General features: G+C 38.0%; 9 protein-coding genes across 11 annotated transcripts; 8 read left to right on the top strand and 1 right to left on the bottom strand.

Moving 5' to 3' along the window:
• The first annotated feature begins 8268 nt into the window (after positions 1 to 8268).
• Positions 8269 to 9604, top strand: LOC141587380 (uncharacterized). Its single transcript, XM_074408858.1, has 2 exons — positions 8269 to 8925; positions 9137 to 9604. The coding sequence occupies exons 1-2, from the start codon at positions 8269 to 8271 to the stop codon at positions 9602 to 9604; spliced, it is 1125 nt and encodes a 374-aa protein (XP_074264959.1).
• A 1000-nt stretch (positions 9605 to 10604) lies between these two features.
• Positions 10605 to 14504, bottom strand: LOC141611494 (alcohol dehydrogenase-like 7). Its single transcript, XM_074430046.1, has 10 exons — positions 14367 to 14504; positions 14140 to 14276; positions 13659 to 13705; positions 12394 to 12719; positions 12235 to 12317; positions 12059 to 12134; positions 11880 to 11947; positions 11665 to 11760; positions 11309 to 11473; positions 10605 to 10891 (listed from the first exon to the last, which is right to left on the bottom strand). Exons 1-10 carry the CDS (start codon positions 14407 to 14409, stop codon positions 10769 to 10771), a joined length of 1164 nt encoding a protein of 387 aa, XP_074286147.1. The 5' UTR covers positions 14410 to 14504; the 3' UTR covers positions 10605 to 10768.
• A 16601-nt stretch (positions 14505 to 31105) lies between these two features.
• On the top strand, positions 31106 to 38130 carry LOC141611475 (cytoplasmic tRNA 2-thiolation protein 1). 3 transcript variants are annotated; one of them, XM_074430021.1, is made up of 11 exons: positions 31106 to 31443; positions 31943 to 32057; positions 32663 to 32805; positions 33368 to 33487; positions 34004 to 34116; positions 34250 to 34342; positions 34460 to 34500; positions 35316 to 35382; positions 35477 to 35588; positions 36409 to 36595; positions 37575 to 38130. In XM_074430021.1, the coding sequence occupies exons 1-10, from the start codon at positions 31360 to 31362 to the stop codon at positions 36568 to 36570; spliced, it is 1050 nt and encodes a 349-aa protein (XP_074286122.1). In that variant the 5' UTR covers positions 31106 to 31359; the 3' UTR covers positions 36571 to 36595; positions 37575 to 38130. The 3 variants fall into 3 exon arrangements, with proteins under 3 accessions (XP_074286122.1, XP_074286137.1, XP_074286129.1); XM_074430036.1 differs by having other exon boundaries at positions 31274 to 31443; positions 31951 to 32057; positions 37575 to 37795; XM_074430028.1 differs by lacking the exon at positions 37575 to 38130 and having other exon boundaries at positions 31274 to 31443; positions 36409 to 36671.
• Positions 38131 to 39831: 1701 nt separating this feature from the next.
• LOC141587371 (uncharacterized) lies at positions 39832 to 41677 on the top strand. The gene is made up of 2 exons (XM_074408847.1): positions 39832 to 39919; positions 40362 to 41677. Exons 1-2 carry the CDS (start codon positions 39832 to 39834, stop codon positions 41675 to 41677), a joined length of 1404 nt encoding a protein of 467 aa, XP_074264948.1.
• A 4659-nt stretch (positions 41678 to 46336) lies between these two features.
• On the top strand, positions 46337 to 47605 carry LOC141587363 (putative F-box protein At1g32420). The gene has a single exon (XM_074408835.1). It carries the CDS (start codon positions 46337 to 46339, stop codon positions 47603 to 47605), a length of 1269 nt encoding a protein of 422 aa, XP_074264936.1.
• Positions 47606 to 48929: 1324 nt separating this feature from the next.
• On the top strand, positions 48930 to 49976 carry LOC141587354 (uncharacterized). The gene has a single exon (XM_074408823.1). It carries the CDS (start codon positions 48930 to 48932, stop codon positions 49974 to 49976), a length of 1047 nt encoding a protein of 348 aa, XP_074264924.1.
• Positions 49977 to 55714: 5738 nt separating this feature from the next.
• LOC141587347 (F-box/kelch-repeat protein At3g23880-like) lies at positions 55715 to 56998 on the top strand. Its single transcript, XM_074408812.1, has one exon. It carries the CDS (start codon positions 55715 to 55717, stop codon positions 56996 to 56998), a length of 1284 nt encoding a protein of 427 aa, XP_074264913.1.
• Positions 56999 to 60568: 3570 nt separating this feature from the next.
• Positions 60569 to 61615, top strand: LOC141587337 (uncharacterized). Its single transcript, XM_074408801.1, has one exon. It carries the CDS (start codon positions 60569 to 60571, stop codon positions 61613 to 61615), a length of 1047 nt encoding a protein of 348 aa, XP_074264902.1.
• Positions 61616 to 63445: 1830 nt separating this feature from the next.
• Positions 63446 to 64723, top strand: LOC141587329 (F-box/kelch-repeat protein At3g23880-like). Its single transcript, XM_074408790.1, has one exon. It carries the CDS (start codon positions 63446 to 63448, stop codon positions 64721 to 64723), a length of 1278 nt encoding a protein of 425 aa, XP_074264891.1.
• Positions 64724 to 70640: the final 5917 nt, after the last annotated feature.

The following is a 70640-nucleotide window of genomic DNA, read 5'->3' as shown; positions in this document are numbered from 1 at the left end:
CCAACATGCTTAAGAACGTATAAGTACAGTTGAGAAACGCAAATCTGACTGCCTCGGCCAATCCGGGAGTGGCAGAGGAAGCGATCAATATTTCTATAGATACGAACGCTGTCGAGCCGTAACCTCGATTGCCTCGGCCAAAGCCGGGAGTGACGAGGAAACGACCGATACGCTAACATGTTCACAACAGCAGTTGGGAAGCGCAAATCTGACCGCCTCGGCTAAGACCGGGAGTGGAGGAGGAAGCGACCGACATGCCAACATGTTTAAAAACGTTTTAAGTACAGTTGAGATACGCAATCTAACTGCCTCGGCCAAGCCGAAGGTGAAACGAAAAAGCGCTCAATATGTTTAAAAACGTAAGAAGACAACTTAATGGAGGATGAGATCAAAAGCCTCGGCCAAACCGAAGGCAAATAAACAAGCTTTATTGAAAAATGTTTACAAGTGAGGCAAAACAAAGTCGACGGCCATCCCCATAGGGGTAGCCTAAACACAACCTACCAAAGTTTATCAAAAAAAGAAGGAACAACAAAAGATTATAAACATTAAGACTTGAAGCGCCAAAAGGATGGCAGGGAGGAAAGGCTCAATAGTTGGCCCCCGAACAGCTGAAGCTATCCGAAGGGCCGGGTGAATCTGGTGACGACCGCCCGTCTCCCTATGCTTGTTCTTTGCTCGCCACCGGCGCAGAGAGCATCCCCAACGGTGGGCGGCCCAGAGGACAGCTTAGCAGCTTCACTTGCCTTTGCCCTCTCAGCCTCCTCTCTGGCCTCCTTCACCTTAGCATCACGGGCCGCCTTCTCCGCAGCCTCCTGAGCAGCCTTCGCCGCCTTCGCCTCAGCCACAGCCTTGGCCTCCGCAGCAGCAACCTTCTCATCCAGAAGCCTGTCAAAATCTTGCCACGGGAAGGTTCCTTCAGGGAGGAGCTCTTTAATCGCATCCCTGGTAGCATCTTCAGCTTGGTCCCGGTACCGGGCACACATGTCAGGGATGATGACGGTTTTCAGCGTCTCAATATCCTTCTCCCTCTGAGCAAGGATAGCCTTTGTGCCCTTGTGCTCGTTCGCCTCGGCCGAATGCAGGGACTTCCATCTTTCCCTCTGCTCAACCATGGCCGTATAACCACCCTCAAACTTGTTCCTCTCCTCCCGCAGCTTAGCGGCATCCGCCAACGCAGACTCAACCTTAGCTCTCTCGGCCAGGACCCGCTTCTCAGCTTCCTCCTTAAGCTTTCGCTCAGCGAGGAAGTCCTTCATGGTGGCCAGGAAGTCCCTCTTCGTCCTCTCGGTCTCCTTCTTAGCAGCGGCAAGCTCAAGCCTAAGCCGTTCAAGCGCAGGGGCAGTTTGAGCCATGAGCTTTTCTTGCTCGACAAGATGAGTGCCGGCTTGTTCAGCCCACTTCACCAGCCTCTTGGGCAACCTTATGCCGTCCGCCCTGAGCTGAACGGAGGAAACCTTCTCGGATGAGGAGTCGGCGGTGACATTTTTATCGCCCGTCTGCACAGGCTGCTTCTCCAATTGCCGTTCAGTGAGAACGACAGCCGGCGACGGCGGATCTATAAAAAACCCAGACAAAGCATCCATGTCAACATTCATTGACATATCAGAAAGCCTGTCATCAGGAATGCCTAAAGAACCTGCTAAATCCGAGCCATGGGTTAGATCCGTACCAGTCTTAGCCTTCTTGGACAGAGGGCCGGCTAACCCCTTTTCTTTCCCTGCCTCGGTAACAGCAGCAGCAGGCGTTGCTTCCTTCCTCTTATTTGAAGTAGGAGGACCCTCCACAATGGTGACGTCCTCGTCAACATTGACGACCACCTGATCCTTTTGGACTGCGGGGATTGGATATTGAGTGGGAGTTGACGTCGTAGCCGCCGTAGACGTTGTTTTTGGTCTCCGGCGCGGCACGTTACCGCAAATCTCCGCTTGAGTCGCCGCCACATCCATTGCCTTCATCGCCTGCTCCATAAGCTCGTGCGGGGCCGGTCTGCGATCACGTGGCGCGGCCTTAGGGTGCAGCTCAACAACTCTCCCGTCCTGGTCAAGTCCTAACTTGTTTAGAATAGAGACAAAGAGATCCCGGCCAAATCGATCTGCAAGAAACAAAATCAACAGTTAAGCAAAGAAAGTAAACCAAGGCTCAAATACAGAAGCATAAAAAGCAAAGGTGTGCCTCACACCGACCCCACTCACCCTGGCCGAGGGCCGGTATGAGGCCGACGTGGCAAAGCGGCTCGTCTTGAAGGACGATCTGCGTCGGAGGCATCCATCCCTTCGGCGTGCCATCCCTCTCAGCCTCAAACAGGCTCATTGCCCGCACTTCGTCCTCCTTAAGATAGACCTTCTTGGCGTCCATCTTAATCTTATTCCGGGAGACATATCTATCATGCTCCCCCTGACTCTCACACCGCAAATTGACGCGGCCGGAAGGACCGGGCAAGGGGATAGTCCTCCGGAACCTCAACATATACCCACCGCCCCTTCCAGTCCTTGCAAGATGTCGGCTGGAGACGGTGACGTAACCCGCTCGGTCAGATATCTTGTACCACCCCGAGCCGCCTAGGGTAGTCTGCCGAAGATGGTGGAGCCGGCGGAAGAGGTTCACCGTTGGGGCCTCCCCTTTAAAAAGACATAACCATACAAAGCCAATAATAGTCCTAATGGCCAACGGATTCAGTTGTGCCACGGCGACATTCATGGCTTTGATTATGGCGGCGACGTGTTCATTAAGAGGAAATCAGAGCCCATACTCCAGATGTCTGATGTACACGCCGATACAGCCTTCAGGAGGGCAACAGACCGCCTGATCACCCTCAGGGATAATAATTCTATACCCCCTGCCGAAGGAGTAATGGTCTTCAAAAAGTTCAGGACCGGAACAACTAACGAACTTGTTCGTCCAAGCACGATCGGGTTTAATCGAGCAGGCTTCACCGTGCCACAAGAACTGCGGCCTCTCTACATCAGAATGGGTCTTTTCCTCATCATCATCATCAAAACCCTCCAAAAATTTCTCATCAACTTTAGGAGAAGGCGACAAGCGCCCCCCGAACCCTATAGGGGTGACAACCAAAGGGCTTCGTTCATCGGGATGCGCGGTTCGCCCCGGAGCAGAGGAAATCTTTGGGCGAGCATCGCATCAGAAAATGGTGACAACAATTAATTAACAAGTAAAAAGTTGGGGAAAAATTTGTTTGTTTACCTTGGAAGAAAGTGTTACGCCGAGTAACGCTTCGAAAACTAGAGAGAAGTTTCTTCGAAAAAACTAGAGAGAGGAAATTTTTAAGAAAAAGAAGTTTGTAGGTCAAAATGAGGGGCATACTGCTCTATTTATAGAGCAAAGCCCATTCAGTGGATCAATCAGAGCAAAGCCCATGAAGCGTCCACCAATCAGCACCAGGCCACGTGTCAAGCATGCAGCCACGGAATGTCAATCGACATACAGTAACAAATCTTCTTCGACACGCTCCTTGGTATCTACTTGCTAACGGCCAGCTGATCAACCAAGCTTGGCAGCACCGGCCGGGGCAATCAAAAGCACACGGCACTCTCAACCTTGGTCTCGGCCAGCGCCATTTTCTTTTCCACATTGGATGTCCATTACACAACCATGTGGAGGGGGATATGGTACGGCTGAACGAACCAAGCCGAGGAAGAAGATCGACATGCGCAGAATACGCTCAACACTCATCGAAGGTCCATACCACGGCATAGACTACACTGGGGGCAAATTGATGAGGCATATTCTGCACCAGCTGACCGAGTCAACATATTGAGCAAGGTCAAAGCTAAAAGACAGCAAGTCAACGTATTAACAGCCTAACCGACAAAGGCGTCGGCTGTCACTGGTCTCGGTCTCGGCAATTAGCCGGCCGAGAGGCATATCCGCGTACTCACATCCAGTCCCCTCGGCATGGAGTCAACCAGGCCTGCCGGCTCGGCATGGGTCCCTCGGCCGAGGGTAAGATAGTCTTTCCACCTGCTAGCCACTTGGCCACTTGGCCACTACGTGACAAAAGGTGAAAGTCTATAAATACTCCACTTCTCTCATTGAGAAAAAGATCTAAAAAACTATCCGAAAAACATCTAATAATCTGGTATAAACTCCCTTATCTCTCTACAATAAACTTTGCCAAGTTAACACACAACTTATCTCTTTAAGTTTACTGACTTGAGCGTCGGAGTGAGTACGCTCGGTACCAAGCCGAGCCCTCAGTTTGTTCATCTTTACAAGAGAGAGCGAAAGGAAGAGACAAGCAACGACGTCATTCTACAAGCTTAAGTGGTCATAATCCTGCTCCGGAATTACACCCGGACAGCAAGTCAACGTATTAACAGCCTAACCGACAAAGACTGTCGGCCTGTCACTTGGGTCTCGGTCTCGACAATTAGCCGGCCGAGAGGCATATCCGCGTACTCACATCCAGTCCCCTCGGCATGGAGTCAACCAGGCCTGCCGGCCCGGCATGGGTCCCTCGGCCGAGGGTAAGATAGTCTTTCCACCTGCTAGCCACTTGGCCACTACGTGACAAAAGGTGAAAGTCTATAAATACTCCATTTCTCTCATTGAGAAAAGGATCCAAAAAACTATCCGAAAAACATCTAATAATCTGGTATAAACTCCCTTATCTCTCTACAATAAACTTTGCCAAGTTAACACACAACTTATCTCTTTAAGTTTAATGACTTGAGCGTCGGAGTGAGTACGCTCGGTACCAAGCCGAGCCCTCAGTTTGTTCATCTTTACAGGAGAGAGCGAAAGGAAGAGACAAGCAACGACATCATTCTACAAGCTTAAGTGGTCATAATCCTGCTCCGAAATTACACCCGGAACAATAATATTTATAATTTTGTGTTCATGGTGAATCTAAATGAGACCTTCTCCATTCCACTTCTATCTATATCTATACAATATAGTTAAAAGGCAACTTAAATCATTTAATTTTAATCCACATGTAATTTTGCTATTGGTTAATAATTATTTACTTGTATTAATTACTTGATTATCTAACTAGAAGTAATCTCTAAACACAATGTGTTACATACTTATAAATAAAAACAAAATAAAAAATATTAGTTGCAAACACAAAAAATAAATTAATATAAACTCTTTATTTTCCTCTCATAATCTATACAATATAGTTAAAAGGAAACGTAAAACATTTAATTTTAATCCACGTGTAATTCTGCTATTGGTTAATAATAATTTACTTATATTAATTACTTGATTATCTAACTAGAAGTAATCTCTAAACACAATGTGTTACATACTTATAAATAAAAACAAAAAAAAAATTATTAGTTGAAAACACAAAAAATAAATTAATAATATACTCTTTATTTTCCTCTCATAAATTTGCTATCAATCTACCTACTGTATTTATTTAACTTTTATTTCATTTATTTAATAGTTTGTCTTTTTGTTTTCCTCATAATTATTATACTTTGTATTTATTTCTATACAATATAGTTAAAAGACAACTTAAAGCATTTAATTTTAATCCACGTGTAATTTTGCTATTGATTAATAATTATTCACTTATATTAATTACTTGATTATCTAACTAGAGATAATCTCTAAATACAATGTGTTACATGCTTATAAATAAAAACAAAATAAAAAATATTAGTTATAAACACAAAAAATAAATTAATATAAACTCTTTATTTTACTCTCATAAATTTGCTATCAATCTACCTACTGTATTTATTTAACTTTTATTTCATTTATTTAATAGATTGTCTTTTGTTTTTCCTCACAATTATTATACTTTGTATTTATTTTACCATAGTTTTGTATCTCCCCCTTAATTCACAATCAATTCTTCTTCTATCAAATAAATTCTTGAAATTAATTAGATAATTTATTACAAAAATTTCCTTATATAAATATTACAACAATTTTATTTTTCATTTTTATCCAAAAAGTTGGTAGGTAAAGTATGCATATATAACCAAATGAGTTATTTAACTTTTTTATTCTTATTATGTTTTAAATTAATTAATAGTTATGATTTTATTTAGTTATTATTTTTGTGTTTGTATTAAAATTGCATGAGGATGACATACTCACATATCAATCGCATTGCATGAAATCTGGAAATAATGGTTATGGAACTTCTTTGCAATTTTCTTTTAACTTGAATATTTATTTTTTTGTTGGTTTTTTCATTTTTTATTTATTATTATGATGTATCGCAATATCAAATTGTATTATGAATCTCTAATTACTGGTGACATGTTACATTATATATTCTAACCCTTAGAATATATATTAATTAACAATTTTTTTTTTAAATTACTAAATTGTCGTACACCCTTTCGTGCACTTTATTTTGTTACCTTGATTAGGTATCCGACCAACATATCTCCAAGATAATAAGCAAAAAGACAAACAAGCCGAATAACGCATTCATGAATAATACCGCAAAGAAAAAGAACAAAAACAATCAAACCCATGATTTTCACGGGTCACAAAACAATTATCGCATCTTAATGTCAATCGCCAAAATAAAACTTATTATTAAATCCGTCTGAAGAGTTTATGGATTCAAGTACCTAAGAGGGGGAGGGGGTGAATTAAGTATTATTTAAAATTTTAACTTAAACTTTATTGAATTAAAGTAAGTTGTTTGGTGTTATGAGAGATAGGAGAATACTTCGAATAATATTTGAGATTAAACGAGTATTAAAATGAACGTTCACCATAATATGAAGATAACAATGGTTCTGACTGTTACTATTTGTCTCGGTTTATGGAATACAGGCTGCAGACCAAATGTGACAGTATGTGGAACTGTTACTCTAGAATTAAGCGAAAAACAATGTAAGCATATTTAAAGAGCAGCGAAATAAAACAAGAAAAATCAAACAAGAGATTTTTGAATTGGTTCGGCAAGAACTCATGTGCCTACGTCCAATCTACTTTTTATTGATTAATTTTAGTGATCTACTCCGACTACTAAAAAAACCCGTACAATAAAAAGACTAACAACCTACTCCGGTTGTGACACAAGTTCAAGAACTACTCCGTCCTAGAACAAGGTAACTCGCAACCTACTCCGGTTGCCAAAGAGTTAAAGGACTACTCCGTCCTAGACTCTACACACTAACTTAGAACGTATTTTGGATCAAGTTTCCATGGACTGATTCTTAACAAGAATTGATATGGACAACTTTACAAGATCAAACGGTTCATAAGTGAGAGAGTTTAGTACTTTGAAGCAACAGTGGTTATGATTGTAACACTTGAAGACTTTTTAAAGATTTGCAAAACAAAGACACGGCTTTAAGCTTTGAAAAACGATTTTTGCAAACTTAATAAAATTCTCAGGAAAAGTCTTACTGAAAGAATGAGATGAGGCACTCCTTTTATAGAGAGGGCAAGCAAGGTAGGTGTTAGGGTTTTGAAAATCAAAGATCATCACATGTGATGAGCATCAACACTTTCCCAAACTTGCACAAAAGAAGGTACTTCTATTGAGAGGCAAAATAAGAAAATGAAGTTTGTAATTATCCAAAAGGAGCCTTTGATTTTTTAGAAAACAAAGGGTGGAAAATAAGTCACAAGGTGACAAGTTTTCACCAAAATGGCAAAAAAGCATTCCTTCTTTTACAAAAGACCAAGGAGTCAAATTGGCACAAAGAGGAAACAATTTGAATTGGTAATTAGCTAAACTCTTTTTCTAGAAACCCAATTCTTTAGAGCACGTGCATCAGTGGGATTTTAGTTCCCCAAATACTACCTCTCTCCTAATATGGGGAGCCCCATGAATGCCTCTAGTGTCCCAACAATTGGGGTTGCCCACTATATAGGGTAGGTTCCCATATTCAAAAGCCATGCATGTGAACACATAATTCCAACGTACACATCAAAGTTAAACGGCTAATTTTTGGTTTTTCACAAATTCTCACTTTAAACGGACAATATTCGTCTAAAGCTGTCACATCCGCCTTTTTGCAGTGTGTTGTCTTTTATTTTCTTCATATCTATAAAAGTTTAGATGACTTCTACTCTGTTTTGTCACATCCGCCTTTTTGCAGTGTGTTGTCTTAATTATCACCAGTGTGTTGTCTTATCACCTGTAATCTTATCTTCTGAAATGCACATTGATTACTTATCTTCAAAGGTGTATAAAGTGAGCATTTAGTATGAATATTTCAGCACAATACAATTATTGACTTCACACAATCTCTATAACACATTAAAAAAAAAATAAACTATCATTCTCATTCATCTAGCTCAAGTGATGATTATTTTGATGATATGGTAACTTCAATTGTTACTATGAACGAGTGTCTTGAAAGCGAAGAAGATTATATAATTCAGAATGCCGTTCAATCTTATGTTGCTCCATTTGTTGATGCTAACTATGGAGGACCTCCTATTGAGGCAAAAAAGAGATGTTATATTGAACGAGATCGTGATGGTGCATGTGAGATATTAATGAATGACTACTTCGTTGATCGTCCATTATATCCTGAAGCTATGTTTAGGCGTAGATTTCGTATGCATCGATCTGTATTCCTTCGAATCGTGGAAGGAGTTGCTGCCCAAGAGTCTTATTTCCAACAAGGACCTGATGCCACCGGGAAGTTAGGTGCCACCGCTATCCATAAATGCACTGCGGCATTGAGGATGCTAGCGTACGGGACATCGGCCGATTCAGCTGACGAGTACCTCAAAATTGCTGGATCTACAACGAGGAAGTGTCTAAAACACTTTGTACGTGGTGTTAGAAAAGCATTCACTGAGCAATATCTAAGGAGGCCAACAGTGAATGATTTACAACGCCTCCTTCGTAACGATGAAAGGCGAGGTTTTCCAGGCATGATGGACAGTATTGATTGCATGCATTGGGAATGGAAAAATTGTCCACGGGCATGGAGGGGCCTTTACCAAGGAAGAAATAAGTCTGCAACGGTAATCTTAGAAGCCGTTGCATCAGGTGATTTATGGATATGGCATGCGTTTTTTTGGAACACCCGGAACTTGCAACGACATCAACGTGTTGCATCGGTCTCCGGTGTTTGATGATATTTATCAAGGTATAGCTCCAGAAGTTACATATAACGTGAATGGGCATACATATAACAAGGGATATTACCTCACAGATGGTATATATCGTAAATAGGCAGTATTCATTCCCGCGATTCGACTCCCACTATCACAAGAGGATGAGTTATTCACAAAACGTCAAGAGTCGGTTAGAAAAGACGTCGAACGTGCATTTGGCGTTTTACAAGCACGTTTTGCAATAATACAAAGGCCAACTCGAGTTTTGAATGAGGGCTTCTTGTGGGAGATAATGTTGACTTGTATTATTCTTCATAATATGATTGTGGAGGATGAACGAGATACATACCAAAATTACCAGGATATAACAGAATTCGAAGAAGAAAGTATTCAAGGTCTTGGTGAAACATCGAGTAGAGGTGCGACTCGATCATTCACTGTGCAACCGGGCCGGTATAATAATTTGAGTTTACAACAGTATATGCAAAGAAGAACTGAGGCATGGGACAGAGATTCTCATAACGCGTTGCAGAGAGACTTGGTGCAACATATTTGGCAACATACTGGCGGAATGTATGACAATTGAAAGTGTTTTCATTTATGTATGATTTTAATTTTAGGGTATTAGATTTTTTTTAATTATTTTTAATGCTTGAATTCTATTTTAACAGGGGTAATTATTTAATGAGTTACTGAAATGAAATAGTAATTACCCGAACAAAAATACGCATTTTAATTATCGAGTTAGTAATTTAATGAGTTACTAATTACGTATTTTAATTATCGAATATTTTAATTATTGAATATTGTAGTCGAAAATTTATGGTGGGCCATGAAAAGGTAGAAAAAATGACTTTGGGGAACCTCATTGATGTAGGGTGTAATTGTGAAATGGGGAGGGTAGATTAAATAATTAGTGAAAAATAATGTGGAAAAGAGAGAGAAGATATGGGGAACCCCATGAATGCCCATGCTCTTAAAGAGAAATCTGAAAGTTTGTTTATTAAGTCCAAGGCTTTAGAAAGAATAAAAAGGATTTTCATAAAGTGAAAATGAATTTCAAGTATTACGGATCATGGTAACAGTTCAGGCTATTGTTACTTTTAAGGGCTCGCTTGGAATGGGAGTAATTATTAAGAGGGTAATAGAGCTAAAATGAACTAAAAAATGGAGGGAAGGGATGAGGATGAGAGATAGAAATGGATAGAAATGGGGAAATATAGTGTAATAGTTCCTCCATTAGGGGAGTAATTGTTACCTACCTCCCCCTCAAGTAATTATTACTCCCCTAATGGAGGAACTATTACACTATATTTCCCTATTTCTATCCATTTCTATCTCTCATCCTCATCCCTTCCCTCCATTTTTTAGTTCATTTTAGCTCTATTACTCCCTTAATAATTACTCCCATTCCAAGCGAGCCCTAAGGGTAACAGTAGTCTTAACTGTTACTATTGCTTTTAAATACTATACTCCCTAACTTGACACAAGTGACTCTATGCTTTGGGTGATCAACGATTCAACACATCTTAATCCAAGCTTGATTTGATTATAAATCCTGAAAAGGTAAACTAAGAGAACACTCATTAAATGGGCATGTTATCATCAATCAAAGGAACCCAACACCGTCCAACCATAAGACGATCTTGTAGAAAAGTTCTATACCACCAAATCCAAATATGCAATACATATAAAATAGATTGACTAAATTCTGAAGTCCTGAGTTCTGAAATGTAAAAATGGAGTGTTTCTATTCTCCTTCATCCATCCATAAAACGCATCGAAGACACTTCCCTTCAAGAAGTAACTCAAATGCTTCATTGACATCTTCTATCTTCATATCATGTGTTACAAATTCATCTAACTGCAGTTTCTGATAAAAATCAAACTCAAGTAAAGAATCATTAGTATTACGATTATGTGAGTCGACAATCGACACTTGAATATGGGTGTGATCTTAGACACATTATTTCGAATCAAATTCATGACCGTGTCCATGATTTTGAGGGCCTTTTGAAAGTTCAAAATGTTTAATAACAAGGCCACATTCAAACTTTCACATTTCCTCACTGAAATGTATGACACATTGAATACAGAGAATTTGTTTGTCGTACACGAAAAAATTATATATCGACACTCCTACAAAATTCAGTTTATAAAATCTAAGGTGAGCTGATGGAAACTCTTGTTAGCTAAACTACAGTTTAAATCCACACTCGCGTTACATACTTATAATCGGGTATGAGTAACGTCGATCATAAAACTAGTGACAGGAGAAGAAAAAAAATACCTTGTCCAAGTACCAGTTAACAAGGGTGGGAACATCAGATTTGGCCTTGAGGCCTCCAAATAAGGCCCCTGTCAGAGTTTTTCCGTTGTGTAACACGTCGTGAAAGCTTATGTTTATCTCCGACTTGGGTTTATCAACGCCCAATATCACCGTCTTCCCCCATCCCTGCATTCGTACAATGGCATTAATACGGAACAAAGGATGTATTATTTTTTCGGTCATTTAAAAATTATTGCATGGACTTAAACTCTGAAAGTAAACAATCATCGTATCATGGGTCACCGGGGTTAGGTTTGCAATCAGGTTCAATCGAGTAGGTTTCAGTTCGCCATATTACGAGTGAGAGACAAACAGACCTTTCGACAGCAGGCATAGGCTTCTTGAACCAAAGACGACATGCCTACACACTCAAAGCAGTAATCTGCTCCTCCACCTGTCATTTCGTTAACAACCTGCATCAATTTTGACACAATAAATCTCATGAAAACCGCCTTACAGTAAAATATTGCAATTATAATATTGAGATGCCAAACATACGAGGAAACAGACAGGTAAAGGGATTGATCAGGACCTCACTGACTGATTTATTAGTCCCTGTGTTCTGAGGATTAACAAAGTCGGTGACACCAAACTTTTTTCCTGCAGAAAGCGCGATTAAGATAATAGAAACTGTTAGATCTGATTACGGAGTTCGTAATTATAAGTCACAAACAATGCAAGGATTTGAACAAACCTAATCACACCATTTACCTGTATCAAATTTGGCAGGATTTACATCAATGCCTATGATTCTATTAGCACCGCAAAGTCTAGCTCCCTCGGCCACCTGTGCATGATTAATAGGTAACCCAAACCAGATGCGTTGAATCAATCTTTTCATTGTGAATGATTGTAGTACTCCGTATTACTTAGAGTGAGATGCATACTGCTAGTCCAATGACTCCTAAGCCAAAAATAGCAACTGTTGATCCTGCTTCGACTTGAGCTGTTTTCCAAGCAGCGCCAACTCCTGCAACAGCAACAGGTTCATTTACTGATAAAAACACTTTATTTATTATGATCGGAACCAGACAGAACAAAATTACCTGTAGAAATTCCGCAACTAAGAAGGCAAGCCCTATCAGGTGGAATAACAGGGTTAATCTTGGCAACATGAGCAACATCCACAACTGTATACTGGCTGAAACTTGAGACATGCATACAATGGTACAAGGCTTCTCCGTTCATATCTGTGAATCTACTTGTCTCGTCTCTTGGCATATAAGATGACAGCTTAAACGGTAGCGTTTCGCATAGATTACTTCTCTTAGATTTGCAGTCAATACATTCCCCACAGTTTGCCAAAAACACTGGCACTACGAAATCTCCTTCTTTAAACTCATCAACTCCCTCTCCTACGCTCTCCACAATACTGTAACAGAATCAAGCATCAGAAATTGCTGTAAATTCAGTCGATATTAGATCAAATTTTCCGCTACAAGAATTCGAGTGGGACGAGACTATTTTGTTAATAATAAGGTGCCTAATTGTTGTTCCATGTCGTGTCTAAAGGAATGTTGAGTCAATCACACAATGCACATCCAAAGTGAAGTGATGAAGTAACATTGATTGCCACTTTGCTTAAAACTAGAAATAAGTATAAAATTGAAGGAGTTGTTCAATTTTATACTGATTTCGAGTTTTAAGCCTAAAACATTGAAGGGGTTGTAAACGAATACGACCACTAGAATTCGGACACATACGTAATACGTCGATAATAAGTTCACATATCATTGTCTATGGCAGATTGGTAGTGCTAGACCGCAATCAACTTTATTACCCGTATTTAATGTAACAAAATACCTAGCCATATGATTCGTGTGGACCGAAATTATGGTGAAGAACCATAATGTCCTACAATATTAAATACGAACAATGGACCAATGCTGTAATTACATCGGCATCACATAATGATGATGACGATGACGATCACGACACCGTCTCTCAATTATGATGACGACGAGGACGATGGATATAAAAGTGCAATACAATGTTGAGTGAGTACAGTACATCCACAGTTTGATATTTGGTCAGTTATTACTAAATTTGAGTAGTTGATGATTTTTGTACTTACGGAAAACAATGTTAGATAAAATTAAAAGCGGATCTTGGAATAATCAACAAAAAGGTTAAAATGGACCTAAAGTTTGAAATACTAATACTTGACCGTGGTCCTAGACACAATTGCGTATGTATGCTTGTGCTTTGATGTATATGAGCTTAATCGATTTGATCCACGATTCAAATTTCCTTGCGTATCCTTTTGTAATTAGAGATATACATCAAATGACCGGAAGGGAGGGAGCATTACCCAGCAGCCTCATGGCCCAAAATTCTTGGAAAGTATCCAGGTGGTTCCTTCAATAGATCGAGCAATCACCGAAAAAATAATTAAAATATCATAGAGAATAAGAAAGATAATCAAATGAACGGGAGAAAAGGAGTACAAGTGATAGTTTTACATGACCATGTATTTAGCATTAGGTAAATACTCAAATTTATTCTGTTATATTCTTAGATCATGTACGTTTAACGTGTATGTATGTATGTATAAAAAAATACTAGCGAAAATTCAATTAGTTTTGGGACGACTTTTAAACTTTCTAGTTGATAACTTGAATAATTCTTCTTTTACAAATGATCACGATCACTATACTATACTGACTATTTTTGTACGTTATTTGAAATTTAATTTCAACATATAAGTCAAACAGAAAAAAAAAAAAAAAAAAAAAAAAAAAAAAAAAAAAAAAACGTAGTAAATCAGTTAAGTTAGAGGGGATATGGCTTACCTTTAATTTCCATAAAGTAATATCAGTATGACAAAGTGAAGTACAAATGATCTTAACACGAACTTCATGTGCCTTAGGTGGAGCAACCACCACTTCTTCAATCACCAACGTTTTTCCGGCCTCCCTTGCTACCGCAGCTGCACCGTTTCATATGCTATCAGGCATCAAACAACGCGCTTGAACAAAAAAAAAATGTTACAAATTAATACGATTTATAAACATATTACCTTTGCAATGAATGGGTTTTCCTACTGTAGTCATGTTTTTCATATATTCTTAGACGTGATCTCAAGTTTATTGCTGTTTTCTTATGGACCAATATTTATAGCTTCATAGGGCATGGACGAGATTTTGTACCGGTCCTAGTGACCCACTCATTAATATCATGCAATGTTTTGTTTGCTATTTATTCATCAACAACTATTTTGTGAAATCGTTTTATAACTTACTGTAGTAATATACGTAGACGGTCTATCAAAGAAAAAGAAAAGGAAGAACATAAATACTTCCACTTTGCATATTTTTTTCAATTAAATATATTGTTACGAATAAGACTTATGATTAATATTGTGTTAGAACATTATATGGATGTAGTAATTCGGTTCTTGCCCGAACTAATGAAAATTAAGGGGTATAAGAAAATTACTCAAACATCTGAAAAATCGGTAATTACTTGTAGTCATGAAATTTCCTATTGTTCATGCATTATTAATTGATCTAATTCATGCCGTAAGGTCTGTTGTGTGACATAAATGCAGGGTTGCTGCACGGATCACATGTCAACGTAAATAATTAACGCAATCACGTTAGCATGGACAATTGGTTGTTTGGCTGGCTCTTTGGACTATTTGAGATTTTGAGATGTAGGAGCAGTGGCGGATTTTAGAGTGAATAATGAGGAGAGTTGATGTTTAAACTATTTATTTCGTGGGTGAATATTAAGAGACAATCATTGAGTTAAGGGGGACCGACTGATAATTTGACGGTGTATTAGGAAAAACTAGAAGAGGTTGGGCCCTCTCCCGGCATAACTAATTAAGATCCTCTTTTGTATATGACGATTATTTACTCTACTCTCTTAAAATTGTTACATTAACTTTCCACAAATTTTTATTACTTGACTACAAAAATGAACTCATCCTTAGATATCAAACATGTATATTGAGCCTACTCTTAACAAAACATCTTTTCATTGCATAATACTCAAATTCAAAATAATTAACGAAATGCGACGACTTTGAAACTATTTATCGAAAAAAAAAATTGTCTACAAACATAGGTAGAGTTGTGCATTGGGCCATAAGGCGGGCCGGATTGAGTGTCAACAGACCACGCACGCGGCACGACACTAGATAAGGATCGGCTGGGCCGATTTTGTCTAGCACGAGCCCGACCCATTGAGTAACAGGCCGATGCCTAGTCGGACTGGGCCTTTATATGATTTTTTTGGGTTTTTCTACGTGGTATCCTTACCCTTGTTTTTCTTCGAATTCTACGTGGTATCCCTATTTTTTAAAAACAACGTTGCTACCCCTAAAATTAGTTAATAGTTCTTAATATACCTAAATTACTAAAAATCGAGTTTTAAACAGTTCGGCTGCTTCCAAGCCCACCTCCTGGTTGTCATCGCTCGATCACTTCCTTTTCCACTAAGCAACTTTGTAAAGAAAATATGTCTACGATTGAGTAAATGATTTTTATGTTAATGGTTTGACAAATTATTGCTAAAAAATCAACAAAAAGTGCATAAACTAAACATTTAAAAGAGGTAAATTAGAGTATTTTGGGTATTTAAAAAGTTTTCATTAAGTTTAGGGTACCAGTGATGTTTTTGAAAAATTAAGGGTACTACGTAGGGATCGGAAAAACACAAGGACTTACCATGTAGAAAACCCCATTTTTAGTGAACTAGGCCGGGCCAAAAAAAATGCGGCAGTAGCATGGACCATGGATGACAGTGAGTTGGTCCGGGCTGACACTAATGCTGATCAGGATACTAGTAATCGGGCCACAAAGTTGGGCTAGGCAGATTGGCCCGCTACGACGCACAGCTCTAAATATAGGTCATATACATTGTCAGGTTTGGAGTAATGTTCCTTAGAGACTTGACAACTTAACCATATATCAAAGTTTCGATATTTTACAAGTAGTGGGCAGGGGGTAGGTTAGATAATTTTTTCGAGTGGACCTTATAAAATTACCCATTCGCCCCCTTAAGTTTAAATTCTAGATTCGTCACATTGGTTACAAGTCATTAACACCGTCCAACGACTCAACGATTTCGGGTCTAAGCCAAAATAAAACAAAATAAGAAAAGCCTTAAAAGGCCATTTATTTCTTTAAATTCTAGAAAAAAATATTGTTAAAAGCTCAAAACTGAACCAGCTAATCAGGCCCATTTTAAGTGGGCTCCGATTGTTCAACTCCCAAACTCTTCCCAATTTCAATAACGGTAATATGAGAAGTGAGAACATCCAAGTAATTAATTAGCTGTACAATGACTGGATATAATTTTAACAGTTTAACTCTAACTTTGTTTCCGAAATCTATCAAGTTTTGGAAAGTTTTAGGTAAAAAAACACGGTTGAAACATACCGTAGCTATCAAGGCATTAGCAAACCGCCTCTTTGTTGTATTTAAACTCTAACACAAACCAACAATCTCACATAAACAAAATCATTCCCACAAAACTTCACACAAATTTTACGAAGCATTCTAATTAAGTTTGTGAATTTGTTACAATTCTTAATCATGGCTTGCGGTTCAGATGATCTTGTCAAGATATATACTGGGTTCTCGTCGGAATTTGATCAAGATGTTGTCTCTGATAACTTTGATATTTTGGGGAATGATTATGATATTGATGATGATAGTTGTTCAAGAGGTTTCGAAGTCGAAAAGGAGCATAATCACGGTTGCTCTAGTGTTTCTACTGATGATGGAGTTCAGATAGAAGAGATTAATTACATTCATGACCACCATGAGGAGGAGGAATTTGAGGAATGTGGAAGTGATGGTAGATCGTCTGATTATACGAATGAGTTTAGTCCTTCTGGATTTTTCGTTGGTCAAATTCGTAAGAGGCGTAGATTCGAACAAGTTAACAGTGAGTCTAATTCTGATGATTATACCAATGAGTTTAGTCCTTCTGGGTTCTTTGTTGGTCAAATCCGTAGGAGGCGTAGATTTGAAGAAGCTAAGAGCGAATCATCTGTCGGGTTTTATGGTCATGATGATGATGATGATGCCTCTGATTTTAATGAAGTACAAAGTAATTATAAGGCAAACAGTGAAGATTCAGTGGAGTTTTATGAAGATGATAGCTATGTTGCAGTAACAGATGAACAATTTCAGGAAAATCATCATCATCATACTGTCAGTTTTCACACATCAAAACAGAAATCGGTGTCGAAACGGAAAAGGAATGCTGCAGCAACTGTGAATGAAGTTGAAGAAAGGTGCGAAGTGAATGTTGAAGTTGAACAAAGACAGATTGTAGTTTCAGCTTTGATGGCGCCTCGAACTTGCCCTTGGAGGGACAGTAAAGGAAAACTCAAGAGGAGATGTGTATTCAAGCAGTAGCAGTAGTTTTGTTAATATATTTACTCATTCTGGTTGTAAAACTTCGAATTTGTTTTGATTTTGATGCAGCCTGTCGAGTTGCGATGTTTATTCATATTTGATACATATTGTAGCAGTTCATAAAGTTTCATCAGTCTATTTATTATTCTACTCTGCAACTCATTTTTGTTTCTCTGAATTTCAAATGTTGTGTTTCAATTGGTTCTTGAATATAGTCGGAATTCCTTTTCAGTAATTAACATTAGAAGTCCGGTTCAGAAGGACATGAAATGGACTTTCTGTGTCGTAATTCAACCAAAATAATAAAGCTTTCGACCAACTCATTTCCTGCCAGTCTTCTTTGCATCTATAACAGTTGCAGAACTCCTAGTGTATCATATAAGTATATAACAGTTGCAGAACTCAACTTGCTGCTAACTGCCGAACAGTGGAACTTCATTCCGACAGTAAAGCACATCAAAAGGAACCTTTGCTATCGCTCCTGTCACGCTTCTTTGGGGAGCCTCCAAATCAAAGACACTTTCATTTGACTTATCTAGTGTCTCATTTATAGAAAGCATATGCAAGTTTAACTGATGTACGTTCATGAAGCAAAGATATGCAAAAAAGTGTGAAGTAAAGGCATGAAACTGAGAAAAACCTTTTATCAGTGAAGCCACGAGTCTGTAAAGCAAACCTGATGACATTTTGAAGAGTTCCTTCTGAGGGATTAATGAAACAGTGAAGGGATTTTTGGCCCATCCCCAAATGACAATCGTAGCGCACACCAAAGTAACAAGAATGAAAGAAAGCTTAGTGCCACTTTGTGCGAAAACGCTCCCAGTCATGATTCATCCTCTCGTCCTCCCCCTTAGTTACACTCAAGTCAAGATCGATACCAAACCATCAGTTTCCCCGAAATCACTGCTTGAAAACCAAAATTTAGTCAAACAATTACATTTTTAGTGTTCAGGAGATTGGCAAATGTTTTGCATCTTCTAGGAAATCTGACATAAATGTAACGCTGAAAGTTACATTTTTTGGGTTCTTTGGAACACTCGCAGGTGGTATTGACAGTCGAATGAACAAGTTTTCATCAAGATCTTTCATTCAAGTTTACCTGTATAACTTTCACGGATTCAGGTACGAGTACAAGCTTACCTGTATGTATGTATAACTGTATAAGACAGTACAGCAGCGAAACTAGCACCACCATTACCACCACCACCTCTGATTGCCCAAAACAAGTTCTCACACATGGAACTCCGATTAAGAATCCGACCCTTATAATCCACAACCTGAGCATCTATAACATGATTAATTGACAACCTGAATGATTCTGATCATATGAGCATAACCACCCACCACTAAAAGGCCCACCAATTCCTAATGTAGGACACGACCCTGCAGTAAACAATGCACATTGCTGTTTTTTTATCATCTTGTACTAAACAACATCAATCTCGGATCGTTTGAGACATAGGATCAGCCATCATAGTCGTGACATCCTGACTGGAATTTGAGATGTAATCCCAAGTTAATACCAAATATTTTTTCTTAGTCCTCCCGTCTATTTATTGAGGCACTAATAGCAATTTTCGTAGTCCTGAGGTCTGCAATTGTCTAATCTTGCACAGAGCATGAAATATTGCTTCAAAATGCAGCTAAATCTTCGAAACCTTTACAATATGTTTGTGTCCAAAGTCGGAATGAATTTTTTTTATTATTCGATGTTATGGTCTTTTATTTATTCCTCCATTTATATTATACTCGTATCTATGTGCGTTTAAATCTCATTTTAATCTCTCAGTTAGTCTTTCTTAAGACAGTCTTTCATAGTAAGTCTTTTTTAAGACCGTCTTTTTTCTTAAATAGTTTGTATATTATTTATGTATACGCCAATCACTTACCAAGTTACCAAACATCATATTACACATCACTATAAAACCCCCTCCATCTGATCTCATTCATAACAGAAACATAATTCCAAACAAACAATAATAACAGAAAAATAACTAACTTTCAAGAAACCTTCAAACTCTCTCTCCCATGGCTTCCACAACTACCACCACCTTCCTTACCTTCGCTCTTCTCTTCCTCCTCGCCACCACCACTACCGCCGCCACCCCCATCGCACCAACCACCGCACCTATAACCCAGCACCACCGCGCCCAAGAAAGCACCATAATCGACGCTATAATTGGAGCAACTGACTTCAACAACTGGGCTAACCTCTTGGCCTCCGGCGACACCACCGCCACCACCGTCCCTCTCTCCGCCACCCTCTTCCTCCCCGACAACCTCAACAACAACAACAACCTTCCTCTAGCGAGCCACGTCATCCCTCGCCGTCTCACCTTCTCCGATCTCCAGCTCTTCCCCACCGGGGCCCACCTCCCTACTCTGATCCCTGGGACCACCCTCCGTATCACCAACAACTCAGCCGTTAACTTCACCATTAACGCTTCTAAACTAACCAAACCCGACATTTACCAAAACGCTGTCGTTTCGGTCCATGGTGTCGACGGGTTTCTTGACGGGTCAAGCCATGGTGTGGGGCTTAATGTTTCTGGTGTTGGGTCAAGGAGGCGTCCGAGGCAGTCAAGATCGCCGAAACCTCCGACTGTTGAAGTGAGGCCTTTACCGCCAGCAGCAGTGTCGGACGCTGTGAAGGGGACGACTTCGTGTTCGCGGGAAGACGTGGCGGTTGCTGCGTTGTTGGTTATGTTGGTTCTTCATATTCTTGGTTTCCAAGTTTCCAGATTGAATGTAATTTTGGTCATCGTCCTCATCCTCACCATTCGGAAGGAACAGTGATGATTTCGTGGGGACACGTGGCAGTTCTTGTGTTGTTGGTTATGTTGGTTCTTCATGTTGTTGGATTTCCATGTTTGCAGGTTGAATGTTGTTTTGGTCATCGTCCTCCTCAGCATTCGGGAGGGTATTCCGGGTATTTCGTCGGGTGTGCTTGGAGTTTCTTCAATTAAACAGTGGTTTCATTGTTCTGCTGTAAATGCATTTCTAGTGTCTAGTGATTAATCTTGGATTTGTTACAAGGGTATATTTGGTATTCTACAATCGAGTAATCACTTGGTTATAGTGTGTTTCTTTAATTTGATAGATTAATGTCAGATCTTTTGTGATTTACCAGTGATCTTTGTGAATATGAGCCTATGAGAATTAAGCATAGTAATAAAATTGGTTTAATAATACTTGACTCTTGTTTTCTTTAATAGATTGTAGAATATTATTGGTAAATTTCGATGACTGTGGTACAAAATTTGGTGTCGATGGAAAAGGAAGGCTGCGTATGCTACACAAAAATTGAATTTACTGTTTCGGCTTTGATGGCCGGTCCAAGTTTCATCAGTCGCTAGCTCTACCTCTCAATTTTGTTACTCTGAATTTCAATTGCTTAGCTAGCTTTCTCTTCATTTTACTACCTTTCGTAGGTAAACGACCATATACAGAGTGATTCAGTATCAGCCAATGCTAAAGCCATGATTTCATCTTTCTAATTTTAGTTGCTCGCTTCCTCTTTATTTACGGATTTATGTAGGAACATCAATAAGATATGAAGGAAAATGATCCTAGAGAGAGAAATTGGTAGCTGTTTCTTCTAGGTATGCGAGTTTACATTTCTTTTAGGAAAAATGTATACTTTCTTATAGAAATGACAAAATCACCTTCATAAAATTCAAAAAACATCGCTGCTACTTTGGATTTTTTTACTCGACCTCTCACTAATGGTCCAAGTAGTGTGGTGGACAAGGGTAAAGCAAAGAGTAGACCTGTCAAACGGGTTGGGCGGGTCGGGTCTCGGGTTGGGTCAGAATACGGGTTAGGTCAGATACGGGTCGGGCCATACGGGTTACAAACGGGTTAGGGGTAGAATGCGGGTCAAGAAATAATTTTTAACGTCTTTTTTTAACGATTTTTTTAATTAATTTTTTTATTTTTAAAAAAGTAAAACATATTTAAAATCAATATTTTAATCATATTCAATGTTTACATTAATTATATTGACATAATTATTAAAATAAAGTATTATAAAAGTTATATAAGATTGACTTTTTAGTTGTGTTTGTAATTTTAAGTAATAAAATTAAAATTACTCATCGCAACAGGTAATCCTCACCGCCAGTGGGGGACCGCAGCCGTTCTCACCTAAGCCCCGCTCATCGCAACGAGCGCAACAGATCATTAATGTGCACATCCCTCTTGTGACGGGAGCCACAAGAGGCGAACATGGGGTTGGAACCATCTCCCGAACATGGTCCCATCACAACAATATCAATCACAATATTATTCAATCGATCTCAATCAACGCAACATATTAATCAATCAATCACAAACAATCTCAAATTAATTATGCAATCGACTGAGTAGGGAAACCCTACCTTATTTGCAAATCTGAATCAACAACAATAAGGATGCTAGAATTGTTCTTCTACGAACTCGTCACCTAGTAAGAATCACAAAAATACAATATCACAAATTATACTAATCAACCTTTACCCTCATCCTAATCAATTTGGGCAAACCCTAAAAGACAACCATAAATTGGTTAACAAAGCACTAGAGACTTACCAACGAAATCGGTACGAAAAGACGAAAAGTGTAGACTCGCGATCGATCAATTAGCCTTGGGAGTTGATTAGGGTGATTAGAGAAGTGAGGAACATAGTTTAGTTTTTTATAAAATGAATTATTAACTGTTAATACGAAATATATATAATTTCTAATCACCTTAATCAAACCACGAAAATTAATCTCGTCGGACCTGGGGTACTCGGCCGAGTATCTCACAACTCGGCCGAGTGTTCCCAAACCAGTAGCCTGTTTAAAAACACTCGACAACCTACTCGGCCGAGTATGCGATACTTACTCGGCCGAGTATGCGATACTTGACCGAGTAAGCTAAGACTAGAAAACCGTAGTATTACAATAATAACCTCGGTGACGCTCAATTTAAGCGCCACCGAGTGACGCCATCTCATTTTCCTTCTTCAAAGTACATTACTATTGAATTTAAGATCGAAAAATATTCACACTCCAAATGTCTAGCTTCCCCATGAAAAATCCAAGATATAAGAAAAAACAACAATTTGAACTGACGATTGATATAAGAAAAGACAACAACTTGATATTTTAAGGGAAATTTGAATTTAGAATTAGTTAACATAAATAAATCGTTGGCTATTATAAAACGTAATTTATTTTCGTAGTACGATTTTTACTCATTACATTACTTTTTGTACATAAATTTCCATTTCTCTACCCTCGACTAAGAAACACATCAAACTTCTCCCTTCCTTCTCTCTTGTTGCAACCTTAATCTTCTTCAACCTCCTTAAAAAATTTCAATTATGAACGATTATTTGAATAGTAGGTATTTAATTCGTTAATCCCATATTATAATTTAATTGATTCTTCCTTACAATTTTATTCTTTATTAATTAGGGTTTATGTCTGAATTAGTTAACGGCTAATTAATGGGGTCGACTGTGGTCAGCGTCTATGGTGGGGTCGGCGGCGGTCAACGACAGGGTGTGGTTGGACAGTGGTCCGTTGGCGGTGTTTTAGGGGTTGTTTGGTTGACACTTGAAAAACACAAGAATTGGAAAATCCCATGAATTGCAAAAACATGGGTTGTTTGGTTGCCATATTTTTTGGAAAATGGGGGAATTAGAAGTTCCCAAGAACTTCCAATGCCTACATGGTGTAGGAATTGGCTTACCTACTCCCCCCTTGGTCATTGGAAGTTCCCATGGAATTTAATTCCTACATGAGCAACCAAACACTTTTGTCAAATTCACCCGAATTGGATGCAGGAACTTAATTCCCATGAAAATGAAGTTCCTAGGAAAATTAAGTTCCTTGATCAACCAAACGACTCCTTAATGGGCGTTCGTATGCAGTAAAAGTAATAAGGGGGTTGTAGAGTAATTGCTTTTTTTCTTTTAATGTACCACTCCATTGTACTGGAACTCTGCAAATAAAGCCAAACTGTAACGCATCTAAGTTCAAGAAAATTGAAATATGGTATAGTCATAAAATGTCGTTGAAAATTGTAATACATTGAAACCTGTACGGAGGAATGATTATAGATTATAGGTGTTTAATTTATAAACACAAAAGAGTATGTTTGCGCAGTACATGTGTAATTTATGAACGAAGTGCGTAAATTAAAGAATAATGGATGTTTTAAATTAGAGAGAATATCTTAGAGAGAGACTAGAGAGGGAAAATGGGAGGAGAAATGAAAGGGGTATAATTGTCAATAGCGTACTGCGATGAGTAAAAAACGTACTGCGAAAATCAGCACCCTTATAAAATACGGAGTATCTGGTTTTTTGAATACATGTATGGGTTCATAATCATTATAGTTGGCTAGTTGCACCTTTGGTTTTAAAAAAACACAAATGTTCAACCCATTTCGGATACTCGGTCCGTTTTTCTTAAGACCATTGCTTTTCGTCTGAAATAAGACGGGTAACATGTCATCATTTTACAATAAAATGTTGTTAATTTTGGATAACATGTTACCATTATTGTTCACATCATTTTCAGGGTAAAAAATGACACCTCTAGTCATAACATTTTGTGAATTAATTGGTTACATTTTCTTAAAAAATGGCAACATTTTATCCGTCTGACAAATAAGACCAAAAGTGTCCGTCTAAAACAAGAATTTGTGTAACTTCAAAAGGGACATAGACATAGCCCACCACAATTCTGATCGTCTAATGTTCCTTTTAACAAAACTATCTATAAATACAATATCAACACAATAATATCGATCTTAACACAGTAGATCTCATGAGAGACCGTCTCCCATTAATTTAGTGGGAGACATAATAAGGAAAAAAGAAATTCAGTGGGTCTACCACCCCATTATGTGAGAGGTCTCTCAAGTCTCAATAACGCTATTGAGAGATCGTCTCTCCGGAGTTTTTGTGTAACACATTAACTATCCTCTAATTTTTATTATTTGACTATATTAAGACTCTGTTTGGCAAGACATTTCAGGTACTTGATTTGGTCAAAATTCTAGGTACCTTATTTTTTTGTAAGCGTTTGCCAAGCAGCTTTTTTAACCAAATAAGCTACATGAAATGAAATGTTACCTACAGTTAGGGGTGAGCGCTGTGTTGTTGCAGATGGGTCGACCTGAGTGCCAGCACCCCAAACAAGGGACTAAACAAGGACCAGGCTGGGTTGGGTCAATTTTGTCTAGCTTGAGCCTGGCCCACTAAGTAGCGGGCCGATGTCGAGTCAAGCTAGCCCTTCATATACCTTTTTTTTAATTATTGTGTGGTCTGGGTCAGGTCGAGGAAATGCGGCACTAGCCCGGACCAAGGATGACACTAGGCTGGGTCGGGCTAATCAGCCCATTTTAAGTGGGCTTCCAAACTCCCAATGCAAGAGGTACTTGAAATTTCAATAACGGTAATATGGTAACAACCAAGTAATTAGCTCTCCATTGACTGGATTAACTCCAATTTTTTTTCCCTAAATCTATCAAGTTTTGGAAAGTTTAGGTTAAAAAACGCGCTTACTAATAAATTACCGTAGCTACCAAGGCAAATTAGCAAACCGCCTCTTTGTTGTATTTAAACACTAACACAAGTCAACAATCTCACATAAACAAAATTATTATTCCCATAAAGAAAACTCTAATACAAATCATTCTAATTAACTTGTGAATTTGTTACAATCCTTAATGATGGCTTGCGGTTCGTTTTTTGAGTTTGTTCAAGAAGATGTGTTTGATAATTTTAATATATTGGATCATGGTTTTGATGACGATAGTTGCTTAAGAAGTTTCGAAGTCGAAAAGGAGTATAATCACGGTGTTTCTACTGATGATGGAGTTCAGATAGAGGAGACTAATTACATTCATGGCCATGAGGAGGAGGAATTTGAGGAATGTGGAAGTGATGGTAGGTCGTCTGATTATACGAATGAGTTCAGTCCTTCTGAGTTTTTCGTTGGTCAAATTCGTAAGAGGCGTATATTCGAACAAGTTTACAGTGAGTCTAATTCTGATGATTATACGAATGAGTTTAGTCCATCTGGGTTCTTTGTTGGTCAAATTCGTAAGAGGCGTAGATTTGAAGAAGCTAACAGCGAATCATTTGTAGGGTTTTATGGTCATGATGATGATGATGATGATGATGATGCCTCTGATTTTAATGAAGTACAAAGTAATTCTAAGGCAAACAGTGAAGATTCAGTTGGGTTTTATGATGATGATAGCTATGTTGCAGTAACAGATGAACAGTTTCAGGAAAATCATCATCATACTGTCAGTGCAGAGGAGGTAGTTGCAGAAGAATGTGACGGTTTTGACTCTGAATGTACATCAAAACAGAAATTGGTGTCGAGGCAGAAAAGGAAGGATTCTCCAACTGTGAAGGAAGTTGAAGAAAGACAGATTGTTGTTTCAGCATTGATGGCGCCTCGAAGTTGCCCTTGGAGGGACAGTAAAGGAAAGCTGAAGAAGAGATGTGTATTCAAGCAATAGTTTTGTTTTGTTAATTATTATCTTCATCTATTCTAATTTCTTACTTTAAATCTGTTCTGTTATATAGAAGCACTGATTATTTCACGAAACCGTGATGTAGCCTATAAGTTGTAATGTTCATATATATTTCATACATTCTGTTGCAGTTGATCAATTCTCAATTATTCCTGTCACTGAATCAGTTCATCAATTATTAATTGAATATCTCTTTGTATGCTTATTTGTGAAGTAAGCTTATCTTGAGTGGCGCGGTGTATTGTTAACGTTGCTCTAATCTGATGGGCTTCGATTGCATTCTGGTAATTTGCTGCCTGTTACCCATTTGAGTCACCTTGACCTGTTTTTGAGCTTGTTTGTTTGTGCTTTACTTTCTATCTCAACTAATAAACTCTATTCTAACTCATACCTGCATTTAATGACGGGTTTTCTTCATCAAATGTCGTCAACTCGTCATTATATACCAGTAATTTCAATTGGGAATTTGTTGCAGAAGACACTCGGTTAATACAGTATTCCTTGGCCTTTGTCAGGATGGTGAATTAGTGCTGTTCCGGGTGTAATTCCAGAGCAGTTATTTGTCACCACCCGTGCTTGTAGAATGACGTCCTTAGTTGAATCCTCCTTGCGGTCTCCTGAAACGATGAACAAACTGAGGGCTCGGCTTTGGGCCGAGCGAACTCACTCCGACGCTCAAGTCAGTAACTTAGAGAGGTAAGTTGTTGTTACTTAGCAAAGTGCGTATTGTAGAGAGATAAGGAAGATATTACCAGATGAATAGTGATTCTTAGGTTAAATTGTGGATCCTTTCCTCAATGATAGTTGAGGAGTATTTATAGACTTTCACCTTTTGTCACGTAGTGGCCAAGTGGCTAGCAGGTGGAAAGACTGATCTACCCTCGGCCGAGGGACCCACGGCAGGCCGACGAGCCCTGTTGACTCGCCGCCGAGGGGTCTTGGATATGAGTTCGCGGATGTGTGCCCCGGCGGACAAGTTGTCCCAGCCGGGACCCAAGAGACAGGCCGACAGGCTGCGTCGGTTAGGCTGTTTAAGCCGTTGACTTGCTGTGGATATCTTTGACCTTGCTCAATACGTTGACCAGTCGTGGTGCGAGAATATGCCCCATCAATTTGCCCCCAGCGTAGTCTATGCCGTGGCATGGGCTCCGATGTATGCTGAGTGTATATTCTGCGCAAGTGAAAATTTTTCTGCCCCGACTTCTTCTACCTCGGCGTGACTCTGTCTAGGCCGTACCATATCCCCCCTCCACATGGTTGTGTAATGGACATCCGATGTGAAAAAGGCAATGACGCTGGCTGAGACCAGGGTGGAGAGTCTTGAGCTTTCGATTGCCCCTGGCCGGTGCTTTCGCTTGGTTGATCCTGTGGCGGAGAAACGGGTACTTAGGATTTTGCTGAGGAAGATGAACAGGCAGAGAGATATGAAGGGGCGTGTTTGAGACGCTTGGTCATCATTGCATTGATTGACATTCAATCATTACAACAACGATTGACATTCCGTGGCTGCATGTCTGACACGTGTCTGATTGTTGATTGGCTGACGTTTCATGGGCTGCGCCCTGATTGGTCCCTCTTCATGGGCTTTCCTCTATAAATAGGGTACTTAGTCTTTGAAATTGGGCACCAATTTCATTCTCTTAAAATTTTCTTTCCTCCAACTTTCCAAGGGTTTTTCTCTCTTCTAATCTTCAGTGTCGCTACTCCGGCTAGTACTTTTCTTCAAGGTAAACCAACAAATTTCTCTTTTTAACTTGTGAGTTTTGCTGTAAACATGTCCTCTGCTGATGCCGGAACTAGTAAACCGACGCCGGGGGGTTCCCCATCTCGTCTTGATGAGGAGGGGATGCTAGACGCCATCCCGCTATGGTCCTGGGGCCCTAGGTCTCCTTCTCCTGAAGTTGATCCTCAAATTTTGGAGAAATGGGAGGATGATGATGATGTTGATGGCGGCGGAGACGATTTCGGTGATGATGCTGAAAGGGCTCCTCCCAATGAGGGGAGGCAGTACGTCATGGATCATGGCGAACCCTGCAAGATCGGCCCTGACCGTACTTGGACCCATAAGTTCGCCCGTTATTCTGTAAGTTAATTCTGTGGTGTATCTATCTTTTATCTGAGATGAATCAGTTACTGTATTAAATACTGCACATGAGCATGATATGTGAATAAACTTTCATCAGTCCCCAATCATTTGTTTACGTTTGATACTTGAGATACTCTGTATGTAAAAAGTAAATAAATGACTGAGACGGAAAGTATATCTCAATTTTGTTGCTGAATCTAAATTTCAATTCCTTTGCTTTACGTCACTTTAGTCTTTCTATGTAAACTACAGTATACAGAGTAGTTCAGTATCAGTTGACAGCTAATGCTAAGCCAATGTGATCAGTTTGATTTCTCCAAATTTCAGTTGCCTGTTTCCTTGTCACTTTAGGCATGGATTACTATTCCTAGTACAATAACGTTCATAATTTTTTTTTTTTTTTTTGACAACGGTAAAGAAAGTGTTTTACATTGTGGTGGTACGACTCACTAAACCATACCTATAAACAACAGCATAAAACACGAAAATACTACTAATAACATAATCTAAAACAACAAGGTAAATGCATCGGCTGGCAATAATGTGTTGGTGGCGTACGACGGTAGGCAGGCCACAGACTTGGACTTCAAAAACATCCTTTACACTCTTCGATAGACAAGCACCGTTGGCCAAAGGAAGACATCTATCTTTGTTTGTCTTGATTGATGAAGTTTCGGAGAAATACCTACAACAAAACCCAATGAAGAGTCTCGGAGATTCATCTCCTTGGCTGTGATATACTTCCTCAGTAGACCAAAGAGCCCCCATAATCTCGTCTTTACTCGTCTTAAACGGCATGACGGCTTAGAGAAGTACCTACAACAAGACCCAAAGAAGCGTCTTGGAGATTTATCTCCTTGGCTGTGATAAACGTCATCAAGAAACCAACGAACCCCTTCACCCAACGAGAGAGAACAAAGTGCACTTACGCCCCAAGGACGTAGAAAGAAAAGGCGGAAAACAGACCATGAAAATCTGTCTCCAGAGGAGAACAAACTCCTACACTTTGGAACACCTCCCCCGCTAATCAGAACCTCGTGACCAAGACAAACGAGTAAATAGGTGGGAAATAACTTAGAAACCCACTTGAACTTTTCCCTTACCAAAACCCTCCCGTAAAACCGCGGAGAGCTATGTGCAACACAAACCCGATGCAAAGTACCAGAAAGCCTAGTTAACTCGTGGATAAGGGGACAGGACACCCCAAACCATAAGGAGTTTATTATTTGGAAAAACAGAAAAAACGATAAAAAAGACTTAGACATCAGCTTGAAGAGGATTCCACCGCATCCGACCCGAACCAACAACACAGCCAAGAAACCCGACATCACCATACCACACACATCTCAAGATAGAAAACCCCAAACCATGACCTCAGACACAAAGAATGACGGAACCAACGGACCCACCAAAACCAAGACCGATTAATCAGACCGAGCTGACACAACGACACCAACGACAACACCCGACACCAAACCCAAACTCCCCAGACCATCGGCCCTACATGCAACTAGATCAATCCAACTGAACTCACATAATGCCACAAAAAACGACACACTTTTAACGGTTTCACTTGAAATCCGTTTTATACAGAAATTAGATGAACCCATTTGATGAAACACTTATTAATATACTCGTTTCACATTTATACATTAAATTATTTTTAGTTGTTCATTCAGAAACTTTGGAGGTTATAATAACCTTACTATACCTGTTTCAAATTACAAGTTTATGTAGTTTTCTTTGTATTCCATTGGATTGGAAGTTTGAACAAAGCAACCAGAAGATTTGGAAAAGGAAAAGTCAAACCGCACCCCCAAAGGCAAAGATTGCAAGCAGGCAATCAAACAACACATCCCACAACACGACAACAAAGACCCCAAAACCAAAACAAGATGAGCTAACTCATCGACACCAAGACGACATAAAAAGGACGATTTCTACCAAGGGTAGGGGGAGGGGCGGAGGGAAGGGGAGACACCCAAGGGTTGCATGCAAGACTTTCGATGACAGGACGGAGAATCGGAGGACCGGAAAAGGCACGAGATCAAACCAGAAAGCGGCCCGGAAGACAATCGGACGGTCGTGCAACAGAACTAACCGAACGCCGTCAAGGGGGCAAGAGGCCAAATCATAGCGGAAGGGAGTGAACACGGACTGAGATGCGATAAATCGCCGGAGATAGGCCTTGGAATGACCCCATCTCCGGCGATTGGGTAGGGGAGACGGGGAAGGCGGTGTGTGGTCAGAGGAGGCGGTGGAGCAGGCGGTTTTGAATTGGGGTTTTTTTGGGGAAATTAGAGAGAGGATATTTTAGTCAGAGAAAGTCTATAACTTAATAACGTTAATAATAAATCGGTTATAATCACCAACATACTTTCTGTATCGGATTTAAGTCATCGGGATTACCTAACCGGATTTCCACGTTGGAAAATATTCGAACTCCAAACCAACTTTTCAATGAAAAATCTATCAACTTTTCAGCATTAATTACAAGATACACGTACAAAATCCATTCCCCTTTTCACCTCGTTTTTACATGTCAATATAAATTGAGCTTGGAGAGTGTTTGTAGTTTAACTAAATAATCAATAAAAAGTATTCGTATCAAATTAATGAACTCTTAACGAATCAATAAGGATAACCAATTTTTTTTGTTGAAACATGAGCTTGGAAAGTGTTACATATAAAAAGGACAAATACGATTAAAATAAATAAATTTGGGAACAAAATTGACTATATTTAGAACGGTTGGGAATTTCAACAAGAACATTATGAATAAATTGATATTGTTCATCAATAAAAATGGTCATAGTAAACAATAAAATTGGTATATTCATTGCAAAAATACATCCGAGTAGCACATAAAAGTCTCAATTGCAATAGAAGTATAGAACAATAGTATTTAACCCATTTTATGTCTAAGACGTCTTGAGAGAGACCAATTGCCTGTATTTGTCATCCCAGCGACCCAGCATCTTCATTCTTCAGTTAAACGAAGTTGTATATCAAGAAAACGACGTCGTATATGGAGAAGAAGTCGAAAAATGGATTATGCTGTATATGCAATTCAGCAAAACCTGCTCTCAAACGCCCCAAAACCCTTCAACAGGTTTTTCAATCCTACCTTGTTCCTCAATTTGTATATACGCCTTTCGTCTCAACTCTCAATCATATATTTACTTTTTTATTCACTGTGAAACGTATTTTAATCCAAGGTAAACAAATGATTGAGGCGAAGGGCGTATAGTATATTTGTTTAATCTCATTTAATTTGACTTTCCCACTTTAATTACAGTAATTTTTCTTCTGCTGGGTAAATTATATGAAGAGAATGTTGCTGTGCTTGGATTAATTTTGGTTTAGGTGGTTTAGTATTGCTGAAAGATTAATCCTTTATGGCGTACCCAATTAGTTTATGGTTATTCTCATGTAAGACCGCGTTATACTAGTGAAAGGTATCCAATCAATATGAATGTCATGACCCATTTAAATGAATTTTAGTTATTAATAAGTCGCTTTTCTAAATTTTTTGGGTAAGGCCGTCTTACACAAGTATTCATAAATTTCTAAATTTATTTATTGATGTATTATTGTATTGTGGGTGAAAGATATGTAGGGAGTGTTTCTATGCTGTGTTTGAAGAAGAGATTCATAATGTTATAGTGGAGAATCAGCTATTTAGGCCAGGAGAGCGTGTTGCCATTGGCGCTTCAGGCGGAAAAGGTATCCTCTTTTCAATTTTCCTGCCTGTTTTATTAAGCTAAAATGTTGTGTTTTCGTTATATTCGGTCTCAAAGGCTTCAGTTTTTGTGATTCTTTTGAGGTTTATGTTTATTATTCTCTGCACTGCGAAAAGGGGAAAAGAAGAAATTGAAAAAGGATCGAGTTTGGTTTCCTTGGTAACTGTTTGTGTGAAGTCAAAGTAGGGATTATTTGGTAAACTAGACCATCCTCTATGTTTGACACCATAGATTAAAAATAATGCTATTAGACGCCTTTTTGGACAGCTGGTGCATTGTCTGGTACTCTGGTTCTGTCTCTACTATCTCATCTTCAGCTACATGCTTGTGATCGGAACTGTGACGTGTTGAGTGATCCTTGCAATGGATTTTTGCAGTGGCTTCCACTACCGCAGTTTTTTTGTACATAACATAGGTGCTAGATATCCTTGATGCAATGCATATGACTGTAGAAACTGTTTTGTGATTTTGAAACAAAAGAACATGATTTTGTCTACCTGTGTTGAGTAATCCTTCATGATTGTTTCTTGAGTGTACTGAATCTGATTTGGATCATCAGCTTTTGACTGTAGTGTTTGTTTTGTTCAGATTCCACTGTTCTCGCCTATGTACTGTCAGAGTTGAATCACCGACACAACTATGACTTGGATCTCTTCCTGTTATCTGTAGATGAAGGCATCACAGGTTACAGAGATGATTCCCTTGAAACTGTGAAAAGGAATGAAGTCCAGGTGATACATTTCTCTGTGATTACTTGAAATTAAGCCTGACTGTTGTTGCTCCTGTGAAAAATGATTTTGGTGTGTGCAGTTGATCAGCCATTTATATTGCAAGCATTGGGTTTCTAATTTACTATTCTATTGAGCTTAACCCTTTAGATTTTCTAAAAAAGCTTTATACATGATGTGTTCCGATCCTGACATCTTGCTGTGAAGTAAATTGAATAATAGTATAATACTGGGCCCTTGATAAAATTTGTTTGCCAAATTAGACATGATTGGTTATGCCCGCAACTGAAAATCCAAAAGTTTTAACAGTAATCATTTTAGTAAAGCGAATATGCAGTGAACTCCTGCTTTACTGATCTGTGTTTCTGGGACGTCACTTATGTGCTGAGTATATAACTGCAATCTTGACTCTTGAGTGCCGTCTGGTCTCCTGATTGCTTTAGTCATGCTTATGATTGATTTGATACCATGCTCATGAATTTAACTGATCATTCAATATATTTTCCCCTGCTGCGATTTGGCAACATAATATGACTAATTTCTTGCTTTCTTCATCTAATTTCAGTATGGGCTTCCCTTGAAAGTTGTTTCGTACAAAGATTTGTATGGATGGACAATGGATGAGATAGTGAAGATGATAGGGTTAAAGAACAACTGTACGTTCTGTGGAGTATTCCGACGTCAGGTTTGTCTTTTTTTCCCCATCATCTGCTTTGATATCTTATCTACCTTGTACTCCAAGCCGTACATACAAGTTTCGTCGAATACGGCTTTCCGCGGAATTTTATATCTGTCTATGAGATGAGTATGGAATTCTGTTTACTCACTTTAAATTGAGTATCCGTTTCGCTCCTTTTCCTGCTAGGATTGGAAATCCTGTATTTTCCCTATCCATATGATTGAGTCCTTGGGTTTCCGAAATAGACGGTAGAATTCCTGGTAAATTTCGGAATTTCGACCATACTCATTGAGTTGCGTAGTAAAGGAATGGAGGGTTTGGGACATGCAAGCCCTCTGATCAGCAAAGCCCGATGATACAGATCAATCCCTTCTTCTTGTGCCAAAGATCTTACCCTTTCAAACAGCTGTGTAGAAACCCATTTAAATTTTAAAATACCTATCTCACTTGGTGTTACGATGTTTGAACTATATAAGTCAAAAGTTTACTTGAATTCCCTTAATCTGCTAGCTTCTCCTCTAGGCCCTTGATCGAGGTGCTGCAATGTTGAAAGTGGACAAGCTTGTCACAGGACATAATGCAGATGATATTGCTGAAACAGTGTTGTTGAACATATTACGTGGTGATATTGCCAGGTATTCCATAGGTTAGAGCAGTTAAGTTCTGTGGCTACAGCAAATCTTTGACTTTGGTGTGTAGGATTCTGTTTGTGCACTACCATTTTCCGTGCCCGTAACTCGACAGAATTTGTTGTCTTTTTCTTTTTAGGTTGAGTAGATGCACGGCAATAACTACTGGGGAAGATGGGCCAATTCCTAGATGCAAACCATTCAAGTACACATATGAGAAGGAGATTGTTATATATCCTTTACATTAAAGGCCTTATCGTGATTTTACGTTATGAGTTACATGTTATTATATTTATACTAGTAATAATTGACAAAATTTTGAACGCGAAACCTTAACTGACCTGCTTACGTACGCATATTTCAAGAAGCTTGATTACTTTTCCACTGAATGTAAGTATTACTGAACTTATGTAGCTTTATATTCTTTTGTTAATTGCTATTGTGATAGAATAACAGCAGAGGCTAATCCTTACATGTCGGGTCTAAATTTTTTTTGGATTGAAAGTGCATTCTAGTCTTTTGTTTCTTGGTTGACATTTCTGTGTTCATTTTTTAGTACATAGTAAATGACCTGAATTTTCATAATGACCACAATGCTAACAGTTGGTTCAGTATCTTCAAAGACTGGATGCTTTCATTTACGTCTTTAATTTTAAATTCTGAAGTAACGGCCCTTTTTTGTAAATTTGGGGTATTCTATACTCCCTCCATACCACACCAATGGTAACATTGACTTTTTCACACTTGTCGAGACACGTTTTGCAACGTGAATATCTTTAGTTACACATTATTAAAAATTATAAAAATTTGATATTCTTTTAGCATTCATGACGATAAATCAAACAAGATCTCACACGATTATATTTTGTCTTATAGATTAAGAATATCGAAGATTCCCTACAACCATGAATAGTGTCAAGATTCCCTATGTTACCATTGGTCTGGTATGGAGGGAGTATTTTTTAAGGAAAAAAACTCCAGTATTGCCACCTAGGCACTAAATTCTTCTTACAGAAACCAAAATTGACAATATAAACATGTGTTTGGTAGGGTACAGTTCAGTTCTCAGTGTGTGTGAAAAGGAATCCTTTGATAGCAATCAAGAATGCACAAGATATATATTTTGACCTTTTCTATGAGTAATTCAGTATTTGTTGGTAGAATTCCTGCATTGGTATTAACGGCTAATTTTGTATCATTTGCAGGCATTTACTCTCCAAATGCGTACCGCGGTTTTGCTCGAGAGTTTATCAAGGATTTAGAGAGAATTAGGTCTATGTTAATTCAGTCTTTTTTCCTCTTGCCACCATGATGTGCTTGAGATCCTTTCATGTGTACTTACTAGACTCTGCGCTATGCCTTCCAGACCTAGAGCCATACTTGACATTATCAAATCAGGGGAAAACTTCAGAATTTCCACATCGACCAAAATGCCGGAGCAGGGGACCTGTGAGCGCTGTGGCTATATATCTAGCCAGGTGATGTCATCTTTGTTGATAAACTTATTCTCCCTTTATGGCTGTATGACTGTATCTCATTTATATTCTCACCATTTGTCTTTGGGTGGTCAATCGATGCAAAGTCTGATGACTAACAGTATGTATTTTCAATATTCTAAAATTGAAAGTGTGAACAAGCGTTTTTTCCATAACTGCAACATGACAAAGTAATGATTAAACTTCACATTGTTTGGCACCAAAATCAAATGTGAATACTAAATTTAGGATGGGGGTAACTAGTACATGGTGAATTTGGAGCTTTGCGGTGGTTGACTTTGCGCTAGACCTAGGTCCTAGGGCAACTTGCAAAACAAATCCGAACTTGAAAAACCAACTTGAAATATCCGAATTGAATCTGATCGAAGACCCAAAATGAGCAAGCCACATTTCATTTGAAACATGATTCAACCTTAGTTTCATAGAAACTAACTACACTGAGTTCTGCTAGCCAGAAAAAACAAATCTGAATGAGAGTGAACCAGTTACAACTGAACCAAGTTGCATCGTATCAAAAGAGACTTATTTTCTCATAAACACCCTTCCAGAGTTCCAGTATGTAATGAAAAATATTATGAACTTTTTCCTCGGGTGACTTTTGGTGGTCTCTTACTCTCTTGCACGCTTGCACCTCTAAGCCTCACAATGGAAATTTCGTATGTCTATGTGAATGTTGGTACTCCAACATGATAAGGCGAACAACTCTTGTTATATTAAAAACTTGTGCAGTCTTAGCTTTGTTTAAGTTGGTGCAAAGGTCCCTAAAATGCTAATATTTGAATGTCATCATTGAGAAGCGCAGAAGTGGTGCAAAGCCTGTGTTTTGCTTGAAGGGCTGAACCGAGGTCTTCCCAAACTAGGAATCGGGAGGAGCCGAGATCTGCACTCCAGTACAAAGGAAGCAAAGCATATCAATGGAGCCAAAGAGGTTCAGGGAAAGCCTTGTGGTGATTTAGATTTCTGATGACGCCCTACTTTTAAACTGCCAGGTAAGTGTGAATATTTATGTAATAAAAAAATGGCAATTGTGAGTTTCGCCTGGTAATTAGTATTCAGGATATTACATTCACTGATTGATGGCTAAAACTCTTAACTAATTCGACCAGAAAAGCCAAATGCGTCAATTGCTGAATGCTGTCGTCCTTTTTGAGAAGGGAGTATTCAAGATTTGCTGTCATACTAAGTGCCTAGGTGGTGTTGTTTTTGTTGGTGGTTGTAGTACTAGAAAATCCTGGAGTTTATGAAGTGTGAGTGTGTGACAAATATTAAAGGTTTTTCTACGTGATACCCTTTTATTTTTCGGAAATATACCTGTACACTCGTTTCTTACAAACATCACTGGCAGTCTGGTAATGGTACCCATTAATTTGGTAAAAAAAAATTAAAAATTACCGAAACTACTAAAATTCGAGTTTTTAAATAGTTAAATACTTAAATTTTGTTAAGAAAATATGTGAACGGTTGAGTAAACAATATCTATGTTAATGGTTCGACAAATTATTGTCAACAAATTAATCGAGGTGCATAAACTGAACCTTCAAAAGAGGCAGATTAGAGCAGTTGTTTTAATAAGTTTTCATTAAGAATGAGGCGCATAAACTAAACCTTTAAAAGAGTATGATTAGATCATTTAAGGCGTTTTAATAAGTTTTCATTAAATTTAGGGATACTAGTGGTGGTTTTAAAATGTGAGAAGTACCACGTAAAATTAAAAAAATTAGGAGGCACCATGTAGAAAACCCCAATATTAGACAAGTGTTTGTTTAACGTTTAAACTAGAGAGTATTATTAGGTACTGAACTCTATCTTTATCTCAGACCTGGAATATGGAAGAACATTAGCTCAATACAGTACGTAAAAGCTACTACCATAGAGGAGTGTAATGCTATAAATGTCCGAAGACAGGTGATGCTTGTACTCTTGTAGTCGGTAGCTGTATCTAATTTTTATTTTTGGGAAACTTTGTAGATGCTGTTTGAGCCACTCAGCTCTGCTCTTGGCGTTACCCTTTGGTGGGAATGTGGGATGATGTTATTCATATACGGAGTACATGGTTGAAATATATACCGATGAAAGAATAATGAAAGTTTGGGGGGTTGGCCCCAAATTTCAAGCTTGTTTTTGGCAATGTAACATTTCTTGATCCTTGCCTCCTCCAAGTTGAGTTCCAGACTTTCGGGTACTACTTTTACATACCTTGTTTATCCAGTTTATGTTCGCTTTTGAATCGATTTTTTATTTAAACGTATGCATTGGGCCGTAATGAATCAAAAATCTATTCTACAATGAATTATATACGTAATTGAAGAAAAATGACGGATTTAAGAGATGTATTGGGAAGGATAAAATACCTTTGTTTTTTTAAAACCTAAGAGTATATTAAATGATTTTCTTTGTTTTTTAAAACCTAAAAAGCAGGGGCAGGCGCAAATATTTTACTTTGGGAGGACACAATTTTTTAATTTTTGGACAAATTCTAAAAAGTAGAAATGAGTATTACGTCAAATGAAAAGGAAAAAAAAAACACTTCATTCGGTAGTTTTTGGGTTATGTAAATTTGGGAAAAACTATTCAATTAACATTAAAATTTAAAATCAACTTATAAATGAATTATATTATATGGAGAAAATAAGAATATAAGATGGCATGGGAAGCTGGAATTGTAACTTTATGACTAGGAAAAAGGGAAAAAGTAGATGTGTATGACTAAAAAAAAAGTTGCACACCAAAGCCTCGCCCCTTCTGATGGTCCGAAATTTCAAAGTTTTTAGTTAAAATTTTCCAACTTTTATCATGTTTCCCTTACACCATTATCCATTTGTCCTCACTGAGATTTTTCGCCCCCGCTGGAGTCAATTCCCAGTGGATGGGCACGTGCCTAGGATGTGTGGGCATGTGCCTACCTTGCCTCCACACCCAGTCCGCCATTGCCTAAATGTATGTGATAAGTGAACTACATAGGGTGTGTTTGGATAACAAAAAAGGAGGGAAAAGGAGGGAAGGGGAGGGGAGGGAGAATGGAGGAGGTGATTTTTCCTTCAAATCTTGTCTTTGTTGGAGAGAATAATTTGGCTTGGAGGAGGGAAATGGAGGGATCCATTTTCCCTCCCCTTCAAATCCCTCCACCTCCATTTTGCTAACCAAACATTGGATTTCTCATCCTTTCAAATCCCTCTCCTCTCTTTCCTCCAAATCCTTCAATTCAAACACACCCTTAGGGTGTGTTTGGATAGCAAAAGTGGAGGGAAAGGGAGGGGAGGGGGAAGGAGGGAAGAGAAAGGGAGGTAAGGGAAGGGGAGGGCAAATGGGGAGTGGGTGTTTGGATACAATTTCCTTCCAAATCTTGCCTATTGTGGAGAGATTTTGATATGCCTTGGAGGAGGGAAAATGTATCCCTCCAAATCTCTCCCCCTCCATTTCCCTCCACCCTTATTTGCTATCCAAACAAGGGAGTTTAAATCCCATACTCTCCCTCCGTTTCTTTTCCCTCCAAATCACTCAATCCAAACACACCCTTAGCGATCAAAGTATTGCAAGTTTGCAAGAAAAGACGCATAGAAAAGAAGCGTGTTTGCAAGAAAAGACGCATAGAAAAAGCATGGTCGTGGTGAATTTAGGGCTGTAAACAAGCCGATCTGAGCTCGGGTGGGCTCGGGTTCGGCTCGAATATATACTCCCATATTTCAAAATCCAAGTACTTACCACCCGAAATTTGGACGAATATTTTGCTAAAATTACCCGCGAAAACTTTACTACAATTTAAGTGCGTATGCAAAGTTTGGTGCTCCATTATTGACCACCCTGATTTCGTGAACAAGCATCTTAAACTTTGCAATAACAATAAATTTTTCGTAGCCCTCCAGGGTTTCAGATGTCATTACCATAGGCATGGATGTTACTGGTTGACAGTTACTGGAGGCCCATTCGTGTCAAACAACATGTGGGATCTTCATAAAACCTGATTTTTACTCGTACCATATTGTTGGTAGCTGTAATGGGTTGCTCCTTGTTAATCGAGAGTGCGGTCCTTGTTACCCGGAATTGAAATTATGGAACTCTAGTATTCGTAAATCATTTATTCTTCCTGCGATCCCACTTCCTCCTCGCTATTTGATCAGTACTGCTAGGTATTTGTTTGGTTTGGCCCCTGACACTCTGAGAGTAAGGATTATAAAGTGGTTGCGTTCACATTTGAAAAAAAGTCGAGGGTATAGAGTCTAGAGAGATGTTTACTGCAGTTTATACTCTTCGTGATCAACAATGGACCGTCAAAAATAATCAATTCGATATCACTTTACTGAACATTATTAGAGGTGCGTGTTGGCCATTTCCATCTTTATCAACCGCTGTTCTCTTTCAAGGAGTGGCATACTGGCTTGGACAAAAATGGTAGCAAAAGCCGAACGAGTAAACTAACTCATCTTTGTTCCTTTGACTTTGGTAAGGAAAAAATCACTGTTTTGGAGCTGCCATTTTAGTTTGAACGAAAGAGGCTTCTTGAGGTTTCTGTTTCTACTTGGGGAGTCGCTAGCGATTTTCAGTATTTCGAAGGTAACTTCCAGCATATGGGTGCTAGAACAAGAGAATGTAAAGCGGCCCTGTACTTTATGGTTTTCGAGGAAATCAAGTCTGGATGGTTATGAAGCAATCGAGTACTGCAATTGTAATAATCAAAAGGTCTTCTATTGTGAAAGTAACGGTGGCTATTTTGTTTGCGGGAGGAAATCTTATAATATAGCTAGTTGCCAAGTGCAGAATCTCAAAAGATCATTGTCCTCCTGTGTACACCTAAAAATGCATTCAGAGAACTTGGTGTTAATAATGGAGGATGGAATGAAGGTCTTATTAAGTTACTCTTTACTGAAGATAGCGTGAATCAAATTCTGGCCATCCCTCTTTGTGCTTCTCAATCACGAGATGAAATTTTCTGGCCCAGAACTAGCAGCGGCATTTACACTGTTAAGAGCGGATATGGCATTAGCTTTCACGATTACTTCAATGAGCATGGATCTAAAAAGGATAAAGAAAGGCTCCACGCGAACTGGAAACTCTTTTGTAGGAAAAGATTGTGGAATCTGCTAGGTCCTCAACCTTGGAAGATTCTTCTATGGAAAATCATGACAAGTTCCCTTCCGGTTGGGAGTGAGTTTGCAAAAAGGGACTTAAACTGGGCTCCCTCTTGTTCTATGTGCAACAACGCAGGCGATACCGTGGAGTCTCTTGATCACCTTTTCCGCGATTGTCCTCTTAGCTCCAGGATTTGGGCTGGATCGGAGCTGGGTATTAATGTCAGTCATCTTCCTACACTGGATGTTCGAGACTGGATTATTAACTGGGTGGATGTTCGAGACTGGATTATTAACTGGGTTCTTTATCTATCTGGTCTTGAGGATGGGGTTAATCTTGTCTTAAGCTTTCTCGCTATTTTGGTTAGCCTCTGGTCTTTAAGAAATAACATCCGCTTCAGGGGTGAAGCCTTTAACCCGAACGTCTTCTTCATCAAGGCTCGACAACTGATTAAAGACGTTCTTCAAGCAAATGATAAGAGTAACAATGCTCCTTTACATCCGCCTGGTTTTGAGGACGGTGCCCCAGGATCTTCTTCTGATAATGATATTGACTTCCAAATGCTCCGTGAGGGTAGACCTTTTTATTGTATCGGAAGTTTCTCTCCTTGCGCTATGATACGTATTTATGTTGATGCAAGTTGGAAAAAACCGTGTCCTGCGGGGTTTGGATGGATTGCTTTTGGGCCTGAAGGGGATGCTATATATGAAGGTTATTTATGTGGTCGGGCTGAATCTCCCCTTCAAGCTGAAGCCCTAGGAGTGAAGGAGGCCATCGCTTGGGCACGTCAGGAAGGTTTTCTTCACATTGAACTCTCTTCTGACTGCCTCTCGCTACTGACGCAATGGATGGGAAATCAGACGATGCATCACCTCATAAAGGGCATTCTCCAAGACATTTCTCTTATTTCATCTGTTTTTCATTGTTTGTGTTTTAGTTATGTTCGCAGAGACTGTAACTCCAAAGCTCATGCCTTGGCGAAAAAGGCTATGAGTTTATTTTAGGAACCTTTCTTTTCAGCTGCCAAAAAAAAAAAAAAAAAAAAAAAGAACTTGGTGTTATCCAAAGGATACGCAGCTCGCGATTTGAAATATTTCCCACGATTAAGAAAATACTACGAAGTACTTTCTTGATCATACCAATGGTTTTGGGAAGAACCTCTGGCTGTTATTCAATCAACATTGAATATGTCAATTGCTTCTCTCTGCTCTTGCTGTTTGCTTGGCCAGAATTCGTATTGTTGTAGCTTCTTTTTTCTTGGTATCCCCTGGGCTTTGCATGCCTTGAATTCGTACTGTTGTAGCTTCCAATTATTGTGCAAGACCGTGTGATAGCATGGGATGGTCTTATAAATAAGAACATACACTGATTTGTCGACAATGATAAATTTATGTTTAGCCAATAAAAGGGCCACCTCACACTATTTTTTTTTTTGATAAGGTAATAAAACTAGATTGATCCTCTAAGGTAGGATCAACCTATCTCACCCTTTCGAATGATAGAGGTAAGTTGAAGCCACCGGCTTTCAAACCACATCGAAAGAGTTGGACATGAATGTCCAATAGAAGCCATAAAGTCGGCAACGTTGTTGACTTCACGAAAGCAATGTTTAATTATCACTTCATCAAAGAACTGAAGATCTAATTTTACATCTTTGATAATACTAGAATTTTTCCAAAGAATTTGCCAAGTAATACGGATTGAGTTGATAACACATAAATTATCACCTTCTACAATTAACTTCGAGATTCCTAAGTATTTAGTTGCTAAAATGCCTTCTTTTAAAGCAAGAGGTTCGACAACAAGAATGCTATTAGATCCGCACTTTTTTGCTCCTAGCAAAACGACTTTACCATTATGATCTCTTATAGAATATCCTAGAGCAGCTTTATTACCATCTATTTTTGATATGTCAAAATTTAGCTTTAGAAACCTATTTTGGTTTTACCCACCAAATTTATTCTTTATTAGTAGTATTTCTAACTGACACGTCTTTATCAGGATTGTTAAGATCCTTATGTCTAGTGTCATTCCAAATCTTGATGCTATTTGTGACACCCTAAAAAAATAGCGTTATCTAATTACTTAAATGCGTAAATTCTACGGAAAAACTGGTAGGATATGTTTGTAAATGGTTCAACTATCCCAAAAACCTGCAATTTCAAAAATTTTTCTAACTAAACCATTCACAAGCAATCCAACTCAAGAAGACCAACATTCCCAGAAGCGGGTGCCAAAACCCTGCAAAAGCTGATGAACTACTATGCCATAGCTAAATAGAAAGTAGAATGATACAACCCAAAATAGAAAAGGGAGACATATGTCCCTTCAAATAATATACAAACCAAAGGAATAAAGGGTTACTAATAGAATAGCCAAAACTAGGTCCAAGGTTCCTTGCTCACTAGCTCGTCTCTGACCCCCAACAAAGCATCAACAACCTGTCAATCGCATTTTATACAAACACGAAAGCCACAATTCAGTGGGGAGTAACTTCGAGTCCTCCCAGCCACGAATCGTCAAAATTTATGTAACATGTAATAAAACATGTAAACAAGATGATAAGGAATTCAATTATCAATTATTCTAACATATGAGCCCTAAACTGACCAAACTAAACTAACATGTGAAACATTTAACAAATTGTAATCCAAACTCTATCAACCATAGCCGGCTTGCATCTCACCTTCTATGATTCATAGAATCATCAAACAAGAAAGGGCAATATATCAAAGACAGGCATAAGTTCTTAGCACGACCAATAGTCACTTTGTAACTCGAGTCTATACCACGAGGTAGGGAAGGTAATCGAACCGGTATCTTGGCTCGGCGGTTACTATTAAGAAAACATGGTCAAGAGACAACACAACCCTAGCCTAAAATCACAAGCAGACCTAGACATGCGGATACACACCACCGCACCCAAGACCCACAACTTTTTTTTAAAACAAAGTGAAGTGAGTACCCTAAGGACACCACCGAAGGGTTGGCTAGTACTTAAGCTGACCCCATACTATCAAAATAAGTACCTGAGGTCATGCCCCAACTTGGATATAAATCCACTAGTCAGGAACACAAAGGCTATCAAGCAGTGAACATATACTCGTCAAAGACTATAAAGACCTATCTATGATGAAGGCCGAAATACTCACCTATGACCTAGTCCCAGCTAGTCCCAGCTTGAATACCTTAGCCCACACCACCCAAGACTCACCACACAAGTCAAGTAAGTCACCCACTTAACCTTAAGAGGGCAAAAAGTCCTACTTACCAACCTAAATGCTAACATTCTATCATGTGAAAGGCTATCTAAATGTCTATTTACAGCATACAATCCAACAGAATCCTCAATACTAATTTCTAATTCTAACAATAGTAATCACATTAAAGGCTTCAGGGGAAACTAGGGTCATTACTACAAAATAAGAAGCTATTAAATTCAATAAGCTATACATGTGAACTAAAGCTTGATAAATGGCCTAAAACAAGAAAAAGGCCGATTATCTAATTCATTCAACCGAATTTTTACCCGCAACCCCACCTGCGGCAGTGCAGGTCAAATTACTACCGACCAATCACTCAATTAACTGACATCGCATCAGTCAAAGGGACTAAGGCTCAGTTTTCGGCACAATCAACAAAACATTACAATTATCGCTATAAAATTCATTTTGAGCCTATTATTTACAAATTCATTTTGTAAACTATCCTAACATTTGATAACTATTAACATAAGTATAGTTTTATCATTAACATACTTTTTATTACTAGTATGAATCAATTCAAAATACTACCCCTTTGTTACTTATATTAGTTATAACATTACTCAACCTAAAATGACCAATATTGTACGAAAAACCGCAAAACAAGCACGGACCAACCCGGGCAGCCGTGGGCTAGCCGTGGGCCTGCCACGGGCCTGCTGCCCGTCCCCTACACCACCTTATTTTTCCATTTTTGTTTAGTAAGAGACCGTCTGAAAATTAATTAATCGTCCCCAATTCAACTTTAATAATTTAAACTAACAAAAGGCACAAATTAAACATGCATACAACAAATTTATCATGTGAAAACTACTACTCAAGTAAAAATCACCAAACATACAAAAATCAAAAACATGTGACGATCTTTCGTCGAGTAACTCGAAATATGTTACTTTAAGCTAGAAAAAAGAGCAATTAGCACCTCAAACTCAAACCCTAACTAGCAACTATCCGCTATCTTCGATAATATACGAGTCCCCGAACTCGTCTTCCAATTCTTCACCTAAATAAACAATTAAAACACAATAAATAAGCACCAAAACCGAAAATACCGAAATTCCATCTTAAAACAACTTAATGAAAATTGAAATTAGAACATACTAAGTCGTAGATCTCGGCGAGGGGATTCCGGAAAGGTAAATTTCGTGAAAATCCGATAAGAAACGAAGAACTTATGGCCAAAACAGCTTGAAATTTTGTGAAAATGGTGATTGGAAGGTTATGGAAGGTGATGGAAGGGAAAAACCAGAAAAATGAAAGGTAGGGGGAAGGGATGCGCGTGAGGGAGGAAGGAAAGGAGGAAAAAAGAAGTGCGGGATTTTTAGTCGGGATTTTTACGAGTCGGGTTTGACTTGTTTCAAAAATAATTAAATCCGTAAGTCAAATGCAAATTCCGTCAAGACCAAAGTCTTTAAACACGAGATTACAATAAAATAGAGTATTCATACGACCCATTTCCAAATTCGTTTACCCAACGTTCAAACGAATTGTCATTTTCCCCCCGATACGCCCTTATTTCGAAATAAAAGATTTTACACGGTTTAAACCATTTTTAAACATCTCGAAACTATCAAAATAAATACTTTTCTTCAAAATATAATAAAATTATATTTCTTTGAATTATTTTTACTTTAAATACTTAAATATCACTTTTATTTGATTAATAAATTATTTCCGAAATATATTAACGGTCCGAAATTTACGGGGCGTTACACTATTAATCTATTGTATTACATAAAAGGATAAGTTTGTTGATATTAAAATTAACATCATTAAAAATAATGTCATTTCTATGGAACTATGCATTCCACCAAATAAAGCTCGTGAACGGCTCGAACTTGTATAATTAGATAAATATTACTCATATTTTATTAAAATATTTTTTCATGATTATATATTTGTATCACACATATAAAAAATGTTTTACTAATTTTCGAATATTTGTATATAAAGCTTTCGCCTTGTTATTGAAAATATATCGATAAAAGAAACCGAAAATTCAATAATTATATATAGGTTCGAGTTGAACTCGAGTTTGGCTCGAACTCGCGTTAAAGCTCGTAAGCTTTTTAACGAGCCCAATTTTTTCAAGCTCGAGATCGGCTCAAACTCAAGTTTTATATGAGTACAAGCCGAGCAAGGCCAAGCTCGGGCTCGGCTCGACTCGTTAACACCTCTACCCTAAACAATATGTTGTGAAATAAGAAGGGTATAATGGTAAAAATTACTCCGTATACTGCGACAAGTATAATGTGTCGTGCATAAATCAACACACATTTTTTGTATGTAAAAAGTTCTAACCTAACTAATACAGTATATATTTACCGATGCTACTCTCGCCCTCATCAACATTACATCGCCCAGTTGCCATTTACTGCTAAACTTAGTGCTGGGTAAACAATGAATATCAACAAGAATCCCAAAACTTCACCGAATTCGCAGCGGATTTCAGAAACACCAATAAGCAGATTCAGATATTCGACCCGTATTTCAGAATCCAAGTACTTACCACCCGAAATTTGCACTCAAATTTTGACAAAATTACCCGCGAAAAGCTTATTACGATTCAGGTGCGTATGCAGATCTTGGTGCTCCATTATCGATGATCCTGATTTTGTAGACATGCATTTTAAACTTTGCAATAACAATTCGGGGAAAAATAATAGTAAATTATTAATAGCCCTCGAGGATTTGGGAGATGATTACTATGAAGGGTGCATGTTGACAGTTCGTGAGGCCGATACGCTTCAAAAAACATGTCGAATCTTCATGACATCTGATGCTTACTCTTACCATATTATCGGTAGCTGTAATGGGTTGCTCCTTGTTAATCAAAAGAACGGGCTTTCTTGTTACCCGGAAGAGTTGAGATTGTGGAACCCTAGTATTCGTAAATCATTGATTCTTCCTGCGAACCCACATTCTCGCTACTTAATCAGTTATACTACTAGGTATTTGTTTGGGTTCGCCCCCGATAGTAAGGATTATAAAGTGGCTGCATTCAAATTTGGAAAAAGTCGAGGTATAGAGCCTGGAAAGATGTATTTTGCCGTTTTTACACTCCGTGATCAACAATGGACCGTCAGAAATAATCAATTCGATATTACTTTAATGAACCCGTTTAGAGATGGGTATGGGCCATTTCAGTCTTTATCTACTGCTGTTTTCTTTCACGGAGCAGCTTATTGGCTTGGACAAAATGATAATCGAGGCCGACGGGGTGAATTAACTCATCTTTGTTCCTTTGACTTTGAGTCGGAAAATATCACCTTTCTGGAACTGCCATTTACTTTGAACGAAAGAAGCAACTTGGGGTTTCTGTTTCTTTTTGGGGAATCACTAGCGATTTTCAGTATTTCTAAGGTAGCTTCGAGCATATGGGTGCTACAACAAGACAACGCAAAGAGGCGATGGACTCTATGGTTTTCAGGAAAATCAAGTCCGGAAGCTTTTGCAGTACTCGATTTCTGCTATTTTAAACATCAAAAGCTGTTCTATTGTGAGAGTGGTGGCTATTTTGTTTGCGGGAAGTGGGCTTATGATATAGCCAGTTGCGAAGTGCAGGAATTAGGAATGATGAACTGCGGTGTACAACTGGAAACGTATTCGGAGAGCTTGGTGTTGTCCAAAGAGTACGGAGCACACTACTTGCGCGATTCCCATGAATAAGAGAATCCTACTCCGTCTGTCATACTAATTGCTTTTCATTCCTCCTGCGGTTTGAGAAGCGAGTATTTGTGCTATTCCAAGCATATTTGTGTAGCTTCTTTTTTATTAGCATTCTTTTGGCTTTGTATTCCTTGATTTCTGCAGATTTGAGTTTACATTATGGTATGCGACAGCGTAGGTACTTTTATCTTTCTTTCTCGAGCTACTTTAGCTTCTTCTATGGATTGCTAATAAAACTCTAACCTTTTTCATGACTTAACAACTACAGAGCACCATCGCGAGCTGAAACCGAATGTTTGCTGCATATGCTCTGCGATAAATCTGAAACTCGCAGACCAACAGAAACCGTCTTACCTGGACATTTATGTTCTTCTGATCTTCCTGACAGTTATAATTATACGAATATTCACTCGGTCCTGGTCATATTATCATTCTCCACTTTTGTATTGGCAGAACAAAGGGAGTAATTCAAAACCTGGCTCTCCAATCTCCATATCTCCCTCTAGACTCACTACCGAACCAGGGGAGTATAAAATGGAGAAGAAACCCGAAAATGGAATATGCTGTTTTTGCAACTTTGCAAAGCGCCCTGAAACCCTCCAACAAGTTTTTAAATCTTTTCATAAACAAAAAAATAATAATAAAATAAAGAAATGCGGAAGTGGTTCAAGGCATGTGTTTTGCTAGAAGGGCGGAACTGAACCGAGGTCTTCCCAAACTGAGAATCGGAACGAGCCGAGAGCAAAGCAGATCAATGGAGCCAGAGAGGTCTAGGGAAAGTATTAAGCTAATATTTGAATGTCTTCATTAATAATATTGTACTCTTTATTTTTTTTTGAAAGGAATATTGTACTCTTATATAACTATAAAATATACTCATATATTTTATAAATTTTAAGAAATGTCTCGTGTTCTGTATTTTATAAGATACCATGTTATGTGTTGTTCGTGTCCGTTTCCGTATCCATTTTAGTGCTACCTAGACTAAGATAGGTATGAGTAAGAATATCAATAAAAAAAGGTAAGAAATAATTTATGAAATACTCCGTATTTACATATACGGTGTATATATTTACCACTACGGCACTACCCTACTCCTTCTCCCACTTCTAACCCTTTTTACAGTTTTACTGCTGCAGAAGCAATGAATAGCAGTAATAATCCCACGAAGCCGTCGAAATCTCGACGGATTTCAGAAACCAAGTATTTACCACCCGAAATTTGGACTCAAATTTTTGAAAAATTACCAACAAAAACCCTGATAAAATCCATATGCGTTTGCAAATCTTGGTGTTCCATTATTAATCACCCTGATTTCGTTAATATGCATTTTCGACGTTGCAATAACAATTCTGATGATAATAAAAAAACCAAATTATTAGTAGCTCTCGAGGGTTTGGGACTCTATAACAATGTTGGGTGCTCGTTGACAGTCCGTAAGGCCGAAACGCTTCAAAAAACCTGTCGAATTTTCAAGAGACATGATTCGTACTCGTACCGTATTATAGGTAGCTGTAATGGGTTGCTCCTTGTTAGTAGAAATGATGGCCCTCCTTGTTACCGGGAAGAGTTGAGATTGTGGAACCCTTGTATTCGCAAATCATTGGTAATTCCCGCTTGTCCATTTTCAACGTCTTTGTTCACCAATTCTGTTTATCTGTTTGGTTTCGCTCCTGTTAGTAAGGATTATAAAGTGGTTGCGTTCACATTTGAAAAAAGTCCGGATGTAGAGCCTAGAAAAATGTTTTTTGCGGTTTATACACTCGGTGATCAACAATGGACTGTCAGAAATAATCAATTCGATATAATTTTGCCGAACACTACAGGTACGTTTGGGCCGTTTCATTCTGTATCAACTGCTGTTTCTTTTCGAGGGGCAGCATATTGGCTTGGACAAATTGATAACCAAAACCAAGATAATAGATTAACTCATCTTGGTTCCTTTGACTTCGAGTCGGAAAATATCACCTTTTTGAAACTGCCATTTAGTTTGGAGGAAACACAATACTTGAGGTTTCTGTTTCTTCTTAGGGATTCGCTAGCGATTTTCAGTATTTCTGAGGTAAATTCCAGCATATGGGTGCTAGAACAGGCCAACGTAAACCGGCCCTGGTCTTTATGGTTTACTGGGAAATCAAGTTGGTACGGTTATAAAGCGTTCACTAACTGCATTTGTAAACATCGAAAGGTGTTCTATTGTGAGAGTGACGGTGGCTATTTTGTTTGTGGGGAGGAGGCTTATAATATAGCTAGTTGCGAAATGCAGGAGCTTCAAAGATATATGAGGTTTGATGGACAATTGGAAACATATTCGGAGAGCTTGGTGTTGTCCGCAGGATACGGAGCTCGCGATTTGAAGTTTTTCCCATGAATAAGAGTACTACTCCGTTTAACCATGAATATGTCAATTGCTTCTCAATGCTCGTGTTGTTTTTTTTTTTTTTTTTTTTGGTCGAAACGGACAATAAATTAAAAAAGAGACAAAGAGTTCAAGTACATCGGGGGGTCGGGGTTTAGAGACGTGCAAGCCTTGTTTGCTTGGCGAGAATTCGTACTATTCCTGGCATATTGTTGTAGCTTCTTTTTTCTCGGTATCCCCTGGGCCTTGTATGCCTTGAATTCTGCAGATACGAGTTCATATTATGGTATGTTTAGATACTTTTATCTTTCTTTCTTCCAATTGTTTGTGTAAGACCGTGTGATAGCGTGAGAGTCTGAGACGGTCCTTTCATAAATAAGAACGTTAGTTTATCGACAATAATAAATGTGTGTTTAGCAAATAGAAGGACCGTCTCACACTATAAAATGCCAAAACAGTGTTGTGCTACATACAATTTGTGTTATTTATGTTGCATTCTTCAATAACTCTGAAAATCGCAGTTCATTCTTCATTGTCGAGAGTTATACATACGAACTGCTATACATCAATGCAACATCTCCTGTATGAATGAATGAGGAATGCTATACATGTGTGCAATATCTCCTTTATATATGAATGAGCTTGCATTCCGATTGCTGACTATATGAGCATGCCACAATTCAATTGAAACATGATTGAATTGAAAAAACAATGAATAGCAGCAAGTACAAAATACCCGAATACTTGCTAATGTTCGGGCCATGTTCTGTCCAAGATTCCGTATGTATTAGTAAATCTCACCCATCCTCGACGTCTTGCCATTTACTGCTAAACTTAGTGCTGCATAAACAATGAAGTATCCCACAACTTGATCGACTTTGCAGCGGATTTCAGAAACATCATCAAACAGACGCAAGTATTCGAGTTTTGAGTATTCAAAAAAAAGTTCTATTAAAGAAAGACATTTATGCAACATATGATACATTAATCCTACGTTCTCTCTCTAAGAAAAACCTCCCCCTTCTCTCTAAACAAATCAAACAACCCTAATTTTGATTGAGCCGCCGCCACACCCTTCAACACACCTCCTCTTCTGCTTCCCTTACCCTGTCGCCGGAGATGGGTTCTCCCTTTAACCTATCTCCGGTGATTAGTCACGTCTCCCCTGACTCCGTTCACCTTCGCCGGCTTTCACTCCTTTTGTTGAAATCTGTTTGGGGTTCCGTCTCGGTCGTCCGGTGGATTGGTTAGGTTTGGTGTCGGTGCTCTGAGGTCGTTCCGTTCCTCTGTTCTCCTGTCCTGTCATCGAAGGACGTGCTGGCCAAACGGGTTTGTTTTCCCCTCTCCCTCGCCCCTTTCCCCAATCTGGTTTGTTCCTTTTTGCTTATGGGTCGTTGGTCTGGTCTTTGGGTGTTGGTTGTTTTGGTGTCCTTTTGTTTATGGTGGTGGTTTTGGAACTTTTTCGGAGTTTCCCCCTTCCCCTCGCCCCTCTCCCCTCCGTTTTGTTCCATTTACTGCTTTGGCGTGTCGCGTGTCGGGCTGGGTTGTTGTCTAGGTTGGTTTTGTAGCATGTAGCCGATGGTCCTGGGGGGTTCGTTGTGGAATTTGGAGTCTCAGTTCGGGTTTGGTGGTTGTTGGGTCCGCCGGGACCGATGGTGTTGTCTTCTGTTTCTTTTTTGTTAGGAGTAAAGCCGTTGCGATTGGGCCGTTTGTCTGTCTGTGGAGGTGTGTTTGGTAGGGTGGAGTCGGATCTTTGGTTGTGTCGTTGGTGGGTCGGATGCGGTGGGTTCACCACTGATTAATGTGTTTTTCCGACTTCTTCTGTTTTTTGTTAATTCAAATAATGGGCTCCGGTGGATGGTTTGGGGTGTCCTGTCCCCTTATCCCCGGCGTAATTAGGATGATTGGTATTTTGCATCGGCTCACTGTTGTGTTCAACTCACTGCGGTCTCCTGAGTTGGTTTTGATTAGAGGGATGTTTAAATGGTTTCCCCCTTTGTTTTCTACCTTTTTACTCGATTTTCTTGGCTACGAGGTTCTGGTCAGCGGGGATTGTGTCCTAAAGTGTAGGAGTTTGTTCTCCTCTAGAGACAGATTTTTGTGGTCTGTTTTCCGCCTTTTCTTTCTACGTCCTTGGGGCGTAAGTGCACTTTGTTCTTCCTCGTTGAATCAAGGGGCTCGTTGGTTTCCAGATGAGGTGTATCACAACCAAGGAGATGAATCTCCGAGACGCTCTCTTAGGTCTTGTTGCAGGTATTTCTCCGAAGTTGTATCGATAAAGACGAGTTACAATGAGTTTGTGGAGGCTAGTTGGCTTTTTGAGGAAGATTATCACAGCCAAGGAGATGAATCTCCGAGACCCTTTCTTGGGTTTTGTTGCAGGTATTTCTCTGAAGCTACATCAATCAAGACTAACAAAGATGGGTATTTTCCTTTGGCCGACGTTGCTCATCCATTAACGATTGGGGTAGATTTTGTTTTCGAAGAGCGTGTTCAGACCTTCGTCTTACGCCATCAGCACTGTGCTATTAACCGATGCAATTTTTACCTTGTTTTAGTTTATATTATTAGTAGTACTCTAATGTTTTATGTTGTAGTGTTTAGGTATGGTTTAGTTAAGCGTACCACTATAATGTAAAACTCTTTTTTCACAGCTGTCAAAAAAAAAAAAAAAAAAAAAAAAAAAAACTTTTTTGGGGAATTGCAAGCAAATGCAGCCTGAAGATAATTGAAGTTGCTTCGGTAATCGAACATACTAAGGCGGGCTATATGCAGATTGAGTTCTGATCAATACCAAGACTCAAATTAGGAAGGAATTACAATCTATTTTCAAGGTGTTTATTTTAACGGGATTTATACCTCGTTTTAGTAAGAATCATATTAGCAACACCTCATTTTATAGGTACCGAGGAAACATATCGCTTTGCTGCTCAACCTATATCTATCTACTCGTGCTAAAATTGTTGTAACATCCCGACCAAAACCCCGGACTGGAAGTGAGTCATTTCTCTATATTAGGCATGAGAGAAGACATAACTAGCGGCACGACACAACCCAGTGCCACCCCTTAACCCCCACCCACATCAACATTCAACACCACCACCCTAAGTATCTAAGACCCTAAACCACCACGGCACCCTTTTCTAGTACAGTATACAAGACCAACACCAACGGTCAAAAACTGTAGCTCTACAGTTTATTACCAATCGTTCATCTCGATCATAAGGAATATGGAATAATAGTAGAATTCACAATCCCCTATTTTTTTCTCTCACAAAATACCCATTGAGAGGTGAGTGAGAAGCACATGAGGGTGCCCCACCTTGTCCCCTCTCCCTTTTTGTGAGAGGTCACAAGCTTGTGACGGGATTAGTCCGTCACAAGCAAGACGCTTTGTACTACTAAACACTAAGGGAGCGTTTGGTTAGAGAAAGGGAAAGGAAAAGGAAATTAGAAAGGGTAAGGGAAAAAGTAAGGAATTACCTAAAACTTAACTAATTGTTTGGTTACGTCAAGAAAAATGAACTATGGTGGTTTGTGGTTTGTTTTGGTGTGTGGATGGTGCGTTTAGGTGATGGTGGTTGTGGCGATGGTGTTGTGGTGGTGGTTTATGTGGGGCGGTTGTGGTGGTTGTTTTGGTGGTGGTGGTGGTGGCGGCGGCGATGGCGTTTTGATGGTGACTCGTGTGGTAGAAGTCGCAAGTGTGGTGGTAGGTAAATAAGGTCAGAGTAAAAAGTAATGAAATCTCATCCCTTGGAGTGGAGAGTAAGGAATTAGATGGATTGAGGGGGCAAGGAAGGAAATTTCATTTTCTTTATTTGTGTCACTTTGTTCCTTTCTCTTTCTTATAGACCTTCTACCAAACCCATAAAAGAATAGGAAAAGCTTCAAATTTTCCCGTCTAAATCACAATTCCTATTTTGATAAAATATCTTATTTACTTTGCTATCTCCCTTACTACTAAGAGAATAAAAACTCTCTTAATTTTCCCTCCAAAGTATTCGATTTAAAAAAGGAAACTATATTGTTGCTATTTGCTAATAAATGCATACATCTTCTATAGTATCAATTAATACAAATTATTGCAAATAATTATGATTGTGAACATTATGTCTTCTTAACCGATTGGAGAAGACATTGACGTTGGTCAGGGTGTAGTAAGAAGATTTGCGAATTAAAATGAAACGCTATACACTATTATTATTATTATTATTATTATTATTATTATTATTATTAGTTTTGTGATAAAAAGACTATTAAAAAAATTTCAGGAAAAAATGATGTCATTTGATATAAAAAAAATCACTAAAATACACATCTCATAACATTATTAGTCAACTCTCTTGATTATTTTTTTTTATTACAAATCAAAATACATGAGACATATGAAAATTTAATGAATTGACAATTATTTATAAATAATCTCCCTTTAACTAAAAGAATAAGTAATACTCCAAAATTTCCCGCTCAACTATTTTAGGTAGGGGTTGGGTCTCTATTAATTGCTATTATTCTGTAAAAGTTGGGCCTTACCTCTGATTTATGAAAAATTCTTGTGTACTCCGGGAGTACCGTACTCCTTACACCTAGGATATTATTATATTCTATTTGGTGGATTAGTTTTAAGTGTAAGGAGTACGGTACTCCCGGAGTACGTAAGAATTTTTCCTGATTTATATGATCTTATTATTATATACTCCTTCCGTTTATCTATTTTCATCTCATTTCTTTTTGCACAACAATTAAGAAAATGGATTAAAGAATGAAAAAGTAATGAAAAAGTAACAAAAGTAATGAAAGAGTAATGAAAAGGGATTAAAGAATGAAAAAGTAATGAAAAAGCAATGACAAATATTGTAAATATACAAGTGGGGTTAGGAAATTTTTGTCATTTGGATGTCTAAATAAGGAAAGAAGAGAAATAGGAAGAAAAGAAATAAATTGCCAAAAATGAGAAATGGGAAGAAAATAAATAGGTAAATGGAGGGAGTATGATGTGTATTAGTCTACCTATGAAACAAGATTGCAATATAACAAATCGCTACTCCGTAACCAATAGCATTTCATATAGGTCGTTTTGTAAGAATATATTTAATCTAAATTTTAAAAATATGAAAATTCATATATTATCTGCTAAATGTTTTACGTAATTTTAGTTGACATTGTTTATGGAAAATATTCAGAGAAAGTTTTAGTTTCTAATACTATAAACTTACAAAATAAATATTTATTCATTTCCCTTTAACTTAATATCTTTTATCTATAGTGTGAAAATATTTAAATTCGCTTTAAATTTTATCATCTGTATTTGCTAAGCTCTCGAACATCTTGATCTAAAAAAACCGTGCATTTATGCACGGGATTTACACTAGTTTTGATATAATCACTTACTTAAAATTTGTCTTTAAGATTTTTGTGATAAAAAATTCGTTCTTTATATGCTAAATCGTAACTAAACGATATGCTAATAAATAAATTATAAACAATTTCATTAATTTTGTTTAAAAATATATAATGACGTTATTTATTTTTTTGATTAGTTTATAGTTAATTTTTATTTTTCTAAAAATAAAAACTCTTCACATGTCGCGCAGAATAAATTATAGATTTTGATATTATCTTTAGAAATTATGTTAGCAATAGTTTATATCAAATCTGTCTCTAAGATATATTTTAGGAAACAGAATTCAGAAACCATTATTATCAAAATTCCGTCCGATTATTAGGTATCTAAATTCTCCGCATCAACAATGAAGAGCAGTACGAATTCCACAACTTCATCAAATTTGCAACAGAATTCAGAAACTTTATCAAACATTCGCCAATATTTGTTCAATATTCCAGAATCCAAGTACTTACCACCCGAAGTTTGGACTCAGATTTTGTCATCATTGCCGGCGAAAACCCTATTACAATTCAGGTGCGTATGTAAATCTTGGTACTCCATTATCGATAACCCTGATTTCATTCACTTACATTTCCAACATTGTAAAATCAATTCTGGGAATAATAAGTTATTACTAGCCCTTGAGAGTTTTGGGGAAGGCAATAAAGATAAACGGCGGCTGTTTACAATTCATGAGGCTGAAACTTGGGAAGGCAATCAAGAAGGGTGGGTATTGACAGTTCGTGAGGCTGAAACTCTTGAAAATACCAGTGTCATTTTTAGGAAACCTGATTCCTACTCGTACCATATTAAAAGTAGCTGTAACGGGTTGCTTTTAGTGGGACGATATGGTCCTCGTTTCCATGACGAATTGAAATTGTGGAACCCTTGTATTCGCAAATCGTTGCTACTTCCAGCTTGCCCACTTTCCCTGCCGCGCGCAACTAGGTACTATTTGTTAGGGTTTGCCCCTCATAGTAAGAATTATAAAGTGGTTGCCTTTGCATCTGAAAGTAGTCAGGATATAGATATACAGCCTAGAAAGATGCATTCTGCAGTTTATACACTCCGTGATCAACTATGGACCGTTAAAAATCCGATCACTACTTGTATTATGCTTGACCTTTATTCTCTGTCAACTGCTGTCTTCTTTCGAGGGGCAACATACTGGCTTGTACGTAATCATAATCAAAGCAATGAATTATCTCATCTTGGTTCCTTTGACTTCGACAAAGAAATAATCAACCTTTTGGAACTGCCATTTAGTTTGGATGAAACAGGCTTCGTGAGGTTTCTGTTTCTTCTTGGGGGATCGCTAGCCGTTTTTAGTATTTCTCAAGTAACTTCCAGCATATGGGTGTTAGAACAAGACAATGAAAAGGGGCCGTGGACTCTATGGTTTTCAGGGAAATCAACTCGGGATGCTCATCAATTGTTCTTAAGCGAGAAATGTTCTTATCAAAAGGTGTTCTATTATGAGAGTGATGGTGGCTATTTTGTTTGCAGTAACATGGCTTATAATATAGCTAGTGGTCAAGTACATCCGTTGAAAAGATATATGAGCTCTCATTTAAAATTGGAAACATATTCGGAGAGCTTGGTGTTGTCCAAAGGATACGAAGCCCCTGATTCAAGGGATTTCCCATGAATACGGAGAATATTTCTCGTACTATATCAGTACTATGTTTCGTCTTACCACTGGTTTTGGGAAGAACCTTTCGCTGTTAGCCAACCAACCTTGAATACGAGGATATTTCTTCTACTATCAGTACTATGTTTCGTCTTACCAATGGTTTTGGGAAGAACGATTCGCTATTAGTCAACCAACCTTGAATATGACAATTGCCTCTCATTGCTCTTGCTGCTTGATTAGTGAGAAATCGTACTATTTCTAGCATATTTTGTAGCTTCTTTTTTTCTTGGCATCCCCTTGGCTTTGTGTATGGCTCGAAACTGCTGATACGAGTTTATATTATGTGAAATTTCTCCTATATGAATGAATGAGCTTACATGCTGCGTAGTACTCCGTATATTATATATTGTTACAAGTGATCCGACTTGGTTACTTGAGATGTTCTTGGCTACTTAATTTGACATGCTACCAGTACCAGGGAAGTTGCTGGTAATCCATAAAACTGTGATTGTTCTTTTCAAATCTAAGTTGCAAACGATGGTGAATGATTAAAGGGTGTTCCCACATTTTCTCTGCCCAACACCCCTGTACTTCACCGAAGTGGATGTGGGAAATCTTTCTCTTTTTCTCAGGTTTTTTCTTCCATTGTTGCTGTCTTGTCCTGTTTGTTTATTGTGACCGTGTTTTCCTAACAAACCAACTAAAATAATAACGAAAAAAAGCAGACTTTATTTGCAGCTGAGGATGATTTATTGATTTTGTCAAGCGATTCAGGCACCACCGATAATCAAACGTGACAGGGTTAATGAGATTACTTTCTTTGTACTTAAGATTTTACTGTAGAGAACTAGATTTAAGTTACAGAGTATGATGTTGACATGATTTTAGAGAAGTAGCTTTGTAAGTTAATAAGATTTTTTTTTTTTTTTGACTTGTTGATTAAAGATGCACTGATAAGATTGCAATGTCAAAAGTGAAGAAGGAGTTGGGGTGTTGACTTTATATGTCAGTGTACTTTGAGGGACAAGTCCTAGCATCCGCTGGTTGAACTAATACGAAGTACTTCGTAATTTGACTTCATATTTTCAGGGTATTGTTAATTGTGGAAGAGGGGCGTTTGTCAACATTTGATCGTCTGTTGTTGTGAGAGCTTAATGACATGTTCTTTTGATCTCGACATTGAACAAGGCGTAACTAAGAAATTTATGTCTCTTTTAGGTGTGTTTGGATTGTAAGATTTGGAAGGAAAATAAAGGGAGGGAGAGTAGGGGATTTAAAATCCCTTGTTTGGATAGCAAATGAAGGTGGAGGGAAATGCAGGGGGAATGATTTGGAGGGATTCAATTTTCCTCCTCCAAGTCTAATCAAAATTTCTTCACAATAGGCAAGATTTGGAGGGAAATTGTATCCAAACACCCACTCCCCATTCCCCCTCCCCTTCCCTTCTCTCACTTTCCCTTCCCTCCTTTCCCCTCCCCTCTTTTTCCCTCCACTTTTGCTATCCAAGTACACCCTTAGAAAAATAGTTGGGTTCAACAATGGTTCAAATCTTATCTTTATTAATTCAGAAGACAATACTCAATCCAGGACGTGCCACGTCATTAATACAACCCTTTTTTCTGGAAATTCATGTTATGGTGGAACCCGTTAGTGTGCAAAGTATTTATTTCTTCAGAATTCCGTCAAAACAAACATGCGACAAATTCCGTCTTAGAACAAATACTATGAAATAATTTTATACATTCCGAATAAATGAAATTAATGGCATATAAGCGGTATGAATTACAAATCGGAATAAATGAAACTAATTACAAATTATAGAATTTACATAATTTTACAAAAAAATTGAATAACAATAAAATTACATAATTACGAGAAGGATTTATATTTAATTATAGGATTGAATTACATATAATGCGAATAAATTACCAGCATAATTTTTTAAAACTAGATATTACGATATATTTGAAAAAAAAAATCATGACGGAGTATTTACTTACAGTTAAAAACTCGGCAACTTAACTACTAGCCGCGCACATCGAAAATGGTAGATGACAATGATAGGCTACCGAGTAAATTTACTCTTCAACAAACATCGAGAATGTTCATTTCCAGTTAGATCGCTGATCTACATTAAACATGTACATCAGTGATATAGAACTATTAGATAATTACAATAGAAATGTAAAAATAAAATATTCATCAAAAAATATTCATATCGTCCTAAATACATACCCGTGCAATTTTGCACGGGTTTAAAACTAGTCAGTGTATATATATAAAAGAGAGTTTTTTCAGGCACTGTGAGAGACTCCAACTTTTCTAAAACACCTAATTAATTTACTAATCTTAAAGGATAAATAAATAATTATCAATAGATAAAATTAATCTAATCTTAAAGGATAAATAAAGGGTTGTGCTCATTCATGTACGAGTTTTACTCATTCATGGACGTAAATGACCATAATACTCCTTTTGTTTTAATGATTTTATTTTACTACCCTTTTTCAATCTTCTTCATTTACTCTTTACTCTAACCATTAACCAATACCCGACAGCCACCATCCACCACCCTCACGGCCTCACCGCCGTTTTCTTTGCGCCCTCGGCCGGTCTTAACGACGCTCTTGGACCGGTAACTATTAGTCCGAGTCTCAAATTAAAAATAATGAAAATAGTAAATGTTGGTGATTACAAAAGTAAAGACGCAGTAAAGCAATTGAAAAGTAGAACGATTGCATAAAAACTTGTAAAATGTACATGTGCATTTTCCACTAAAGCAATTGAAAAGTAATACAACTACTTTGATGCGGTAGTTATCCATACATGAATATAAAAGAGCTTGAAGAACTAGCACCGCAACCACGACGCAAGATTTAGACCATAAATTTTCAATTGACAATTATTTTTACAAACCCTAATTTTATTAGTCTAATTAATCTACCTATAACATCGTTAATGAATTAAATAAAAAAGAGATTATTTAGGTTTTAAATTATTTATTTGATAAATTCATAATTGGAGAATTTCAGTAAAATATATTTAGGTTTTAAGAAAGAATTTTTCAATGTTTTTAGTGGAAGAGAGGGTAATGTTTGGAAGTATTATGAAAAAATGTATGTAAAAAGGAGTAACACCGTTTTATAAATTTTAAAAAATGTCTCTTGTCCTGTATTTTATAAGATACCAAGTTACGTGTTGGTGTGCGTTTCCGTATCCATTTTATTAGTGCTAGAGTAAGATATGTATGAGTGTATGACTAGGAATATCAATAAAAAAAGGTAAGAGATAATTTATGAAATATTTACATATACGGAGTATATATTTACCACTACGGCACTACCCTACTCCTTCTCCCACTCTCATCCTCTTCTAACCCTTTACAGTTTTACTGCTGCAGAAGCAATGAATAGCAGTAATAATTCCACGAAGCAGTCTAAATTTCGGGGGATTTCAGAAACCAAGTATTTACCACCCGAAATTTGGACTCAAATTTTTGAAAAATTACCAATAAAAACCCTGATAAAATCCATATGCGTTTGCAAATCTTGGTGTTCCATTATTAATCACTCTGATTTCATTAATATGCATTTTCGACGTTGCAATAACAATTCCGAAGATAATAAAAATCCTAAATTATTAGTAGCCCTCGAGGGTTTGGGACTCTATAACAATGTAGGGTGCTTGTTGACAGTCCGTGAGGCCGAAACGCTTCAAAAAACCTGTCGAATTTTCAAGAGACATGATTCGTACTCGTACCGTATTATAGGTAGCTGTAATGGGTTGCTCCTTGTTAATAGAAATGATGGCCCTCCTTGTTACCGGGAAGAGTTGAGATTGTGGAACCCTTGTATTCGCAAATCATTGGTAATTCCCGCTTGCCCATTTTCAACGTCTTTATTCACGAATTCTGTATATCTGTTTGGTTTCGCTCCTGTTAGTAAGGATTATAAAGTGGTTGCGTTCACATTTGAAAAAAGTCCAGATATAGAGCCTAGAAAGATGTTTTTTGCGGTCTATACACTTCGTGATCAACAATGGACTGTCAGAAATAATAAATTCGATATAATTTTGCCGAACACTACAGGTACGTTTGGGCCGTTTCATTCTGTATCAACTGCTGTTTCTTTTCAAGGGGCTGCATATTGGCTTGGACAAATTGATAACCAAAACCAAGAGAATAGATTAACTCATCTTGGTTCCTTTGACTTCGAGTCAGAAAATATCACCTTTTTGAAACTGCCATTTAGTTTGGAGGAAACACAATACTCAAGGTTCTTGTTTCTTCTTGGGGGCTCGCTAGCGGTTTTCAGTATTTCTGAGGTAAATTCCAGCATATGGGTGCTAGAACAGGCCAACGAAAACCGGCCCTGGTCTTTATGGTTCTCTGGGAAGTCGAGTTGGTACGGTTATAAAGCGTTCACGAACTGCATTTGTAAACATCGAAAGGTGTTCTATTGTGAGAGTGACGGTGGCTATTTTGTTTGTGGGGAGAAGGCTTATAATATAGCTAGTTGTGAAATGCAGGAGCTTACAAGATATATGAGCTTCGATGGACAATTGGAAACATATTCGGAGAGCTTGGTGTTGTCCATAGGATACGGAGCTCGCGATTTGAAGTTTTTCCCATGAATAAGAGTACTACTCCGTTTAACCATGAATATGTCAATTGCTTCTCAATGCTCGTGTTGTTTTTTTTTTTTTTTTTTTTGGTCGAAACGGACAATAAATTAAAAAAGAGACAAAGAGTTCAAGTACATCAGGGGGGGGTCGGGGTTTAGAGACGTGCAAGCCTTGTTTGCTTGGCGAGAATTCGTACTATTCCTGGCATATTGTTGTAGCTTCTTTTTTCTCGGTATCCCCTGGGCCTTGTATGCCTTGAATTCTGCAGATACGAGTTCATATTATGGTATGTTTAGATACTTTTATCTTTCTTTCTTCCAATTGTTTGTGTAAGACCGTGTGATAGCGTGAGAGTCTGAGACGGTCCTTTCATAAATAAGAACGTTAGTTTATCGACAATAATAAATGTGTGTTTAGCAAATAGAAGGACCGTCTCACACTATAAAATGCCAAAACAGTGTTGTGCTACATACAATTTGTGTTATTTATGTTGCATTCTTCAATAACTCTGAAAATCGCAGTTCATTCTTCATTGTCGAGAGTTATACATACGAACTGCTATACATCAATGCAACATCTCCTGTATGAATGAATGAGGAATGCTATACATGTGTGCAATATCTCCTTTATATATGAATGAGCTTGCATTCCGATTGCTGACTATATGAGCATGCCACAATTCAATTGAAACATGATTGAATTGAAAAAACAATGAATAGCAGCAAGTACAAAATACCCGAATACTTGCTAATGTTCGGGCCATGTTCTGTCCAAGATTCCGTATGTATTAGTAAATCTCACCCATCCTCGACGTCTTGCCATTTACTGCTAAACTTAGTGCTGCATAAACAATGAAGTATCCCACAACTTGATCGACTTTGCAGCGGATTTCAGAAACATCATCAAACAGACGCAAGTATTCGAGTTTTGAGTATTCAAAAAAAAGTTCTATTAAAGAAAGACATTTATGCAACATATGACTTTTTTGGGGAATTGCAAGCAAGCCTGAAGATAATTGAAGTTGCTTCGGTAATCGAACATACTAAGGCGGGCTATGGTGACTCGTGTGGTAGGAGTCGCAAGTGTGGTGGTAGGTAAATAAGGTGCTTGAAGAGTAAAAAGTAATGAAATCTCATACCTTGGAGTGGAGGGTAAGGAATTAGATGGATTGAGGGGGCAAGGAAGGAAATTTCATTTTCTTTATTTGTATCACTTTGTTCCTTTCTCTTTCTTATAGACCTTCAACCAAACGCATAAAGAATAGGAAAAGCTTCAAATTTTCCCGTCTAAATCACAATTCCTATTTTGATAAAATATCTTATTTACTTTGCTATTTTGATATAATCACTTAAAATTTGTCTCTAAGATTTTTGTGATAAAAAATTCGTTGTTTGTATGTTAAATCGTAACTAAACGATATGCTAATAAATAAATTATAAACAATTTCATTAATTTTGTTTAAAAATATATACATTTAAATGACATTATTTATTTTTTTGATTAATTTTATAGTTAATTTTTATTTTTCTAAAAATAAAAACTCTTCAAATGTGGCGCAGAATAAATTATAGATTTTGATATTATCTTTAGAAATTATGTTACCAATAGTTTATATCAAATCTGTCTCTAAGATATATTTTAGGTATATTATGTTTCTAATTATCGTCCTCATAATAATAATAATAATAATAATAATAATAATAATAATAATAATAATAATAATAATAATAATAATAATAATAATAATAATAATAATAATAATAATTGCTATATAATTAAGAAACCATTATTATCAAAATTCCGTCCGATTATTAGGTATCTAAATTCTCCGCATCAACAATGAAGAGCAGTAAGAATTCCACAACTTCATCAAATTTGCAACAGATTTCAGAAACTTCATCAAACATTCACCAGCATTTGACCACCAATATTTCAAAATCCAAGTACTTACCACCCGAAGTTTGGACTCAGATTTTGTCATCATTGTCTGCGAAAACCCTATTACAATTCAGGTGCGTATGTAAATCTTGGTGCTCTATTATCGATGACCCTGATTTCATTCACTTACATTTCCAACATTGTAAAATCAATTCTGGGAATAATAAGTTATTGCTAGCCCTTGAGAGTTTTGGGGAAGGCAATAAAGATAAACGGCGGCTGTTTACAATTCATGAGGCTGAAACTTGGGAAGGCAATCAAGAAGGGTGGGTATTGACAGTTCGTGAGGCTGAAACTCTTGAAAATACCAGTGTCATTTTTAGGAAACCTGATTCGTACTCGTACCATATTAAAAGTAGCTGTAACGGGTTGCTTTTAGTGGGACAATATGGCCCTCGTTTCCATAAAGAATTGAAATTGTGGAACCCTTGTATTCGCAAATCGTTGCTACTTCCGACTTGCCCGCTTTCCCTACCGCTCACAACTAACTACTATTTATTAGGGTTTGCCCCTGGTAGTAAGGATTATAAAGTGGTTGCATTAGCATTTGAAGATATTGAGGATACACAACTTACAAAGATGCATTCTGCAGTTTATACACTCCGTGATCAACTATGGACCATTAGAAATCCCAACACTACTAGTATGCTTGAGTTTCATTCTTTGTCTACAGCTATGTTCTTTCAAGGGTCAGCATACTGGCTTGTAAGTAATGATAACCATAGCAATGAATTATCTCAACTTGGTTCCTATGACTTCGACAAAGAAATAATCAACCTTTTGGAACTGCCATTTAGTTTGGACGAAACAGGCTTCGTGAGGTTTCTGTTTCTTCTTGGGGGATCGCTAGCTGTTTTTAGTATTTCTCAAGTAACTTCTAGCATATGGGTGTTAGAACACGACAATGAAAAGGGGCCGTGGACTCTTTGGTTTTCAGGGAAATCAACTCGGGATGCTCATCAATTGTTCTTAAGCGAGAAAATTTCTTATCAAAAGGTGTTCTATTATGAGAGTGATGGTGGCTATTTTGTTTGCGGAAACATGGCTTATAATATAGCTAGTGGTCAAGTACATCCGTTGAAAAGATATATGAGCTCTCATTTAAAATTGGAAACATATTCAGAGAGCTTGGTGTTGTCCAAAGGATACGAAGCCCCTGATTCAAGGGATTTCCCATGAATACGGAGAATATTTCTCGTACTATATCAGTACTATGTTTCATCTTACCACTGGTTTTGAGAAGAACCTTTCGCTGTTAGCCAACCAACCTTGAATATGACAATTGCCTCTCATTGCTCTTGCTGCTTGATTAGTGAGAAATCGTACTATTCCTAGCATATTTTGCAGCTTCTGTTTTTCTTGGCTTTTGAGATGAGCTTACATGTTGTGTAGTGTCCGTACTATTCCTAGCATATTAGTGAGAAATCGTACTATTCCTAGCATATTTTGTTCTCCTTTCAAAGTCACGGACATGTCATATGCTTAGATACTTTTAAGTGCAATTTCTCCTTTATGAATGAATGAGCTTACATGCTGCGTAGTGTATTATATATTGTTACAAATGATCCGACTTGATTACTTACTTGAGATGTTGTTGGCTACGCATTTTGACGTGGTAGCAGGGACGTCGCTGGTAATCCATAAAACTGTGATTGTTCTTTTCAAATCTAAGCAGCAAACGATGGTTTGAATATTCACATCTTGTATATTACTATATGAGTGATTCCTTTGCAAGAGACTTTGGAGATGTTCTGGCTTTTGGAGTTCGTTTATATTTTTTGGTATCAGAACAGTCCTGATATACTGAGATTTATAGAAAATGAGCAGTAAAACACCCAACAGTCGTTCCTCTGGAAACCTTTCTTACTAGCAGTCTAGCATAAAGGAAAAAAGGTAATCCCACATTTTCTGTAGAATTCGAGTACTGTGAATCTAAACATCAAAAGGTGTTCCCACATTTTCTCTGCCTAACACCATGTACTTCACTGGAGTGGATGTGTTTGGTGTATTTCCTGAAATCTTTCTTTTTTTCTAAGGGTTTTTTCTTCCATTGTTGGTGTCTTGTCCAGTTTGTTTATTGTGACCGTGTTTATTTTTTCAGGGTATTGTTAATTGTGGAAGAGGGGCGTTGGTAAAGGATTCATTTGATCAGTTGTTGTTGGTTGACGCGATATTTGTAAGCTATAATTTGATCATTTATGAATGGTGTAGCAAATAGAGGCTGGTTACTGAGTGGTGTAGGACCAGGTAATGATGTAAGTGTTACCATAATCAGCATAGTATCCTCATAATAATAATAATAATTGCTATATAATTCGATAGGGTCTTTTACATTCTCCATCAATTTCCAGGTATTCTCATTTTTTCCTATAGACCGGCCATCACCTCCCGATTACGTAACCATGGATTAAGGCCATCTACGGTTTCAATGTCGGTAACTTTGACAAGTATAAAATCACGGTTTAAATCATCAAACCCGAACCTAAAACTGAACCGTAAATGCCCCCAAGGTTTGCGCTTGGAAGGAATTACTCAAAAAGCCCTTATAGAAGGGTAGATGAGGACATGCTTAAACTGAGCATAAAACCCTCTCACTTCTGCTTCTACACAAATTCTCATTTATGATGAACATATTCGTCGCAGGTTTGCAACGGGTCAAATATTACCCATGTGGGGTAGATAAGACAAAAGCAAAATGTCTATGGAGTAGGAATCTGTTTTGTCTTATCTACCCTCATAAGTATTATTTGATCCGTCGCAAACTTATGACGGATATATCCGTCACAAAAGAGACTTATTGCTGCTTCTATTACTACGCAAATCAAGTCGTCGACTGAGCCATCACATTTGAAACATTGCGTGGCCTCCACTCGTCTGAGACATTACGTGGTAAAGGAATTGTGGTGACCTAGTCAGGGGAGTCTATGTCGATTAAGTAGAGATTACGACCGTCTTTACCAAATTACCAGCGAGAATAAGGAGGCGATTTGCATCCGAGGAGCGAGTTTGACAAAAGGGATTTGGAGAGATCCATTTTTCTTCCTAGGAAAATCTGTTGGTAGAGATTTAGGTTTGTTTGGATTGAGAGATATGGAGGGAAAAAAAGGGAGGGAGATGATGAAATTTAAAATTTTTTTTGGATAACAAATACGGTGGAGGAAAATGGAGGGGAAGGGATTTGGAGAGATCCATTTTTCTTCCTTTCTCCTAGGAAAATCAAAATCTCTTACAATAGGCAAGATTTGAAGAGAAATTGTATCCAAACACTCACACCTCATTCCCCCTCCCCTTTCCTTCTCTCCCTTTCCCTTCCCTCCTTCCCCCTCCACTCCACTTTTGCTATCCAAACACACTCTTAGACATTGTTGTAGAACTCAAAAACTATAGTCGACATTCGAAAAGGTGCAAGATTATTATGTTAAACAAATTTAATATTTTCTCCATCAAGGGTAAGCAATTTAAGTCCAGACTAGAAAAATGAACCAAACCAGACTGATTTTATTTAGGTTCGTTCCCTGGTCTTTTTAAAATTACAGTCTTTGGTCTAGTTCGGTCTAAGACCGGCCGGTATGAGCAAGAAAAATTATATAGTAGAAGACTAACTGCAAATCTGGAAATCCTGCACTAGTTAAGTCTCAGTTATGTCTTGATATGTTATAGCAAAATGTTCTGCTATAAACTATAAAGCTTAGTAAGATGACGAAAAAAGTTGTGGTTACACTCAGTCTACAGAATATTCTATACACTACGAGTAACATTGTATGAGGCTGCTAAACTGAGTGGATAAAAGCGACATCCCAACCAAACACAGACGATATTAAAATGCAAATGCAAATGTCTGTCCACCAAATTAATCCAACAACAATGAGCTTAAATCAGCATATAAGAGAAGAAGGCTTATAACGTAAGTAACAACTAACAATTATACAGCATATCCGAACTGTTTTAACATGTCCGATTTAGAGTATTGAATTTTTACTATTCGGTGATTTCTTCACGAGATACAAAACTAGTTAAAACATTCAAAAAAATAAAACTTAACGACTAAATAATTGAAAATAAATTATTTAGCTTATCTCAGCTGATATAACGGCCACCTGAAACTTGAAGAAGGCTTTCCGTAAAAAAGCACCCTTCAACAAAAGCTGGAATCCTTTTAACTTTTCTTATCTTACCGTAAGTTATTGGTCCGATGTCGTACCAAAATAGTCCTGTCTTCTTCAATTTCGGAACCAAAACCTCATATTTTGATTCTCTACTAGAACAAAAAAAAAAGGTTGGGTGAATTGAAAAAAACGAGAGCTAAGAAATTGATCAATATGACACAATTTAAAATCTCACAATATGTAAGATTTGAAGGGAAATTGTATCCAAACACTCACACCTCATCCCCCCTCCCCTCCCCTTCCGTTCTCTCCCTTTCCCTTCCCTCCTTCCCCTTCCACTCCACTTTTGTTATCCAAATACACCCTTAAACATTGTTGTAGAACTCAAAACTTTAGTCGACATTCAAAAAGGTACAAGATTATTATGTTAAACAAATTTATTATTTTCTCCATCAAGGGTAAGCAATTTAAGTCCAGATTAGAAAAATGAACCAAGCCAGACTATTTAGTCTGGATCGAAGCCAGACTTATTTTATATAGGTATGGGCAAGAAAAATTATATAGTAGAAGATTAACTGGCAAATCTGGAAATCTTGCACTAGTTAAGTCTCAGTTATGTCTTGATACGTTATAGCAGAATGTTCTGCTATAAACTATAAAGCTTAGTAAGATGACGAAAAAAGCTACGGTTATACTCAGTGTATAGTCAATGTACAGAATATTCTATACACTACAACGTCTACAAGTAAGACTGTACGAGGCTGCTAAACTGCGTGGATAAAAGTGACATCCCAGCAAAACACAAACGAGATTAAAGTGCAAATGCAATTAATGCAACAACAATGAGTTTTTTTAGACAAAGGTGTACTAACTTCTTATAAATAAACAAAATTTACAAGAAACCGCTAACATACCAGTTTTGATTACAATCTAGGAAAAGCTTAACACAATTAAAACTATTAGAAATAGCTATCGGGACTAGAGGCATGTCGCTTTTGTAAAGCAACTGTAGAAGATTTTCGTTGCTGATTCTGAACAGCACTGATTGGAGTCTACTATAGGAGGCATAAGTCATAGCCTCCAGTAGAGCTATGATGGTAGCTTGAAGACGAGAGTTGCAGAAACGGTCACAACAATCGTGAAGAACAAGATCGTTGTAGCAGATTTGAAAGGAGCAAGTCGACATCTTTTTGTTGAAAGCAAAAACAATATCGACACAGTGGTAAGGTTGCTGTAAACCAGAGAAAGAGGGGCAAAAAACTGACTATTTTGAAGGTGCAAGAACAGTCTCCGGGAGCCTGGAACAGAAAGCAAGCTGTTGCGCCAAAAGTTGATCAGCCTCATGTATAATTGCAGCAGGGTTGACAGGGAGAGCTCGAAAAAGTACATTATTCCTATGGATGACTATATTTATTGGAAGTCCACGGAAGATACTCATCTCGTTCTGGTTACTCCTTCCTTCTAGAAAAATGTTCCTTGTCTTCTTCTTCTTCTGTTTCGCGCCTTTGTTCCGACTTCCAGTGGGATTTACTTTGGAAACTTCCATGTCAACCTCACATTAAGATTTTCCTTTGGAAAATGGCTCATCAAATTTTACCTACTTCGGATGTGCTAATTCGACGAGGTTTGGTTATTAACCCAGAGTGTTGTTTTTGCCATTTGAATTCCGAATCTATGGGACACCTTTTCCGAGATTGTGAAGTCACTAAAAGAGTTTGGTTTGCTAGTCACCTTGGACTTCGAACGGATTCTGCATCCAATTTCCCTTTTCATAGGTGGTTCCAAAATTTCTTGAGATATTTAACTCGCACTGATGCGGAAGCTACTGAGTTTAAATTAGCATATACTTGTAAGAGAAGAAGGCTTATAACGTAAGTAACAACTAACAACCACATACAAGCATATCCGAACCATTTTATCATGTCCGATTTAGAGTATTGAATTTTTACTATCCGGTGATTTCTTCACGAGATGTCGAAATACAAAACTAGTTAAAACATTCAAAAAAAAATAAAACTTAACGACTAAATAATTGAAAATAAATTATTTAGCTTATCTCAGCTAATATAACGACCACCTGGAACTTGAAGAAGACTTTCCGTAAAAAAGCACCCTTCAACAAAAGCTGGAATCCTTTTAACTTTTCTTATCTTACCGTAAGTTATTGGTCCGATGTCGTACCAAAATAGTCCTTTCCTCTTCAATTTCGGAACCAAAACCTCATATTTTGATTCTCTACTAGAACAAAAAAAAGGTTGGGTGAATTGAAAAAAACGAGAGCTAAGAAATTGATTAATATGACACAATTTAACCCAAGATTCCTCTGCTTCATACTTTTTCAACATCCAGCATACAACTCCCAATGAAGTCGTAACCGTAGATAAACACAAACACCCATTAATAACTCCTAAGCTTCGCTCACAAAACCTGTCATTAAGTTCAAATAAATCCATCATCAAAGGAACGTCCCTAACCCATTTGTCGGAGCGAGTATCAAAACAACCAATTCGACAGTGATTTAAAACCGAAAACACCCAATGTACTAATGTAGTACTCTCTCTATTTTTTTATATATGACTTTCTCACATTTCGAGACACGCCCTTCTATCTTCAATATCTCTTAAAATATAAGACTAAATATTATGATATGTATACTCATATGAAAGAGTTTTTCGTAAGGAATTCAATGGTACCATTTATATATTTTTTGAACAAATATATTTTTGTAAATATTAAAGTCAAAGGCTTACCTCGTAAATGCAAAACGTCATATATAAAAAAGTGGAGGGAGTAGATGGTTTTTTATAAGAACACCGTTTTGTCTCTCCATTACTGCATCTATACGGTTTTTATCACATCCCTACGTTTAACGACAGTACGTAATAATAGATCAATGCCATCAGCTTCCGTAATCCTGACAAGTTTAAAATCACGGTTTAAATCATCATACCTGAACCCAAAACTGGACCGATATATCCCAACTATAGAAA

Source organism: Silene latifolia, chromosome 1 (assembly GCF_048544455.1).
Source record: "Silene latifolia isolate original U9 population chromosome 1, ASM4854445v1, whole genome shotgun sequence".
NCBI lineage: Eukaryota > Viridiplantae > Streptophyta > Magnoliopsida > Caryophyllales > Caryophyllaceae > Silene > Silene latifolia.
The sequence above is the reverse complement of the archived record's forward strand: the minus strand, read 5'-3'. Positions and strand labels throughout refer to the sequence as shown.

What these genes read in the sequence shown, in the direction of transcription:
- LOC141611475 (XM_074430021.1), top strand. Translation starts at nt 31,360, where the DNA reads ATGGAGAAGAAGTCGAAAAATGGATTATGCTGTATATGCAATTCAGCA. An exon ending in TGAAAAGGAATGAAGTCCAG is followed by an intron (nt 32,806 to 33,367) that starts GTGATACATTTC and finishes ATCTAATTTCAG; the next exon opens with TATGGGCTTCCCTTGAAAGT. An exon ending in GTGGAGTATTCCGACGTCAG is followed by an intron (nt 33,488 to 34,003) that starts GTTTGTCTTTTT and finishes CTTCTCCTCTAG; the next exon opens with GCCCTTGATCGAGGTGCTGC.
- LOC141587363 (XM_074408835.1), top strand. Translation starts at nt 46,337, where the DNA reads ATGAATATCAACAAGAATCCCAAAACTTCACCGAATTCGCAGCGGATT.
- LOC141587371 (XM_074408847.1), top strand. Translation starts at nt 39,832, where the DNA reads ATGTTTACTGCAGTTTATACTCTTCGTGATCAACAATGGACCGTCAAA. An exon ending in TTTACTGAACATTATTAGAG is followed by an intron (nt 39,920 to 40,361) that starts GTGCGTGTTGGC and finishes TGCCAAGTGCAG; the next exon opens with AATCTCAAAAGATCATTGTC.
- LOC141587347 (XM_074408812.1), top strand. Translation starts at nt 55,715, where the DNA reads ATGAAGAGCAGTACGAATTCCACAACTTCATCAAATTTGCAACAGAAT.
- LOC141587380 (XM_074408858.1), top strand. Translation starts at nt 8,269, where the DNA reads ATGGTAACTTCAATTGTTACTATGAACGAGTGTCTTGAAAGCGAAGAA. An exon ending in GAAGAAATAAGTCTGCAACG is followed by an intron (nt 8,926 to 9,136) that starts GTAATCTTAGAA and finishes TATCGTAAATAG; the next exon opens with GCAGTATTCATTCCCGCGAT.
- LOC141587329 (XM_074408790.1), top strand. Translation starts at nt 63,446, where the DNA reads ATGAAGAGCAGTAAGAATTCCACAACTTCATCAAATTTGCAACAGATT.
- LOC141587354 (XM_074408823.1), top strand. Translation starts at nt 48,930, where the DNA reads ATGCATTTTCGACGTTGCAATAACAATTCTGATGATAATAAAAAAACC.
- LOC141611494 (XM_074430046.1), bottom strand. Translation starts at nt 14,409, where the DNA reads ATGAAAAACATGACTACAGTAGGAAAACCCATTCATTGCAAAG. An exon ending in TTACTTTATGGAAATTAAAG is followed by an intron (nt 13,706 to 14,139) that starts GTAAGCCATATC and finishes GATCTATTGAAG; the next exon opens with GAACCACCTGGATACTTTCC. An exon ending in TCCTGCCAAATTTGATACAG is followed by an intron (nt 11,948 to 12,058) that starts GTAAATGGTGTG and finishes CGCTTTCTGCAG; the next exon opens with GAAAAAAGTTTGGTGTCACC.
- LOC141587337 (XM_074408801.1), top strand. Translation starts at nt 60,569, where the DNA reads ATGCATTTTCGACGTTGCAATAACAATTCCGAAGATAATAAAAATCCT.